Source organism: Onychomys torridus, unplaced genomic scaffold, assembly GCF_903995425.1.
Source record: "Onychomys torridus unplaced genomic scaffold, mOncTor1.1, whole genome shotgun sequence".
NCBI classification, from domain to species: domain Eukaryota; kingdom Metazoa; phylum Chordata; class Mammalia; order Rodentia; family Cricetidae; genus Onychomys; species Onychomys torridus.
Genome location: NW_023414046.1, coordinates 2,279,090 through 2,351,178, shown reverse-complemented (window position 1 = coordinate 2,351,178; position 72,089 = coordinate 2,279,090). Strand labels below are relative to the sequence as shown.

General features: G+C 40.6%; 1 protein-coding gene and 2 pseudogenes across 3 annotated transcripts in view; all 3 read right to left on the bottom strand.

The window, feature by feature from the left end:
• The window catches only part of LOC118576626 (zinc finger protein 54-like), a 13,255-nt gene extending 1,339 nt beyond the window's left edge, over positions 1–11,916 (bottom strand). Inside the window, exons 1-4 of one of the 3 annotated variants that reach the window (XM_036176819.1) lie at positions 11,672–11,916; positions 8,667–8,752; positions 3,239–3,365; positions 1–770 (exon numbers count right to left, since the gene is read on the bottom strand). The exon at positions 1–770 is cut by the window's left edge and continues 1,339 nt beyond it. In XM_036176819.1, coding sequence (XP_036032712.1) covers positions 1–770; positions 3,239–3,365; positions 8,667–8,696 — 927 coding nt within the window. In that variant the 5' untranslated portion in view covers positions 8,697–8,752; positions 11,672–11,916. The remainder of the gene's footprint in view (positions 771–3,238; positions 3,366–8,666; positions 8,753–11,671) is intronic. The other 2 variants (XM_036176820.1, XM_036176821.1) reach the window with 2 other exon arrangements.
• A 10,416-nt stretch (positions 11,917–22,332) lies between these two features.
• On the bottom strand, positions 22,333–33,474 carry LOC118576627 (annotated as a pseudogene).
• Positions 33,475–45,461: 11,987 nt separating this feature from the next.
• On the bottom strand, positions 45,462–52,021 carry LOC118576618 (annotated as a pseudogene).
• Between the last annotated feature and the right edge of the window lie 20,068 nt (positions 52,022–72,089).

Here is a 72,089-nt window from a genome sequence, read left to right as displayed (position 1 = left end):
AAGCTGATGAAAGACCTTGCCACATTCTTGGCAACTACAATGTTCCTCATCAGTATGGATTTTCTGATGTCTCCTGAAACTGGAACAGTGGGCAAAGGACTTGTCACATTCCTTACATTTGTAAGGCTTTTCTCCTGTATGCGTTTTCTGATGGCTTTTAAGTGCTGAGGCCTGAGGAAACAACTTTCCACATTCTTTGCATTTGTAAAGTTTCTCCCCAGTATGAATTCTTTGATGTGTTTTAAGATTTGCCCACTGGTTATAGGATTTATCACAACTGTTGCACTTGTAAGGTTTCTTTCCAGTATGTATTCTCTGATGTACAGAGAGGTGTGAGGCAGTTCTGAAGCATTTCCCACATTTCCCACATTGGTGTGATGTCTCTTCAGTGTAGATTGGTTGTTGCAAAAGACTGTATGTAGAGTTGAAATAATCATCATATTCTCCCTGCCTGTGCTCCTTCTTTGCACTGAAGAGTCTTTGTTCTTGAGTAATGTTGGAACACAAATTTAAAGATTTCTCACATTCTTTAGATTTGCAAGGTTCTTCTCCAGTGTGCATGTGTTCATGTCTATGTGGATTCGATGAGTCAATAGAGGCATCCCTGTGATTACTGCATCTGCTGTTATTAGCATTTTCTGTAGTTTCACTTGTTCTATAAAGTGCATATGTGGAGGGGTCATGAAGCACTTTGCCAAGCTCATTACTCTGACAAGACTCACTTTCAGTCTTCACATACTGATGGACAGGATCACATATGTAAAAGTTCTCTGGAAAATGAATACAGTTCTAAGATTAAACATCTGATAAAAGACTGTCTCTAAGATCTCTCTTAAGATAAGTCAACCAGCAACTACTTAAATATTTTTCTTTCAGTGTAATTTTATGTATTCTCATAAAAACAGCCTCACAGCCTTCAAGGGTATGTGATGTAATGGATATCTCCTCCTTATCAAAAATGTCTAATGGCACACATCTCTTTTTAAATATTTCATCTCAGAAATTGATAGAGTTTAATCCAATCCCAGATTCACAGTGTTTGTACTTACTAAGTGATAAGCAATGAAAAATACTGTTCAGAAGACCCAATCTCTTTAAAGATTAACGTCTTACTTAAAAGCATCAAAGGGTTTATTTTATTTTATTTTTCTAAAGCAAGGTATTAGATTCTTGAAAAGTAATGAATGCAAAGACAGTATTCGTCCAGGCACCAGAGGCTCTAGATCATTTGAGGCAGGGCTGTCCTGGGCACCTATTGCTTATTTCTAACCTCCACACACTGCTGTGTTTCTTAACTTTCCTCATAGGGTTATTCTCAAGTCCACTCTGTCCACCGACTCCTAGGATTATCTCCCAGAAAGATGTCTGTGTATTTTCCACTGAGAAGAAAATGAAGAATGTAATAGGAAGACAAACATGCAAGGAAGACAATTAAAGGATAATCCTGCTTCATGGACTCACTTTAGACTTAACATTTGTAAAATTATTCCAATCTGATGTCAGCATTGTCAAATAAAATTGCATTTTGTACTAGTATTGTCACCATAACTCAGGAGCAATAGACACAATGCCTTCTAACAGTTACAACAGACAGGACGCAGCCTGGGACCAAGACACTACAGTAAGTTAATGATCAGGACTCTTTGCCCAAACATTTGCAGCTTTGCTTTCTCTTTCACTGGAAGCCATTACTGTTGTCCTGCTCATTTACGAGCCCACCCTAGTTGTGTTTTATTGTGGGTAGTCTTTCCACTTTTGGGGGGGAGGGGAGAGGGCTGCTACCCAGCTCCCAAATGAATTCACACATGGAGGCTTATTTTTAATTATGAATGATGCCTGGCTTTAGCTTGGCTTAGTTTCTTGCCAGCCTTCCTTAAATTCTATCATTTGCCTCTGGGCTTTTCCCATTCTCTAACTTCTGTATGTCTTATTCTTACTCTATGGCTTTCTGGTTGTGTAGCTGGGTGGCTGGCCCCTAGAGTCCTCCTCCTCTGGCTGCTAGCTCTTTGATCCTCTTCTTCCAGATTTTGCCTTCTATATATTCTCTCTGTCTGCCAGCCCCACCTATCTTTTCTCCTGCCTTGCTATTGGCCAGCTCTTTATTAGACCATCAGGTGTTTTACACAGGCATAGTAACACAGCTTCACAGAGTTAAACAAATGCAACATCAACAAGAGTAACACACCTTAAAATATTCTACTACAGTATTTACTCTCTCCTCTCCACATTCTAGGGCAATCTCATTTGCTTTGGTGGGGGACCAACCAGGCCAACCTTGCATACAATAATCCATGTGTTCTGTGAGGTAGCTCATGACCCATGATAAAATTTTTAGAAAGAATACAGAAGTCTAAGACAGTACTGTGCTCAGTACACGAAGAGAACACTAAGTAGAGGAATCTATGTTGTTGTTGGTGGTGGTATTTTAGCCTTTTGAGAGACCTGCCACCCAGCTCCCAAATAAATCACACATGGAGGCTTATTAATTATGAATGCCTTGCCTTAGCTTGCCTTTGTTTCTACCCAGCTTTTCTTAACTCAAATTATCCCCTCTACCTTTTACTTTGGGCTTTTCCCATTCTCTTACTTCTGTAAATCTTATTCTTACTCCGTGGCTTGCTGTGTAGCTGGGTGGCTGGCCCCTGGAGTCCTCCTCCTCTGGCTGCTAGATCTCTCTTCCCAGATTTCTCCCTCTATATACTCTCTCTGCCTGCCAGCCCTACCTATCCTTTCTCTGCCTTGCTATTGGCTAGTTCTTTATTAGACAGTAACAGGCACAGTAATGCAGCTTCACTGCAACATCAACAAAAGTAACCCACCTTCAAATATTCTACTACAAATCTAGGAATGATTTCCTATTGCTATTTCCTATCAGAATCTTCAGCATACTTTTTTCAGCATATTTTCTCAGGATATTCAGAATTTTATGTTTGCAAATCTTGAGTTTTTGTCGCAATTAAAACCATGTCAGCTCCAACTATGGACATGGAGCTTTAAGATATGAGTATAAATATTATACCATACTAAGTTTTTGAATGCATTGAGGAACCAAAATGAGGGGTGCATGACACTTGTAACATAGAAAATGGAAAGAAAAAAATTGAATAGCATGAAAAAGTTCTCCCTACCACCAAACATTTCCCTAGTTTCTCATCGTTGCTTAACCGAGAGTTTATAACCTATGAAGTCAGTTCATAGAAAGGATGAGTTACACACTCTAGAAGCAAAATGTTCTCACCCACAGAGACCAGGTTGCTGTAATTCTCCAACATCACATCAATGTACAAAGCCCTCTGAGCAGAGTCCAGGCATTCCCACTCTTCCTGGGGGAAGTCCACAGTCACATCCCGGAATGTCAACAGACCCTGAAATGAAAAAGTCTAGTTTAACCACATGATCCTAGGAAGTGTGCTTTCCTGGATATAAGGAGAGTTGAGGAAATTAGGGATGTAGATGAGTAAAAATAATTACTCAAAAAGATGACTTCTAATATAGTCACATTCTACAATGAATGTTCTAACTCTGTGAAAACATAATAGTCTCACAAGCATATCCCTGTAACAAGACACACAGCTAAGGTTATCTATCTGTTATGGATCCTGTGTTATGTTGCACAGGATCATAGTGTACAAGTCTCAGAAGGAAAATTTGTAAGGAAGAAATATGTTTTAAATGCTGGACCTGTAGACCATGCTAAAATACTGAGATGAATTAATTCTGTGTGTACTTGGGCCTTACATGACTCTATTCTAACAGGCTCAGTTGGGATGTTTAAACTCTAGATCCAATTTCATTCTATTAAAGAGAAAAGGGGCATGTATGGAAGGCAGAATTTATGATTGACTTTATAGACAAAGCATTTTGGCTTTTTCCCACAATAAGAAAGAGTGTAATAACACTGTCTACTATCAATTTTAGCATGAATATATAAGATCAAGTAGATTATGAATATTTTATAATGATATTTAGCTAGTGCAGAGAGAAAAATCTGTATCAGTCACATTTGATATAATCTAAAATTTTCTTAGGAAATAGGCATCGGGCAACTTAGACAAATGGCAGTTTCAGAAGATTTGAAGAATATTTCATTCCAAAAGAGCTGTAAAAATTGAGGGAAGTCCAAAAACATGTCAAATAATGTTTAAATTGCAGCTAGCATGTACACATAAGTGTAGTTACTGTGAAGTAACATAATTCAGAAGTGACATAGATTTCCTTTGAGTAACTGAAGATGTTAAATTCTATGGGAATTATTGTCACTTTTCAGTGCTTTGCAAACATAATATAGCTCAAAGACTGGCTCAGGAGAAAATCTGAGCTATTGCATTTGAATTTTGTAGTCCTCAATGTGTTCCTTTTTAGTACTTATGCTGTATTGTCTAACAGATTTTAGGTTAGTAGTGCTTATGATTCTTCCTTTATTCTTTCTGACCCATGAGTAAGGGATGGAAATGCAAACCTGCAGGTCAGAACCCATTCCCCAAATCTCCACTTTAAAACCCTGCAGCTTCAGCACAGGGGAGCAGAGACATGACTCTCACAGGAACTGACTAGAGGAAGGCAATCATGAGGACTGTTCTTCTGCATCAAATGTGATGGGTTGTGCACATCAATCAGTCAGTGTCCTCAAGACATTATTTCTGATGCATTCCATGTAATGCTACCTAATGAGTCCCAGACAGTAATGGATACACAGTGGGATCCTGTTTGGGACAAAAAGAAAAAGAGAAATAAAAGAAAAAATACTGATCTCAGGCCATGTGTGGTGGTACATGCCTTTAATCCCAGTGCTTGGGAGGCAGAGGCAGAGGGACTTTTATGAGTTTGAGGCCAGCCTGATCTCTAGTGCTAGTTACAGGAACAGCCAGAGCTACACAAAGAAACCCTGTCTCAAAAAACAAAATGAGGGTTGGGGATTTAGCTCAGTGGCAGAGCGCTTGCCTAGCAAGCGCAAGGCCCTGGGTTCGATCCTCAGCTCAGGAAAAAAAAAAAAAATGAAAAACCAAAAACCTGATCTGTTTGGGAAGTTACCATTGAGCACCCTAACCAAGGGAGTGATGTGAGCAGCAATTCTCCTGAGAAAAATAGATAGCAGGTGTCAACAAACACATGGACATATCATTACTGTTGTGATATTAAACACCAAAAAGAAATACAAACACTACAATCTGAATCTACACTCAAGAACATCATTTTCATGGGAGGATCAAGTCACATGTACACGCTATGTTCTACATTGTCTAGTGTGCTTACATTTTTAGTAGTAGGACTCAGATCTTATTTAGTACTAAAAACCAAGATATGTCTCTTTTAATTCCACATATTGCTAAGGTGTTGTGACAACTATTCCATGTGTTTCAATATGCATTTTTTTTCTTACTGAGACAGGGTATCTCTGTGTAGCCTTGGCTATCCTGGAACTCACATTGTAGACCGGGCTGGCCTTGAACTCACAAGAGATCCACCTGCCTCTCCCTCCTGAGTGCTGGGATTAAAGGCATGTGGCACCAACAACCAGCCTCAATACTCGATTTTTTATAACCATGATTCAAGGAAATGTGACAGATTCCACAGGAGTCTTCTTCACTCACTAATATATAAAGATATAGTTCATTCTCTATAGCAATTAGGCATCAACATATTTTTTTTGTTCATGTGTTGAAGTGGAACTACTTTCAGAATTACAGGTCATAAGTTCATGTGAGATATTTGCCCTTGGGAAAAGGTAATCAATATGGGAAGGACAGAATGGAGAAAAGTACTATAGGTGTAGATATATGGAATTATATTGTATAGCTGTAGTCATAAAGATAGCCTGGTTTGGTCATATAAATAGACTAGAGGATAACAGAATATGATAGAGAATCCAGAAAGAATAGCATAAAGCTATCAAAAAGCTTTGACAATGGAGGTAAAGAGATACATTACAGAAATATGGCCTTTTCCATGTCTGGGTCCATGGTCCTGCTGTAGCTGAGATCTGTGTTGATGTCCATGGCCTGTATTATTACAGGGGCCTATGCAAACCATGCCTGTTGAAGTCCAAAGGCTGTGATGAGCCAGCAATGCCCCTCACTGGCCCTGCTCCTCACAGGCCCTGGGATAGAGTCTCAAGGACCCTGGCCTGCCATTCATAGTGGAGCCCCAATCCCAACACACAATTTAGAAAGCTGGCCTCATACATCATCTGAGAGGGTTGGTCCCAGAGGAGGCCTTAGCTACCTCCCAGGCACACATCCAGTGCGTTGAGTTGGCATACCCTTACATCTACCCTATCTATGACCTGCTAGAATGAATGAAGGGATTGGTCCTGTGGGACCATAGTCTTAGGATCACCATGATCCATAATGTGAGACAACGTTTTGGTGATGGTACAGTATTGATGGTGTACCAGAATCTAGAGGCCTTGAATCTGACCAATTACCCAAAATACAATGATCATTTGCAAGCAAAGGCATATGGACAAAAGAGTCTACTGAGTGACACAGCACAGCTCCCAATGCCACAAGATAAATGACAAAGAGATGATGGAGAGGCAGGAAAGGTGGAAGAGCAAAGTGTTCTTTTTTTGTTTGCTTGTTTTTTCTTTATTATTATTATTACTACTACTACTATTATTATTATTGTATTTTTTTACTTTTCTATTTTTATTTATTTTTTTTCTATTTTTATTTCTTTTTAAATTTTCCTTTGGAAGATGTTACAAGTGTGAAAGGCAGACACAGAAAGACTGGGATGCATAATGTGAAATTCACAATGAATCAATAAAAACTTATTTTCAAAAAAAAATATATGGGAGTTGGGGATTTAGCTCAGTGGTAGAGCACTTGCCTAGCAAGCGCAAGGCCCTGGGTTCGGTCCCCTTAGCTCTGAAAAAAAAAAAAAAAAAGACAGAAAAAAATGGCCTTTCAACAAATGGTGCTGGCAAAACTGGATCCAGCAGGAGAATGAAATTAGATTCTTATCTTTCATTTATATTAAAATCCATTCAAAATGTATTTAAAAAAACGCTATTTAAAACACACAGAAACCTAGAAAACATAGGGACTACCCAACAGGATACTGGGATGAGCAAGAACTTATGGATTAGAAAGAACACCAATAGCACAGGAACTAATCCAAGTATCAACAGATGGGACTACATGAAAATAAAAAGTTTCTGTTTATCAAGAAAAAAATCAGCAGAGCACACAGGCACTCCAAAGAATGGGAGAGAATCTGTACCTGCGACACTTTGGATAGGGGCTCATACCTAGAATTTATAAACAATTACATAAATTAAATACCAAGGAAATAAAATTGCCAATCAACAAATGGGCAAATGAACCAAATGGACAAATTTCAAAGACATATACACAAATGGCCAATAAATATTGCAAAAAGTGTTCAGGATCTCTAAAATGCCATCATGGAAATACAAACTAAAACTACTTTGAAATACTGCCTCACCCCAGCAGAACAGCTGCCATCAACTAACCTGACGACCAAAGTTAAGGAGGATGTTTTGAGAAAGGGACCCTCATTAACTATTTGTGTATGTGGGGGAGTGTAAATTAATACATTATGGGAATCAGTTTCGAGGTTATTGAAAAAAAATTGAAGAGGGAACTAATGTATGACCCAGCAATGTCACTTCTGGGAACATAACCAGGGAACTCCACACCCCAATATAGAGATATTTACACTACATGTTCAGTGCTGCATTATTCACCATAGCGAAGTATTGGAATCAACCTAATTGCCTATCAACAGGTCAGTGGATAATGGTATACATATAAAATGGAATACTATACAGCTGAAGAGAAACATATAATAAAAATTTGCAAGAAAATGGATAGACTTAAAACATGTAATATTAAGTGCAGTAATATAGTGTCAGAAAGAAGAAACCACATTTTCCTGTATATGCAGAATCTAGCCAACAATATGTGTATATGGAAACAATGTATGTGTGGGCACAGCAGAACTTGGAGAAGAGAGAACAAGAAACGTTAATTATCAGGGACTGAATGCAGGTAATGAACACCAGGTATGAAAGAGGATATAAAGCTAAGTGCCTTTCTAGCTCTAATTCTGTCACAGATTTATTTTTGTGGTGGATAAGTTCATAAAAATATATTTGATAGAAAAATTTATAAAATCCCTTTGAGGCCGCAGAGCTTCTGTTCCCAATGACTACTCTAACTGCATTAAAGTACATTGAGTTGTATACTCTTTAGGTCTGGTTAATTTCGGTGTGTGATTTTTTTTTTTTTGTTGTTGTTGTTTGAACATTTTTCATAAAAAAAATAAAATAAAATAATCCCAGCAACCACATGGTGGCTCACAACCATCTGTAATGAGATCTGGTGCCCTCTTCTGTATACATAATAAATAAATAAATCTTTAAAAAAAGGGGGGGAGGCTGCAGAGATGGCTCAGAGGTTAAGAGCATTGGCTGCTCTTCCAGAGGTCCTGAATTCAATTCCCAGCAACCACATGGTGGCTCACAACCATCTGTAATGAGATCTGGTGCCCTCTTCTGGCCTGCAGGAATACATGCTGTATACATAATAAAAATAAATAAATCTTTAAAAAAATAAAAAATTATCAGAAGCAGAAAATTAAAGGCTTAGAATGTCTGAATATATAACATTTCTAGAAAAAGGGTGGACATGACCACTGACCTGGGACATGCTTACTTGAGAATCAGCCATTTCTTTCTGTTTCTTTTCTTTGAGTTTCTCCTTCAGAAGCAAGATGGCTTGCTGCCCTTTCATATAAGGAGTCAAAAGGAAAAAGCAAAAATTAATATTGAAAGCCATTAGAGAACAATGTCAAACCACATGAAAAGACCCAAGCAACAGAATACGATCATGTGTCCAGACAACGATCTCAAATCTGGGAGAGCATGGGATGACATTTAAAGCCTGAAGAGAAAATCACCGTAAACAATATTGTTGCATCCATAAAAATTCTTAAAATTGATGGAGACATAAGTGCATTACAAGATAGTCTCAAGATGGGATTGGGGATTTAGCTCAGTGGTAGAACACTTGCCTAGCAAGCACAAGGCCCAGGGTTCAATCCTCAGCTCCAAAAACAAGGATAGTCTCAAGTTAACACAATTATTTCACTAAATCAGCATTGCAGATAATAATTAGAGGAAAATTTATACAGGAGAATCAGAGGAATTATCCATGAGGACATAGGAAACAATAAATTTCATGTGATGATTAGATAAATACAGGAGAACTGGGAAGTAATCACCCATAGGAAAGACAGCAAACCACTAATTCTCACAGAGAAGGAAGAAAGAATACTACCAAGAGCATCATCAGAAATAAAACCATAGGGAATAAAAACCCTATCAACAAAATATCTAGCCACTCTGGAAATCAATATGGAGTATCCTCAATTAAATAAATAACTCCTCAAGTTAAATAAGTCTAGCGTATGACCCAAATGTTCCACTCCTTGGCATATTCTCAAAGGACTCAACATCTACTCCACAGATTCTTGCTCAGCCATGTTCATTGCTGCTCTACTCACAACATCTGCAAAATGGAAACAACCTAAATGTCCTTCAACTGAAAATGGATAGTGAAAATGTGGTACATATAATCTATGGAATAGTATTCAGCAATGGATGGATCTAGGGAAAAAAATCATCCTGAGTGAGGTAACCCAGACTCAGAAAGACAAACATGGTATGTATTCACTCATAGGTGGACACCAGATGTAAAACAAAGGATGACTAGACTGTTACTCAGAACTCCAGGGAGGCTACCTAGTAAAGAGGACCCTAAGAAAGACACAAGGATCACCCAACAACAGAGAAATCAATGAGATCTACATGAGCAAACTGGATGTGTGAAGGGCAAGGGTGGGGGAAAGAGAGCTTAGGGCAGTGGGAGATCCCAGCTGGATCAAGAACAAAGAGGGAGGACAAGGAAAGAGAGACCATGATAAATGAAGACCCCATGAGAATAGGAAGAAGTAAAGTGCTAGAGAGGTCCCCAGAAATCCACAAAGATACCTCCACAATAGACTACTGGCAATGGTCGAGAGAAAGCCCTAACTGACCTACTCTGGTGATAGGATGGCCAAACACCCTAACTGACATGGTAGAATTCTCATCCAATGACTGATGAAAGCGGATGCAGAGATCCAAGGCCAGGCCCCAGGTAGAGCTCTGGGAGTCCAATCGGTGAGAGAGAGGAGAGATTGTATGAGTGAGAGATGTTGAGACCATGCTTGGAAAAAGCACAGGGACAAATAGCCAAACTAGTGGAAGCACATGAACTATGAACCAATAGCTGAGGAGGAGCCCACAACTGGATCAGGCCCTCTGGATAAGTGAGACAGTTGATTAGTTTGAACTGTTTGGGAGACACCCAGGCAGTAGGACCAGGACCTGTCCCTTGGTGCATGAGCTGGCTGTTTGGAGCCTGGGGCCTATGTTCGGGCATTTTGCTCAGCCTGGGTGTAGGAAGGAGGGGACCGGACCTGCCTGGACTGAATTCAGGCTGAGCTGAATCCCCAGGGGAGTCCTTGCCCTGGAGGAGATGGGACTCGGGGAGGGTTATGGGGAGGGCAAGTGGGGGGCAGCGGCGGCAGGAGGAGGGAGGACAGTGGAATACGTGGCTGATTTGTAAAATTAAAATTACAAAATTTAAAAAAAAGAACTCAGCGCAAAAAATTTCTTTTTTCATTTCCTTTTCTTCCTTCCTTCCTTCCTTCCTTCCTTCCTTCCTTCCTTCCTTCCTTCCTTCCTTCCTTCTTTCTTTCTTTTTTTTTTTTTTTTGAGACAGGGTGTCACCACAAATCATTGTCTGTCCTGGAACTCACTATGGAGACCAGGCTGGCCTCCAACTCACTGAGTCCACCTGCCCTTGCTTCCCCACTGGCGGGATTAAAGGTGTGTGCCACCAAGCTTGTCAAAGACATTTTTCAGAAGGTTGTATTTACATCAGAATGCATACATCTCACATGAAAAAATAATATGGTGAGCCGGGTGGTGGTGGTGGTGGCGGCAGCGGCGGCGGCATCCCAGCACTCAGGAGACAGAGGCAGGTGGATCTCTGAGTTCGAGGCCAGCCTGGTCTACAAAGAGAGTTCCAGGACAGGCTCCCACGCTACAGAGAAACCCTGTCTCGAAAAAAACCAAAAACCAAAAACCAAAACCAAACCAAACCAAAACAAAATGGTGGATAAAAAGTTTACTTTTAAATTTTTACAGCTATAACCTTGCAACTTGCAAAAACTATACTTTCCGATTCAATTACATTTACAAGCGTTCTTTTCAGACTAATATATAAAAGCTCTCCCGGAGTCCAAGTATCAAATTCTATGCTACTCTGTTGAAGAGGAAAGTAGTTTAACTTGGAAGTTAGCCTGGAAAAACACAAATTTAAAGAGCTTTGCCCTTCCCACCGTCGCAAAAAGAACTATGTTTGCAAATATCAACACATAAATTCAAATATTCAACTACATTATTTGCACAATATTTTGGCAACGAAGATCAATGAAAAAAAGAATCAGGATTAGTCCAGTTCATATGACCTAAAATTTATCGACAAGGGAAAGATATTCACGGCAGAATTTCGGAGCCGGCTTCCTTAGGAACAGCAGAGAAACTGCTCGCACCCGGTCCTTCCCTCCCGCGTCCCAGCCCCGCAGCTCCTCTGACCTGGGAGGTTCCAGGGCCGCCGGGCTGCGGTTCCCGCCACTGCGCTGTGACTGTGACTTTCCCAGGCCGCCCGCGCGGAGACTGCGGCTCCGGGAGGTTTCAGGTCCCCGCGACACCCCGCCGTGTCCTCCGCACCCAGGTCTGCACCACGCGGTTCCCCACCGGGCAGGACCCGGAGCAGCGACAGGGAATGGACACTTGACACTTCTGTCTGGCTCTTCACTCCACTTCCCAGTTCTCTTTCACTGGGCTTCACAGCTTCCGTTTACGTCACCCCACGAACTCCTCCCACTTCTCCATTCTTCCTCTACACTCATCTAAAGTTCAGCACCCAGCAGCTGTTTCCGGGTGAGTCCCCGCCCTTCTAGACCCGTCCCTCCCACTGGGTCTCAGGCTGCCATCCACACAGCTCCAGCTGTCAGGCTGCCCTGGACCCGCTCTGCACAGCCTCCCCACATGCTTGCTGCCAGCCTGGACCAGAACTGCACCTAGGAGGACGCTGCACCCCGGTATCTGACCCCCACAGTGAGTCTGAACCCTTCGGATAAAAGACAGGCAGCCTAACCTCGACTTGACTACCTACCAGCTTCCCGGGCTACGTATTTACAACACGCTAAGTTCAGATGCCAGCGTCCCATCGCCAACACAGACATGACACCTCAAAACCAAATACTGCAATTTTGACTTAGAATTATATCGGGAACTTGGATTTTGAAAACAAATAGGTGTCTCAAGGCAGTGGTCAGCCTATCCCAACAGTCCAGTGCTGAATTCATCCCGCGCTGTACCGCTCTCACCACTAGATGGTGGTCTTGTCATTTTACTAACTCAGAAACAAGTTTGTGACTCATGCTAAAGGTGCTTTGAGATAAAACAGGGTTTTTGTTTTTGTTTTCTGTTTTTTTTTTTAAAGCAGGGGTGAGCACAGAAGCTCATTGTGCCAATTGCAGAAAATAAATAAGGTATGTGACTCCTAGGCTAAAAACATCAGTCACATCATCCCTTCTATGGCTCTGAGAACATTGAGGAAGAGGAGGAAGAAGGCAATAAGAAGGGAAAGAGGAGGAAGGGTAAGACATGTCATCCTCTAGACTCCACACAGCTGTTGTAATCAGTAACCAACAGCAGCTGTGCTGACCTGCATGGACCTCACACTAGACCACAAGCAGTCTAGGGAAGGGAAAGGCTCACAGAGCCATCTTTACCTCTCAAATGTTGACTATGGTTGGATTGTAGGAGAATCACTGCCTTTAGCTGTAGTCCTCTGCTGGGCTCCAACACACAGCTCTGAACCCACAGTCTCACATGTGGCTCCGGTCAGTCTCTGTGGATCCCAAGCAAACTGAATGGAGAAGAACACAACAGGGGTTTATTGGACAAGGGTAGTAGAGAGGTAGGAGGTGAGAGTGGACAGTATTTGAGGTGCACAGGCACAAACACACATGAAGTATGTGTGTATGTATGAATATATATGTGTGCGAGTATGAAATAGTTAATAATAGAAAAAAATTGTTTTTTGGGTTGGGTTTCTTTTTGTAACCCTGGCTTTCCTGGAACTGCCTTTGTAGACCAGGCTGGCCTCCAAATCTCAGAGATCTGCCTGCCTCTGCCTCACGTATGCTGGGATTAAAGGTGTGTGCCCCACCTTGCCCAATTCAGAAAAAATTTTTCAATGACCACATCAGCCAGTGAAATTTCTTTTGGAGGCTGGAGAGATGGCTCAGAGGTTAAGAGCACTGACTGCTCTTCCAGAGGTCCTGAGTTCAATTCCCAGCAACCACATGGTGGCTCACAACCATCTGTAATGAGATCTGGTGTCCTCTTCTGGCCTGCAGTCATACACGCTGTATACATAATAAATAAATAAATCTTTAAAAAATTTTTTTTGGTTGTATCAATATATGATGAGGTTTATTTTTTCATTTTTTTCAAGGGTGGGTTTCTCTGTGTAACAGCACTGGCTCTCCTGGAACTCCCTTTATACACAACGATGACCTTGAATTTACGGAGATAAATATCTTGTATCTGCCTCCGTAATGCTGGGTTAAAGGGAGTATGCCACCAAGACCCACTTATTATCTGATTTAATATCAGGTAATACTAAGAGTCAGGGGGAAATCTTCTTTTTTGTGTGTCAAGAAGTTTTTATTGTTTGTTTTATTTGATGCAGGGTTTCACTGTGTTATCCTGACTGTCCTGGAACTCTGAACACCAGGCTTGCTTTGAACTCCAGAGTACTGGGATTAAAGGCCTGTGCTACTACTACCCGGATGTCAAGAAGTATTTTAAGTAACTTTGCTGTTAGTTTTTCTCTGGAGCTCTGTTAGAATCCTGTTGATCTGGTCAAGGGGTTGTTTTAGGGTAGCATTTTATACCTGCTACAGTCACATTGCTACTCATGTTTTTTTTTACACATTTATTTCATGTCGTTGAAATTTAGTATGTTATATTCACCTGGAAATCAATCTATTTCAATTAGTGTAATAGAAATCTTTAATGTCAGTAAAGAAAAGATCCAGTTGGTCACTCATTTCGATCCTGTAGACTGTGCAATTATCTTGGGTAATTGTCAAGACATGATAACTGAATGGGTGGTAGTGGCACACACCTTTAATCTGAACACTCGGGAGGCAGAGAGTCAGATCTCTATGAGTTCCAGGATAGGCAAGTCTACAGAGTGAGTTCCAGGCCAGCAAAGGTTACCCAGCAAAACCCTGCCTCAAAAAACAAAGCAAAGCCCACACACACAAAAAACACAAAAAAAGACATAGTTACAAAAAGATATGTATAGTTGAGCAAGGTCTTGCAAGTCTTTTAGCCCATCACTCAGGCGGCATGGTCAAGGGGAACTCTGAGCTCTAGGGCAGGCAAGTCTACATCGTGAGTCTTGAAAGTAGACATTGTCAAAAAACAATGTAAATTGCTCCCTGAGGAATAGCTTTTATGATACCAGAAGCACCATGCACGCTTCCAAAGGAGGGAGCTAGATCAAATCCTAGCCAGACTGTGAACCACATCAACTGTTATCCTTGCACAATCCCTGAGAATGTAGTAGTGTCAAGCCTACCTTGGTGGTAACTGACACCTGTCTCATTGGACTTAAGACCCACTTAACAAGAGAGAAACCATGGCTAATACTGGAAATATAGCTACTGAATGGTGCTGGTGAAGACATGTATCTCAGAGGACAAGAAACAACCACCACTTTACTAAATCATCACAATCCCTAATAAATAACTAAACATTTTCTCTTATACCCATAGGTAAGTTTAGTCTTCATCCCTCATCACAGAAACTTCTCTTTTCAATAGAAACCACTACAAAAATCCACATCTATTCAAACTGCAGAGTTGTGGAGACCAGGCCCACTGGATACATCTGTAAAACACCCCTGCACCTAAGGCTCAAGTATAAAGATTAAAAGAGGCAGAGGACCAGGGAATTTGTGTGAGATTGTGTCTCCTAGTGTATTAGTCAGGGTTCTCTAGTGTAACAGAACTTATAGAATGAATATATATATATATATATATATATATATATATATATATATATATAGGAGATTATTGGAATGACTTACAGGCTGCTGTCCAGCTAATCCTACAATGGCTGGCTGTAACAGAAAGTCCAAAATTCTAGTAGTTGGTTAGTCCACAAAGCTGGATGTCTTGGCTGGTCTTCAGTATATGCTGGAATCCCAAAGAAGTAGGCTCCAATGCAATGGATGTGGTAGCAAGAAAATGAACCAACAAGCAGGCAGTAAGCAAAATGATTCCTATTTCCATGTCCTTACATAGTCTTTTAGCAGAAGGTGTGGTCCAAATTAAAGGTGTATCTTCCTTCCAGCCTCTTTATCCTGATCAAAGGTGTGTGTCCTTCAGCCTCAAGATGTGGATTAATGGCAGTTGTCTTCCTATCTCAAAGTTCCAGACTAGAAGGGGATTCTCTCACTTCAAAACAAACAAAATAGTCTCAAAGGTGTGTCCTCAATTTCTGGATTGTACTTCATTCCACATGTAGTCAAATTGACAACCAAGAATAACTATCATACCTAGCAATGCTAGAAGCTTTGTCTATAAAATCTCACCAACACAACCTCCCAAATGGGAGCTGGACAAGAGCAATGGACATGCTAAAGTGGATGGGGAAAAGCCCACAATGCCTCAGCCTCACACAGAGAACTACAGGCAACTGGGGGATGGTGGGAACAGGAGAAATAGTCTCCCCCAGAGAAGAGTACACTAACTAGTTATTCAATACCAAGTGGTCAGCCTTGAAAACATGCATACAAGTTACATTATATGGACTGAGCAGTTTAGTTATGATTATACATGTATACAAGTAGACTATATGCATACAATAAAAATTAATGAAAAAGATGCAGTGAATGTGAATGCAAGCATGGAGGGTATATGTGAAAATCTGCAGAGAGGAAAGTGAGAGGAGAAATGTTTTAATTATAAAATAAATTCAAAATTATAATCTATATAATGTAAAACAAAAATAAAACAAATGAACAATTAAAAACCCAGACTATATCAAAACAAACAAGTTATATATTTATTAGAGAAATGAAGACTAGATTTCTTTAAGCCTCCATGATATCCTAGCAACAATGACAGTCATGAGGAATAGAAATGATAACTAATGTTGACATAATGTGGGGAGAGGAGATCAAATACTGCTATGGGAGTGAGAATTAGAGAATGAACTTTTGAAATCAGTCTAGTGTTCTAAAAACAATGAATAAATGAAAGAAAGAAAACTACTCTACTACCCAGTTACAGCACTGATGTTGACACTATTCCTGTGGAAACAATAACAAACATCTTCTAATGGCAGATAAGGACCATTGAACCAATGAAAGCCAAAGTTGGGAACCAACAGTGTTTATCTTGGTGAACCAATGAGGTTCGGTTTGTTTTCTCTTTTTTAGGTGTTTTTCCTGTGTTCCTAGTGTATCTGTGTTCCTAATGTGTGGATGTCTACTTGATTCCAGCTCTGACCTTTCAAACGGTTCTTGAGTGGAGGAGAGAGGAATGAGGAAATGATATAAAGAAAGAGATGATAAGAAAGACAGAGACACAGCATAGCTTTGGGAGGGCACTGGGTCAATAACCAGTTGCCTCGAGGTTTATTCCAAAGGACATTTGGTACAATGCCAAGGGACAAGGCAAAAGACCTCCCCACTTTCAAGATCAAAGCACAATGTACAATCAAGTATAGACCCTCCCAAACACCTGGTAAACATGCCCATGGCCAAATCATCCCATTATGCAGCCCTGCTGGGTAATGCAAGCTCAGATTCTCTGACCTTGAGTAATTTGGGCCCCCACACTAGTGCTAGTAGAGGCCAGAACAGGGCACTGGGTATCCTGGAATGTGATTATAGATTGAGTATCCAGGTGAGGGTGCTGGGAATTCATAGTGAGTCTTCTGAAAGAGCAGATAGTGCTCTTAACCACTGAGTCATCACTAAAGCTAAGTGGATAAGTGAGTTTTATTGGGGTGCCCTATAAGAGTGGTGGGGAGGGGTTACTTATATAAGTACAAAGGACTCAATGACAGCTGTGTCACTCAGTGATGGTGATGGCTAATGAAACTGGAAATGTGGGATCACTGCACACCTTGCAGGCAGCTCAAGGGAGGTTGGAAGTGTCTTTCAAGGCACTCACTACCTCCTCCAGCCAGCTTGTTTTGTCCTGTCTGGTCTGGTTCAGGCAACTTGACTGGTGTCTGCTCCATGACTGGTCTGAGTATTTTCTGTACAGTTCAGCCATCTTGACAATGTCAGCAGTTCTTACTGACTATATATGATTGAGACAGGAGGGCAATAGTGAATCTTGCCAGTTCCTATGGCTTTCTAAGCTATAAGTTGTCCCTTTCTGAGTTTTTGGAGATTATCTGCATGATGGAATATTTCACCTTCCCTCAGAGCAGTGGCACTCAACCCTTGTACAGCACCCTTTGGATCAGATATCCTGCATATCAGACAGATATTTACACTGTGATTTTTTAACAGTAGAAAAGTTACAGTTACAAGGTAGAACAAGAATAATATTACAGTTGGAGGACACTACAACATGAGGTACATTATTAAAGGGTCACAACATTAGGAAGGTTGAGAACCACTGCCTTGGAGCATCCCATTCTTTCGTGTCTCTCTTAATATCCTATTTTTAAAGGAGCATCCTACAAATGAAAGCGTTTAATCTCAAAGACAATAAACACACAGTAAATACTCCTGGTCATGAACTCCAAGGACTTGGCATCTTACCAGTGAGAACTTGCCCATCATGTTCAATGCTGCTTTCTTGACAGACTCTAGGATATAGAATCAACTTAGATGTCCATTATCTGACACATGGGTAAATCAGAATGTGCTTCCTACTTCAAAACTTGTTGCTCTTTGTGTTCAAGTAAGACCACACATAGAAGCCAGTAAGGCAGAAATATACCTTTAGTGGGGAGATGCAGGAAGAGAGGATGAATAGTATAATGTAGGTGATACAAAATTAGAGAGTGGGCAGAATATTCAAATATGTGGTGCATGGATGGAGAAGAGAGGGGACTGCTATAAGGTCAACCCAAATGAGATGTCCATGAGAAGCTACATGGGAACCTATCATTGTGCAACTTGAGTAAAATATACAATAAGAAAGGATAGTAGAACGTAAGTGTTATTACAGTTTAGATCATTGAAAAATGTGTGCTAGATTTTCAGCTGGGTATGGGTTAGGAAAAAAGGAAAAGGAGTAGGTGGGTTAACCAAAAGGAAGAATGTATGAAGAAGCCTCATAAAATCCCATTGTCTTACAAGTTAATAGAAATATGATTTTAAAACTTTGAGCCGGCCAGTGGTGGCACTTGGGAGGAAGAGGCAGGTGGATCTCTGTGAGTTCCAGGCCAACCTGGTCTACAGAGCTAGTCTAGGACAGGCTCCAAAGCTACAGAGAGAAATCCTGTCTCGAAAAATCAAAAAAAAAAAAAAAAGAAAAAAAAAAAAACAAAAAACTTTGAACAGAGCTATCCCACATAGGTCAATAATGCTTCTCCCAGTCACAGGGATATTAAATAGAACTCTCTGTGCCAAGTACTGGTTACCTGACTAGGATTTTATAGTCATGGAGGTCTCAGAGCCACCTTAAACAAAACAGGTCATTGCCAGTGCTCTTGCTTGAATACCCTAAGTACACAGTGTAGCTAAAGACACAAAATATTTGGTGTGTGTGTGTGTGTGTGTGTGTGTGTGTGTGTGTGTGTGAGAGAGAGAGAGAGAGAGAGAGAGAGAGAGAGAGAGAGAGAGAGAGAGCGAGAGCTGCATGGTGTTGAATGTACCTGGAAACACTCCTTCATGGCTACATTTGGTAGGCTGCTGTCAGAGAAAAGATGACATTTGTCTTACTTAAACCTGTACGCTGTATCATACAATACCATCCTTCTAGGCAAGTTGTTTGTACTGAGCAATAGTGGCACAACTGTTTATAGGCATGACCAACGTCTCTCCTGATGTATTTGAAACCTGATCCATAGAGAGAAATTCATGCCATGGTAAAAAACTAAAGCTTAGAATTAATAATTCCAAGAAGAGAACCTATTGATGTTTTGTTAATGAGCTTTTTGTTAATCTGCCTTCTAAATATTTGTGTTTAGAATTATCTATTTTTACTGCTCTCAAACTTGGTGAAAGAAGTCTCCTCTTAAAGTTAGTATTGGGTAATTCAGAGACTATTTAGAAAGTACTAAGAATGAGCAACTGTGTAAGACTGGGGCAATTACTATTTCATCACGGCTGAAGGGGGTCCCACAAGTCTTCTTACCTCCATCCAGGTTGCAGTTAATGGAAGCTATATCATTTATTTTCAAGTGTGGAGTAAACACTTTCCATTTTTCTTCAGTACTTGGAAATGAATTCCTGCGTGCCCTCAGTATTTCTTTTTTTTATTATGTTGATTTTTTCCAGATGAGGTATCTGGTGTAGTCCTGGTTGTCATAGGATCTGGACTATGGACCAGGTCAAACCCACAGAGATCCACCTGCTTCTGCCTCCAGAGTGCTGAGATTATGCACTACTGAGCCCAAAGCCCTTGGGGATTTCTAAGTTATTTGTGAGCACACCTGTGATGTCACATGCTGCAATGGGCTGTGGGAAGCCCCTTTGGTTGACAGGTTCCAGAGAGGAGGGAATGAGTAGGTGAAGGAGGAGAGGATTGAGTCAGACCTTGGTGGTTGGAAGAATCTCTCAGCCTGACTTATTAATAGAGTGCTTCTTTGTTTATATAGAATTCAGTAAATAGGGATAGATTCACATTTTTCCAAAACTTTGATCATGTCATTTTTGTTTCTGGAAACATGTTTAACTTTCCTTTGTATCATTTGCTCATCATTGATAAACTGTGAAAAAAGTTATCTTTTACAATCATTTTTACTAACAACCCCATAACCCAACTTCCAAGAATCTAGGTTTATGACAGCCCATTCTCAGTCTGGCAGCTCTGTGGATTCAAGGCCACAAGACAGAAAAGAAATCACAAGCCAGCCCAGGCATATTGCCATGTTCTGAGCAGTGTATTATTAACTCTTAATGGTGAGAGTGCCCAAGAAAAATCCTCAGGTCAAAACTGCTGCAGTTATTATTCAATTTCTGGCATAATACAATGTTCATATTTTATACATTTATAAAATTTATTTATATGTCTAATTCTGTTATTTTTATTCCTTGGTCATAGGATACCACAGTAGCCCTGCACAAGATAACTTTTCTAAGAAAGGAAGGTCCTGAAACCTTATTCTTTTTTTTTTTTTTTTTTTTTTTTTTGGAGCTGAGGATCGAGCCCAGGGCCTTGCGCTTGCTAGGCAAGTGCTCTACCACTGAGCTAAATCTCCAAACCCCTTATTCTTTTATTAGTTTTCCACAACAGTCTTTTCCCATCAACATAAATCCCCGTATAAGGTAGAAGTAACTCTAGTTAATCTAACTTTGATGCTGGGTATGCCACACAATCACCTGAGTGCATAGTAGGAAGAGGCTTGTACTTTACTCTGATTATCTTATTGTGGAGTACGTATATGGGCAGATGTTTCAAGAATATCTCAGATCTTCAACAAGAAATCTCTGGCTTCTTTGTGTGCATCACAACCTCCAAGGCATAGGAAGAGCTTCAAATAGATGAGGATATCTCCTGAAAAGCAGGCGGGGTAGTATGCTCAGGACTTTACTGGGGAAGCTTAGAAGCAGTACTCCTGGTAGAAGTCATAAATGATTCATAAGAAATTGCCCATGAATCCAGTATCCCAAATTTGGACAAATATGAATCCTCCCCCAAACATGGAAGATGCAGTTGGCAAAGTGCCATGGTGGCCATCACGAAGCTCAGCTCTGCTGGATCTTTCTCAAGCAGCTCTGCTGGCTTTCTGACTTTCACCATTCCCATCAAACACGGCTGCACCAACATGGACAGCTTTTCTTTAGACTTTCTCGCCCTCTTTCTATTTTAAGGTTTAACTCTAGTATGAAAGTTTAGAAAGTGAACAAATAGTGAAACTTTATTAGAGCACCTTTTTTTTTTCTTTCAGGTTTCTTTTCTGTCAGCAACTTGAGCACTAGGTAAAGGATTTCTCAAATTGAATGTGTTTGACAGCTGTAATTCCTAACGGACAACAAGACATGAGGATTATTTATTGTATACATTGATGTGGTTTCTCAGAAGTATGAGTTTTTGATGTACAGCACAGTTTAGGGCTTCCTCACATTTTTATGTTACTACATTTTGTCGTCATCATCATCATCATCATAGAGAAAACATCTATGTGGTCCCGGCAGTCCTGGAACTCACTGTATAGACTAGCATGGCCTCAGACTCACAGAGATCTTCTTGCCTCCACTTCCTAAGTGCTGGAATTGAAGGTGTGCACCACCTTGCATGGCATTATTATCAATTTTTGTATGTTGAACAAGATAAGTGATCTTATTACATCTATTCCCAGGGGCTGGAGAGATGGCTTAGTGTGTAGGAGCACTGTTTGCTCTTCCAGAAGACCAGGGTTCAATTATCACCATACACAATAGCTCACAACTGTTTTTAACTACAGCTTCAGGGTATCTGATGCCCTCTTTGGGCCTCCATAGGCATCAGACAAACATAGAGTGCCCAGAAAGTCTTGTAGACAAGGCATCAATATGCATAAAAAATAATTAACATAGTTACTATTACAGAATTTTATTTGAATGTAAACTCTGTGATAGTTTATAAGATTTAAAACTTCATGGAAGACTTTCACAAGTTTCTTATCTTTACATTTCTATTATATATACTAGGAATTTGTAAGTCAAGAATATTGGTGAAATTAGTAAGGCCACTCCACGTAGTTAAAAGGGAGGTTTATTTAGTGGCATAACTTACAAATGAAGGGATAGGTAGGTTGCAGGGTCTAGGAAAGGTATGGTGCAGTCCAGTGGTGTTCTCTGGAGAACTCCGCTCAGTCTACCTACAGCGTCCAGGGTCCAGGAACCAGGAGTGACCTCTCCTTTGGATCCTGGGTCTTCAGCGTCCTCTCTCAGCCCCGCCTTGTGGGCGTGACCATTACTGAAGCCTCAATGGGGGTTGGAACTTCCAGGCCAAGGCTGGAATGGCTACCCACTACACAAGAATACCATACAAATGCTATGTTATATTATTTACAATGTTTTTTTTGTGTCTAGTATGAACTCTCTGATGTCTCCTGAAATTTGAAAGGTGAATATAGGTTATTTTACAGATTTTGCATTTTGAAGTTTCTCTCCAGTGTGAATTTTCTGATATTCTCTAAGATACATAAGAGCAACTAGTAAGAAGTTTTTACATTCCTAACATCTGTAATGCCTTTTTCCACTGTGAACTCTCTGATGTGTCTAAGATTTGACATGTAAGTAAAGGATTTGTCACATGTAAGGTTTTTCTCCAGAATGAATTTTCTTAGGTCGTCTAAGATCTAAAATCTGATTAAAGGACATAGCACAGACTTTGCATTTTTAAGGTTTCTGTCCAGTATGAATTTTCTGATGTTGTTTAAGAGATGAGCATGTAGTGAAAGATTTGTCTCATTCCGTACATTTACAAAGTTTCTCTCCAGTACCTGTCTTCTGATGTTCTCTAAGAGTTGAATGTGTAGATAAAGATTTGCCACATTTCTTACATCTGTTCAGTTTCTCTCCAGTATGGACTCTCTGATGTCTTTTACAATTTCCTCTCTGGATAAAAGACATGTCACATTCTTTACATTTGTAAGGTTTCTCTCCAGTATGAATTTTCTGATGTATTCTAAGGCCTGAGTCCCGGGCAAAAGATTTGTCACATTCCTTACATCTGTAAGGTTTCTCTCCAGTATGAATTTTCTGATGTCTTCGAAGGGTTAAGTTCAAGGTAAAGGATTTGTCACATACCTCACATTTGTAAGGCTTTTCACCAGTATGGATCTTGTAATGCCTGTTAAGATTTGATAATTTAAGAAAAGACTTACAACATTCTTTGCATTTGTGTAATTTCTCTAGAGAATGAGTTTTCCTATGCCATCTAAGTGATGAATGGTGGAAAAAGGATCTGTCACACTCATTGCATTTGTAAGGCTTCTCTCCACTATGGAGTCTGTAATGGCTTTTAAGATATGAAAGCTGATGAAAGACCTTGCCACATTCTTGACAGCTGCAATGTTCCTCATCAGTGTGGATTTTCTGATGTCTCCTGAAACTGGATCCATGGACAAACAATTTGCCACATTCCTTACATTTGTAAGGCTTCTCTCCTGTATGAATTCTCTCATGTTTCTTGAGGTATGAGGCAGTACTGAAGCTTTTCTTGCATATCCCACACTGGTGAGGTTTCTCTCTGATGTAGATTGGTTGTTGCAAAAGACTGTGCATAGAGTCAAAATAATCATCATGTTCTCCTTGCCTGTGCTCTTTCTTTGCAGGGTAGAGTTTCTGATCTTGAGTAATGTTGAAACACAAATTTGAACATTTCTCACAGCCTTTAGATTTGCAAGGTTCTTCTCCAGTGTGCATGCTTTCATGTCTACCTGGGTTTGATGAGTCAATAGAGGCATCGCTGTGATTACTGAATCTGCTATTATTAGAGTTTTCTGTAGTTTCAACCGTTTTATAAACTGCACATGTGGAGGGGTCATGAAGCACTTTGCCAAGCTCAGTACACTGACAAGACTCACTTTCAGTCTTCACATACTGATGGACAGGATCACATATGTAATTATTCCCTGCAAAATGAGTAAGATCATATTAACAGGGCTTGTTTCAAGATTAAATATTTGATAAATAACTGCCTCTCTAAGTTCTGTCTTAAGGTAAGTTAACCAGCAACTACTTAGACATTTTTCTCTCACTATAATTCAATGTATTCTCCAAAACAACCTGACAACCTCCAAGGGTCTGTGAATCACAATATATATCTCACCCTTATAGAAAATGCCTAATGGCATGAGATGGATAAGGAAATTTAGGAATCAGTCATTAGCTTTGGGATGGAATTCACTGACTGATTATATTTAGAACACATGTCTCTTTGTTGAAGTATTTCTTCTCAGAAATTGATGATGAATTTAATCCAATATCAGGTTCACAGTATTTATACTTACTAAGTGACAGGAAATGAGTACTGTTCAGAAGACCCAATTCCTTTAAGGGTTAAAGTCTTACTTAAAAGCATTACAGGGTTTATTTTTCTCTCTAGAAGAACGCATTAGATTCTTCAAAAGTAATGGAGACAAACCAAGTATTTTGCCAGTCAGTAGAGGATATAGATCTTTAAGGCCTGGCTATCATGGGAAGCTACTGCTTATGTCTATCCTCCATTGTCTGAAATCCACACACTGCTGTATTTATCTTTCCTTGTATGGCCATTCTCAAGTCTAGTCTGTGCACCAACTCCAGAGAATATTTTCCAGAAGTGTGTCTGTGTATTCTCCACTGGGAAGAAAATGAAGAATGTAATATAAAGACAGACAGCAAGGAAGGTAATTACAGACTAATCCTACTTCATAGACCCACATTAGGCTTGTACTTTGTAAAATTATTCCAATCTGATGTCAGAATAGTCAACTAAATTTGCATTTTGTACTAATCACAGGCAGGATGCATCCTGGGACCGGGACGTTACACTAAGTCAAATGACCAGCAATCTGTTCAAGTGGGATTGAATATCACAAAACACTCTGAGTCTTGCCTTCTTTCCCTGGAAACCATCACTGTTGTCTTGCTCATTACCTAGCCACCCAGCTAGTGGCTAGCCTCTCCTCTCCATATTCCAGAGCAATCTCATTTGCTCTGGACAGGTGACCAGGCCTACCTTCCATACAGTAGTCCATGTGTTCTCTGAGGTAGCCCATGACACATGCTAGAGTTTTTAGAAAGAATACTGATGTCTAGCACAGTACTGTGCTCAGTACATGAAGAGAAAAGAAAGCAGAGGAATCTAGGGATGATTTTCTATTTCATGTCAGAATCTTAAGAATATTTCAGGAGAATTTTAAGTTTGCACATCTTGAGTTTTCTCTCACAATTAAAACCATGTCAGGTACAACTATGGACATGGAGCTTTAAGATATGGGTACAAATGTTGTACTATACTATATATCTGACTGCATTGCGGAACCAAAGTGAGGGATACATGACACCTCTGACATGGAAAATGGAAAGAAAAAATCAAATACCATCCAAATGTTCTTTTCTACTACCAAACTTTCCCTAGTCTCCCGTTGTTTCTAAGACAGCTTAAAAGAGAGTTTACAGGCTGGGTGGTGGTGGTGGTGGTGGTGGTGGTGGCGGCGGCGGCGGCGGCGGCAGATGTGGCGGCAGCGGATGTGGCGGCAGCGGATGTGGCACACGCCTTTAATCCCAGCACTTGGGAGGCAGAGCCAGGTGGATCTCTGTGAGTTCAAGGCCAGCCTGGGCTACAGAATGAGTTCCAGAAAATGTGCAAAGCTACACAGAGAAACCCTGTCTTGAAAAACCAAAAGAGAGAGAGAAAGAGGGAGAGAGAGAGAGAGAGAGAGAGAGAGAGAGAGAGAGAGAGAGAGTTTATAATGTATAATGCCAGTACATACAAAATATTAGAAATTCTAAAAGCAAAATATTCTCACCTACAGAGACCAGGTTGCTGTAATTCTCCAACATCACATCAATGTACAAAGCCCTCTGAGCAGTGTCCAGGCATTCCCATTCCTCCTGGGAGAAGTCCACAGTCACATCCCTGAATGTCAATAGACCCTGAAACATAAAAAAGTTTTTGACCATGTGCTACCAGCCAGAGTGCTTTCCTGGATATAAGTAGACTTGAGGGAATTAGGAATGTAAATGATGAAGACAATTACCCAAACAGATGATTTCAATATAGTCACAGCATATGATGGATTTTCAAACTTTCTGGAAACAAGATGACACAATAGACTCACATACAATATACACAAAACAACACACATTTAAGGTCTGGACATGGGTATCTAGCTATTACGGATGCTGTGTTTATATCCCACAGGATCAAAGTGTACATGTCTCAGGAGGAAAATTTATGATGAGGAAATGTGCTTTAATTGCTGTATCTGTGCCTTATGGCAAAATACTGCCACTTAATCAATTCTGTGCATTCTTTGGCCTTACATAATTGTATTCTAATGTGCTCAGTTCATATGTGAAAATTCTAGGTCCAATGTCATTCTAAAAAGGAGCAACATGCAAGACATGGAAGATAGGATTCATGTTGAGCTCATAGGCTATTGAGAGCTGCTGGTAGCGAAAGACCATGAGAATATACAGCAGGTGACAGCAGAGTTCAGAAGGTCAACCTGTCTGAACTAAGGGTTTGGTTGGAGGAAACCATCACACAAGGCGTTATGGAATTACTGCCTTTTGAGTGAATTGGCTGTTTCTTGTTGTAAACTTCTTATGCAATAACAGTTATGATTCTTCCCATTTACCTTGTATTTCCTTGTCATATGTCCATGTAATCTCATGATTGCATCTTTGTTTATTTTTTATTTTTTTGGAGCTGGGGATCAAACCCAGGGCCTTGAGCTTGCTAGGCAAGGGCTCTACCACTGAGCTAAATACCCAACCACATGATTGCATCTTAATCTTGTGAGCATACATAATTGTGGATAGCCTACAAGATGGTTTCTTATTTAACTGTACAGTATTTATGATTAGAAACATACTAAAATATGCTTCATAACTGGGTCTATTGTTCCATGCGGACTGTAGACACTTAGAGGTCTTACTCTCCATCCTTAGCCACCGACAAGGTGAATATTGGCCAGACAATGTGTCTTCATAGAACTTTCACAGAGTGGAATTGCAGGTGCCTGCTTTGTTAGATCAAAACCCTTCAGAAGAATTACAGGAAACTAGAAATGATAGTGCATGTGTCTGGCCTTGGTATATCTTAGTCCTTCAAGAGATCAATAGCACCTGTGTTGCCCTAAACTTCCTCCACCAGCACCTCCCCACTCTGATTCAAAAACAATTAGCATTTTGTATTTATTTCTACACCATTTTTTAATGCAAGATTTTAGGCTCAGTGGACTAATTATGTATAAGTCCCAAGATTCAGGTGATTAGCAAAAAAGACTGTTAACTGACTAACCATGTCTGGATATTATTAGTCACATAAAACAGTACACATATTGTTTGCCTTTTCCTTAAATCTCTCATTGGTTTAATTTCTTCCCTTGTAAACCTTGTAGCTATCTCTTAAAGAGATAGCCAGAAATTTTTACAACCTACCACTGTTGTCAGTCACCAATTAAGCTGACCAAGTCTTTGCCAAGTGTGACTCTTATCCGAATACATGTCCCTGAGAGTTTACTTTGTAGTTTTTACTAACACATTGTTTATATATATATAATATGCTTGGGGGAACAAAGAGGGGAAGGAAGATGGAAAGAACTAGATAGATACAGGAAAACAGCAGAAGGGATGGGAGTAGCTAAGTATGAGAACAGAAAAGAAGCTGTGTAGATAGAGTTGACTTAAAAGAATAAAGTGAATGGACGAAAGACCTCAGTGTGCTTACATTCATTTAATATCCCTCAGATCAATATCCTAGCTGCTTGTAGCTTCTGTTAAGGACCCTGGTAGAAATCTCCTCAGGGAGGCACCTGTGGAGAATTCTGTACTAGGCAAAGAATTTTCCTTTTTTCCACAGTAATAATGAGTGTAATAACACTGCATAGTGTTAATTTTAACATTAACATATAAGAACAGGTAGTTTATGGGATTATTTTCTAAGCATTTTTGAGCCACTAACAAGCAGATAGGAAAGTCCACATGCCACCATGATGATAATGTACTAAAGCTCTGAAACTGTAAGCAGCCATCTCAATTAAATGTTTTACTTTTATAAGAGTTGCCATGGCCAATAGTCTTTTCACAACAATAGAAACCCTAAGTGAACTAGGCTTGCTGAATGTGGGTGACAGCTATGTGGCTCAATCTGTTTGTGGGGTCCCTGGCAGCAGGGCCAGGACTTATCCCAGGTGCATGAACTGGCTTTTTGGAGCCCATTCCCTGTGGTGGGATACCTTGCTCAGCCTTGATACAATGGAGAGGGGCTCAGCTCTCCTTCAACTTGGTATGCCAGACTTTGTTGACTACCATGGGAGGCCTTACCCACTCTGAGGAGTGGACGGGGGCAGATTGGGAGGGAGGTGAGGAGGTGGGAGAAGGGGAGGGGAGAACTGGTGTTGGTATGTAAAATGAAAAAAAATAAATAAACATATTTAATAAAAAAAGAAACCCTAAGATGACTATAATCTGAATCTACACTCAAGAACATCATTTTCATGGTAGGATCAAGTCAGATGTGTAAGCCATGCTCTATTCTGTCTTAAATTTTTAGTATTAAGAACCAAGTTTTATTTAGCATTAAAAACCAAGCTTTGTCTCTTAAGTGCACATAGTGCTAAGATGTAGTAACAACAGTCTCAGGTGTTTCAGTATGTGCTCTTTATAAGCACCAGAGAAGGACATGAGAGTTTCCACAGATAGAGCCTACACAGCACTGGAGCTCTTCCTCACCAATATATAACAATACAGTCCGTCTTCTACAGCAATTAGCCATCACATCAGCATATTGTTTATTCATGTGTTAAAATGGAAATATTTTCAAAATTACAGGTCATAAGTTCATGTGAGGCATTTTCCTCAGTGGAAAACAATCTGGGAAGAACAGAATGGAGAAAAGTGCTATAAGTGTGGATTTATGGAATTACATTGTATAGCCATAGTGATAAATATAGCCTGGTATGGTCATAAAAAGAGAGAAGGGGGTAACAGAATACTTAATATTTGACAAAGGAGATAAAAAGATACAGTACGAAAATATGGCCTTTTCAACAAGTGGTAAAACTTGATCCAGCAAGAGGATGTAATTAGACTATCTTTTATTTGTACAAAAATCCATTCAAAATAGATTAAAAAATCTTATTTCAAACAAGAAACACATAGAAACCTAGAAAACATAGGAAATATCTTTCAGAATATTAGGCTGGGCAAGGACTTACTGGTTAGAAAGAACAGGAACAGCACAGTAACTGAACAAATGGAACAAGATGAATATAAAATGTTTCTGGATAGAAACAATCAGCAGAGCACACAGACACCCAGTCATGGGAAAGAATCTGTACAGCTGACACTTTGGATAGGGGCTCTTACCTAGAATTTACCAAGAATTGCAGAAATTAAATACCAAGGAAATAAACCTGCCAATGAGCAAATGGGCAAATGAGCTGAATCAACACTTTTTAAAGTCAAACATATAAATGTCCAATAAATATTACAGAGTTCAGGATCCCTAAATATGCCATTTGAAATACTGCCTCACCCCAGGCAGATTTTGCTGTCATAAACTAACCAGGAAACAAATGTTAGGCAGAATGAGGAGAGAAAGGAAGGCTTTCACTGTTGATGGAAGGGAGAGTATAAATTAATACAGCCATTGTGGGAATCAGTTTGGAGATTATTGAAAAAATTGAAGACTGCAATAATATATGACTCAACAATGTCACCCCTGGGAACATAAACATGTAAACTCCATACCCTAATACAGAGATATCTATCTATACCCCATATGATATAGAAATATAGGATGAGAGGGTAGATTGTTGAACCTACTTTTAAAGAGCAACTTGTTTAAAATGTTTTACATTGGTATAGATTTTAGTTTATTGATACAAATTTAAAGTTAATTTTGTTATACTGTATGTATATTTCTACTCTGGTTTAAGGTATTGTGTTCATGCAGCTCATTTAAATTGTAATGGATAATTAAGAAATACAGATTGTTGCCGGGCGGTGGTGGCCTAGCCTTTAATCCCAGCACTCGGGAGGCAGAAGCAGGTGGATCTTTGTGAGTTCGAGGCCAGCCTGGGCTACCAAGCAAGAGCTAGGAAAGGCACAAAGCTACACAGAGAAACCCTGTCTCGAAATCTCCCCCCCCACACACACAAAAAAAAAAAAAGAAAAAAATTTGCCAGGCGGTGGTGGCACATGCCTGTAATCCCAGCACTCGGGAGGCAGAGGCAGAGGCAGGTGGATCTCTATGAGTTTGAGGACAGCCTGGTCTACAGAGCTAGTCCAGGACAGGCTCCAAAGCTACAGAGAAACCCTGTCTCAAAAAAAAAAAAAAAAAAAAAGAAAGAAAGAAAGAAATACAGATTGTCGGGTGGTGGTGGTGCATGTCTTTAATCCCAGCACTCGGGAGGCAAAGGCAGGTGGATCTCTGTGAGTTCGAGGCCGGCATGGGCTACCAAGTGAGTTCCAGGAAAGGCACAAAGCTATACAGAGAAACCCTGCCTCAAAAAACCAAAAAAAAAAAAAAAAAAAAAAGAAAGAAATACAGATTAATAATTAGTATTCTATGATAGTCAAACTTATAGTCATGTTTTCTAGGTATACATAGATATAATTCAATTAGGTAATTAAGCAGATAATCCATGGCCTGGTGCCAGGCCGAGCTCCAGGAGACCAATCGATGAGAGAGAGGAGGAATTCTATGAGCAAGGGACATTGAGACCATGATGGGAAAAACTACAGGGACAACTAGCCAAACTAGTAGAAACACATGTACTGTGGACCCATAGCTGTGGAGCCCCCATGGTACTTGACTAGGCACTCTGGGTAGGCGAGACAGTTGTTTAGCTTGAACTGTTTAGAAGGCCCCCAGGCAGTGGGATCAGAACCCGTCCCTAGTGCATGAGCCGGCTTTGTGGAGCCTAGTGTCCATGGTGAGACACTTTTTGCAGCCTTGGTGCATGGAGGAGGGGCTTGGACCTGCCTCAGCTGAATGTACCAGGCTCTGCTGACTCCCCATGGGAGACCTTGCCTTGGAGAAGGTGGGAATGGGGGGTGGGTTAGGGGGGAAGGCTGGGGGATGGGAGGAGGGAGGATAGGGGAATCTATGGTTGGTATGTAAACTGAATAGAAAATCTGCTACTACTACTATTAATAATAATAATAATAATAATAATAATAATAATAATAGTAATAATAATAATAATGGAACTGTTTAAATAAAGAAATTTATTGTTTCTACCTAGGCCCAAGATGCAGTTTTGTGTATGCATATATGCTTTATTAACTGGTGATTCATCAATTGTTTTGTGTTAAAAATAGAACTGTTTGATGGAACTGTTAATGTAAAAGTGGAATTACTTATGGAATTGGTTTTGTGTTACAAATGGAACTGTTGAAGTGGAAAAGTTTGGGTTTTCTAACTAGGCTTGAGACAGTTGAGCTAGTCCAGGACAGGCTCCAAAGCTACAAAGAGACCCTGTCTCGAAAAACCAAAAAAAAAAAATTTTTTTTTCTTGTTGTTTGAGTGGATTAATGTTATGTTTTGTTAGTAAGAAATGCGAATGGGTATACTAAGAGATTACTTTAAAGATTAAAGAGTTTTATTAAGAAACTGCTTTTGGATGTTTTGCTAAAAGTTTTCAAGGCGTTAATGGTTAGATTGAGAATATTTCTTTTCTATATGGATTTGTAGGAATTGTGTAAGTTTGGGTTTTTCTAACTAGGATCAAGATTTTGTTTAAAAATTATAAAGAAAAGGAGAAGTTATGAATGAATTAAGGTTGAATGTATGTTTGCAGAAATTATATTAACCTATTTTGTGAAGTAAAGGAAATATTTAAGTTTGATGTGTATACATCAGAAGTTTTTTCTATGTTCTGTTAGCAAGAAAATTCAAATGATTCTATTAAGAGTTAAAGTTTTAACACTAAGAAAAATTTAACTATATATATCACCATTTATGTTAATTCAAATGGTTCTGTTAAGAGTTTTCTTTGAGATGTAAGATTGAGAGAATTGTGACTATGTATAACAATATCTATGTTAACCTGTTACTGGTAATGATGAGACTAAGGGATTCTTTACATTTCTAATTGAATTAAAAGTTTTTGGTTTAGAAAGTGCTGGATGCAGCTAAAGACTGCTGTAGTCACCTTGGACCCGATCCCAAAAAAGAAATGCCATCTTTATCATCCTCTACTCCATACTGGGAGGTATAACACCTAGGGAGATCACTGTAAGCTATTAGTGAGGAATTGTTTTTTACACATTAAGACAGGGGGACCTGTGGGAGCCCATTTTCTGGTTCCTAGTGGCTTTACCCAGCAGGTCTGCATAGAGAGGATGATTGGACCATGGACCTGAGTGCAGGTGTCTGAGATGGTCTGCACTTGGCTGTGCTGGGGAGAGGTCTTTTGCTCCAACCCTTGTCATCTTTATAAATACCCTGGGGCAGAGACAGTCAGGGCCCACGAAATAGGTTCCAGGCCCCCTTGAGGCTATCCTGTATTTTCAAGCTGTTTATCTCCACACTCTAAATCCTTCTATCTAATATTTCCTGTTACTTGCACTCAAGAAAACTTTGGGGAACTGTGGGGTTAGTGGGTAGCCACCCCACAATGGTATACATATAAAATGGAATACCATTCAGCAGAAGAGAAAATTGCAATAAAAATTGCAGGAAAATTGTTGAACTTAGAATGTGCAATATTAAGTGAGATCGATCACAGTGTCAGAAAGAAACCACATTTTCCCTTATATGCAGAAACTAGCCAATAATATGTCTATATGAGAAATAACATACATAGGGCACAGCAGAATATGGAGAAAAGAGATCAAGAATGGTTAATTATCAGGGATTGAGGTAGGATGAATGTAGGTAATGAAGAAGGATATAAATCTAAGTGCTTTAGAGCTCTAATTCTAATCCAATTATTTTTTTCCTGATGGATAAGTTGATAAAAATATTCAATAACAAAAATATAAAACCCCTTTTGTAAGACTCCAGAGCTTCTGTTTCCAATAACTATTCCAACTAAATAAAAGTATGTTTATTGGTACAGTATTTGGGTCTGCTTAATTTCAGTGTATGTTTTTTTGTTGTTTGCAATAATAGTCATAATAAAATTTAAACTATTGGGGCTGGAGAGATGGCTCAGTCGTTAAGAGCACTGGCTGTTCTTCAAGAGGTTCTAAGTCAATTTCCAGCAACCACATGGTGGCTCACAACCCTCCATAATGAGACCTGGTGCCCCTTTCTGGTATGCAGGTAGAACACTATATGCATAATAAATAAAATCTTTTAAAAAATTAAACTATTATCAGCAGCAGAAAATTAAAGGCTTGCAATATCTGAACATATAACATTTCTAGAAAAGTAGGCATGACCACTGACCTGAGAAATGCTTACTGGAGAATCAGCCATTTCTTTCTGTTTCTTTTCTCTGAGTTTCTCTTTCAGGAACAAGGAATAGATGACTTGCTGACCTTTCATATAAAGGATCAAAAAGAAAAGGAAAACATTAATTCTGAAAGCTGTAGCCCAAATCCTAATTGCTGTTCTTATTAATAAAAACCCAGAGTCAGATATGGTGGGGGAGGGGAAGCTGAAAGATCATAGAAGCAGAGCAGCCAGCCATTAGTTCTTACCTCTGTGAGATTCTCCAACTGAAAGGGCACTGAACCCCTTCCCCCTTCCTCCTTATATTCCTTTCTCTGCCCAGCCACACCACATCCTATCTCAACCTCCCTAGTGCTGGAATTAAAGGTGTGTGTGCCTCCCCAGTACTGGGAGCAAAGGCATGAGATACCCAGTGCTGGGATTAAAGAGTGTGCCACCACCTCCTGGCTGTTTCTCTTTTAGACTGCATCAATCTTGTGTAGCCCAGTGTAGCCTTGAATTCACAGAAATCTGCCTGCCTCTGTCTCCCAAGAGCTGGGATTAAAGGTGTGTGTCACCACTCCCTGGCTTCTGTGGCTAACTCGTGGCTAGCTTTGTCTTCTGATCTTCAGCAAAGCTTTATTTGTAAAAGCATACACCAACTGCCACCACAGAAAGTTGTTAGAGAATGTCAAGCCACATGAAAACACCCAAGCAGCAGATATATGACCACGTGTCCAGACAATGATCCCAAATCTAGGAGAGTGTGGAATGACATTTAAAGCTTGAAGAGAAAATCACTGTAAACTGCATTGTTGCACCCAGAAAAAAACTATCTTAACGTTGATATAGACATAAGTGTATTTCAAGATCGTCTTGAGTTAACATAATTGATATCACTAAAGTAGGTTTGCAGACTATCAATGGAGGCAAATTTCATAAAGGAGTATCAGGAGAATTATCCATGAGAATATGGGAAGTAACAAATTTCATGTGGTGAATAGATAAATGTAGGAGAACTGCAAAGTAATCACCCAAGGGCAAGACAGCAAATCACTAGTTCTCACACAGAAGGAGGAAAAATACTGCCCATAATCCAACCAGCAACAACATAAAAATCATAAGCATGGTGAGTAAAAATGCCATGACCAAAAATCTACCTACTTTGGAAATTGCTATGGAGAATCCTCAAGTTAAACAAATCTAGCATGTTGATCCAGCTGTTCCACTCCTTGGCATATTCTCAAACAGCTCAACATCCTACTTCACTGGTACCTGCTCACCCATGTTCACTGCTGCTCTACTCACAAAAGTTACATAAGGGAAACAACCTAAACACCCTTGAACTGACAATTGGATAGTGAAAATTTGGTACACATACAATATGGAATCGAATTTATATGTAGAGAAAATTGAAATTATGAACTTTGCAGGTACATGGGTGGACCTAGAAAACATCATATTGAGTGAGGTACCCCAGACCCAGAAAGACAGACATTGCATGTTCTCTATCATAGGAAGTTCCTAGTTCTAAATCTTTATCGAGGACTATGGGTATCCAGCACCTCCATTGGTCTGGGAAGAATCTACAACCAGCTGATAATTAATCTTTGAAGAAAAGAAATGAATCTATGTATACAAAATTCCTTAGTCCATACACTTTATTATTCTGTGTCGGTTCTCTCTCTGCTCTCATTTTTTAGCTCCTTTCTTGTCCAATTTCTCTTTACATTTATCTGCAGTCCCCTCTAGGTTCTATCTTAATTCCTTCATCTAGTCCTGCCCCTTCTAGGTTCTCATCCACCTAGATCTTTCTCATATCAGCTCCTCTCCCATCTCCTCTCTCATCTTGTTCTTCCCCATCTGGCTCTTCCTCATCTTCCTTCTCATTCCTCTAGTACTCTCTACTAGCCCTTCAATCTAGTTCTTCCCCATCTCAGTTTGTTCCTCTCAATTTCTTACCCATCTAGTTCTTCCATTCTCTTTTCTCTTCTCCGTACCCCTGTGCCCTGGAAGTCCTGGTATATATACACTTACAAGCAGTAATCCCTTGGCAGTGCAAAGCCAGGCTTCCAGGGTCAAACGGAGGGGTGATAAGAATCACAGAGAGGCAATAACCATTAATAATCATTTGCAACCCCAAAGGGAAGTGACCAATGGGGAAATGAATTAACTAAAGGCTAAATTCGGGTAATATCTAAGAAGGATCTTATGTTCTCTACTATAGTCTTAAATGTGATTGGTAGAAAATGTTAAGACTCTATAAGTTGCTAGGTCAATGGGAGAAAATAAAACTGCCTTCTTTTTTCCTGTGGCTCCTATCTGTCTAAGCTGTCTGCCATTTTTTCTGCAGGGTGGGGGAGAGTGTGCTCAGTCACTAGGCAACCTGTGTACAGCTAGATGCCTCTGGTGATAGTTAAAGGGAGATCTGGAACTAGAGGTAAGGTTTGGAAAAGGAGGAAGTTAAGGTTAATTGGCACATCCACCAGGCCTTCTCAAACAGGTAGTCTGGACACTTAAGTCTGTCCTTAGAGAGTACAGAGGTATCTCTGATAAGGTACTTTCCTCCATCTGGGGATGGACCTGGCTGGATGTTGCCAATGATGACAAAAATTACAGGGAGGCTTGAACTGGGGTTCTGGCTGAACATAGCGCAGTGCACAAGGTTATCTAAATATTCCTCTAGTAGAGGGGAAATGGTGCCCAATAAATGATGGAAAAGCTACAATAGCACACAAGAAACTCATAGCAGGAAATGGCTGATAATCAGGAGCCAAATATCACCAAGGCTTCTTGAACCTCAGCTTGACCTCTGGAAGGCCCTTGCCTTCTTCCAGGTATTAGCTTTGTCACAATCAGCTGAAATCCTATTTTGTATATTTCTGCAGCTTGCAGCAAATCTTCAGATGTTGAGTACAAAATCTGGAGTGACATCAATAACCAGAAAAGTAAAAAGATCACTGTGGGGTGTGAGGGAGTCACAGACAGGAGAATAACAGGGAACAGTGATCTGAAAAAATGGGGAAATGGAAAACGGAAGTGTCAATTATGGAGAAGGGAGAGACATAAACACAGAAGAGTAAAATAACAGTAAGGTGAAACATGATCTGAATTAGTTTTAACAATAAAACCCCGAGTCAGATATTAGAGTGAAAGCTGAAAGATTGGAGAAACTGCGCAGAAATGAATTCTTACCTCTATGAATCCTCTGACCTAAGGGGTGGGAACCTGTCTCTGTGGAACCTCAGACTGAATGGGAGGAGATCCTGTCTCCTCTGCCTTATATTCATGTCTCCACCTCTTGATTATGCTGAGATTAAAGCTGTGTGCCACCACTGTCTGACTCTGCTTCTCTTTTGGACAGATTCAATCTCCTGTAGTCCAGGGTGGCCTGGGACTCCCTATCTTCCTGCTTTCTCCTCCCAAGTGCTGGGCTTAAAGGTGTGTGCCACCACTGCCTGAGTCTGCTTCTCTTTTAGAGGGATTCAATCTCCTGTAGTCCAGGGTGGCCTGGGACTCCCGATCTTCCTGCTTTCTCCTCCCAAGTGCTGGGCTTAAAGGTGTGTGCCACCACTGACTGGCCTCAGGGGCTGTCTCCACCCTAATCTCAGCACTAAAGAAGTGGAAACAGGAATATAAGGCAGGTAGTAGAGACAGGATCTGGGCCCACTCAGCCTGAGGATTTTTAGAGGCAGGATCTCCCCATGCCATTTGTTCTGAGATTTTTTTTTTTAATTTTTTAATTTTTAATTTTTTGGTTTTTCGAGATAGGGTTTCTCTGTGTAGCTTTGTGCCTTTCCTGGAACTCACTTGGTAGCCCAGGCTGGCCTCGAAACTCACAGAGATCCGCTTGGCTCTGCCTCCCGAGTGCTGTAATTAAAGGCATGCGCCACCACCGCCCAGCTGTTCTGAGATTTTACAGAGGTAAGAAGTCTCTGTGGTGGCTGGCTGCTCTGTGTCTCTGATCTCCAGGCAAGCTTTATTTGTCAGAATATAAACAAAATACCATACAACAGTAAGGATGCCTGAAAAATCGTAAGGAATCTTACTATTATCTACCCCAAATGCCTATACTACATATAAGTGTGTGCATGCATATTCAGTTAGAGTATAAATGAAAATATCCCATCTCAGCTGAAGATGCTCCTCACAAGGGCCATAGATTTTCTAACAAACCACCCCTACCAGCCTGCTTTGAAGTTGTTGGTCACAGCTGTCCTTGAGATTCCCAAAACATTACAGGCTACTCCTGTTGATCATGGCTGTTTCCCAGAGGTAGAAAGAGGATCCCCAATTTGAAGAAGCCATGCACTTAAGTCACAGCCAGAGGACTTGAGATGGATCAGAATTTAAAATAGTCTTACCCAGCTATGACACCTATGAACCCCAACAATGATTGGCACTACACGATAACCAAAATGGTGCTAGACTGGCACACAGACCTTGGTGGTAACCTGCACCTTGTAATTGGACTAAGATCCTCTGAACAAGAGGGAAATCATGCCTGGTACTGTTTCTGGGGGCTAATGAAGAGTGGATATTGGAGGAGAACCTAAAACCACTATGCATCACTCACATGAATAGCCATATAAAACTGATTTGCCTCCCAGTATCAATTCTTCTGTAGAAAGTCTTCTCATAGCTATAACAAGATAATCTTGAGATCTTTTTCAGTGGAAGTATGCAGAATTATTTCTAATGAAACTGAATTCATGTCCCACTGGATCCTTAGCTACTGTTTCCCCTCTCTCCATCTTTCGGGGTTCTTTGTTTGGCCCCAGAGGTGAGAAGATCTGGGTGGTCAGTGAACCTTGCACATGAGAAAGAGATTGATTAGAAAGCACCTGGATTTCTAAAACAGTATTGTGCTCATTAGATGAAGAGAGGAATCTACAAATTATTCCTTACTGCGGGACATTTAATGGCACTGTGAAACACTTATACAGTGCTAATGAAGTCATCATTGGAACAGGGGGTGGAGCAAGCAACTATTTGACATGAATTAGCTATACAGAGTAGGGAGAAGCCAGAGAGACACACAGGATCTAGTAGGGAAGGACTTGGAGTTTCACGGTCATTTTGTTTAGTACAGCTGGAGAGACCCTTCTCTTGCTGGGTCTCCAACTGAAAACAAAGGTCAGCTGGTTGCTTCTCAGCCTCTCTAATCTAGCAGGTTTTCACCACAACATGAAGTCCTGTGTCTTTATTGGAAAACAGAACAACAGAGACCTAGTTTAAAACTAAATTTGGTGGCCGCAGCAGAGCCCATGGCTGCAGAACTGGAAATCCCACCAGACCAAAGCCCTGAGCAATGGGTGTTGACTATGGGGCTGTGGGGTTAATAGATGCTTGTTAAAATAGCAGAAGATTCAGGTGCAACCACTAAGTTGACAAAAGCAATTCCCCAATTATCATGCAGAGTCAGAATACTGAAAATATTTATAAAGCATTGAGTGAAACTTGAATGCCACTTCCAATCACAGCTCAGTCAAATCTCAGGGGCAGAAATGGAACTGAATGGCTGGGATCATAAAAGCATACAGAAATGAATTAGTGGATTTATCATGGACCAAATTTGATGGAAGTCTTAAATCTCCCCAAGGGAAACACACTTGCAGAGTAATTTTCCAATAAACCCTAAGAAGGAGCAAGGGAGACCGCAAGCAAACTATTCTCACCCACAGAAACCAGACTGCTGCAACTCTGCAACATCCAGTCTCTGTACAAAGCCCTCCTCCTGGGAGAAGTCCACAGTCACACCACTGGCTGTCGACATACCACAAATGAAACGTAACAGTTTGAACTGTTGTGTTCGTGCACATCTTTAATCTTAGTAGTTGGTAGAAACAGGTGGGTGGAACTCTGTGAATTCCATTACAGCCTGGTCTACACGGTGAGTTCTGGGCCAGACAGAGCAACACTGTGAGTTCAGGTCTTAAAAAAAAGAAAATGCCAGAACCAAAAAATAACATTTTGATCATGTGTGTATGGACATAGTGCTTATTTTGGAACAAGGATGCAAAAGACTATTGTAGACATTTTCTGATGTAGATGAGTTATTACAATTATTCAAAAGATGCTTTCTAATGTTCTCTTATATAATAATACCCTTTCATTTCTTTCTCCTTCCTCCCCATGCTCTAGAAACAGGGTTTTCTGTGTAGTCCCAGCCGTCCTTAAATTTGCTCTATAGACCAAGCTGGCAAGGACCTGCCTCTGCTCCCAAATTCTGGGATTAAAGGTGTGTGCCACCACCACCTTTAATTTAAGGTTTTATAATACCTTTTCTAACTTTGAAATATGGTGATCTGATACCATAAAACAGCATTCTGTGATTTTCAAAGCTCTAAGTTGCAGCATTAAGAACTCAGCACAAAAATACACATTTTTTCTTTCCCTATTTTGAGACAAGGTCTCATCATGAAGCCCTGGGTGTTCTATAACTCACTATGTAGACCCGGCTGGCTTCCATCTCACTGAGGTCCACCTGCCTTTCCTCCTTAGTGGTGGGATTAAAGGCCTGTGTCACCAAGCTTGTCAGAGACTCTTTTCAGAATGTTGTATTTATATAACAGAGTGCACACATCTCAGATGGAAAATTAATGGTGGATAAAAAAGGATACTTTTTTTATTTTTTGTTTTTCAAGACAGGATTTTTCTGTGTAGGTTTGGAGGCTGCCTTAGATCTCGCTCTGTAGACCAGGCTGGCCTCGAACTCACAGAGATCCACCTGGCTCTGCCTCCCGAGTCCTGGGATTAAAGGCGTGCGCCACCACCGCCCGGTGGTAAAAAAGGATACTTTTAAATGTGAATGTTTACAATCTTATCTGTGGAACTCACAAAAATGATAATTTTGGATTTAATTACAGGTTTTTCTTTCAAGACTGATATATAAAAGCTCTCTGGGAATGCCAAATCCCCACTATATGCCACTCTCTTGAAGAGGGAAGGGGATTAACATGGAAGTCAGTGTGGGTGAATGTAAACTTGAAGAACTATGTCCTTTCTACCATAGCAAAGAGAACTGTTTGCAAATATCAACACACAAATTCAAATATTTGACTAGGTTATTCTGTTATTATTATTAAGAAAATTTCTATTGCCTTTACATACCAACCACAGATCCCACTCCCCTCTCTCCTCCCACCCCCCAGTCTTCCCCCAAAATCCACCCCCTCTTCCCACCTCCTCCAAGGATAGGCCATTCATGGGGAGTCAGCAGAGCCTGACACAGTTAGTTGAGGCATATCTAAGCCCTTCCCCCTGCAACAAAGTTGTGTGAGGTGTTCCACCATAGACAGTGGGCTCAAAAATCCCACTCATGTACCAGTGATGGATCCTGATCCCACTGCCAGGTGGCCCCTTAAGCGGATCAAGCTACACAACTGTCTTGCCAGATGTAGTAGGAATCTTAAAAGTTCTTATTAATGAAACCAAACCCGAGGCCAGTTATTGGGGTGATTGCTGGAAGATCAGAGAAGCAGAACAAGCCACAGTTCTCACCTCACCAGTTCCTCAGCTGGTCTTGTTTCCTCAGATTGCAAGCTTCTGAATCCTCATCCCAATGGCTCTCAGCTGAACTGTGCTTGAAAGCCTGAATGCTTAACCAGCCGAATGCTTTACTCACTACATGCTTTTTTTCTCCCCTAATTCCTGGTCCTCAGGCCTTATATACTTTTCTCTTTCTGCCCCCACTCCCTGGGATTAAAGGTTGTGTTTCTGGGATTAAAGGCGTGGATCACCATGCTTAGCTGTTTCTAAAGTGGCCTTGAACTCAGAGATCTGCTAGCTCTGCCTCCCAAGTGCTGGGATTAAAGGTGTGTACCACCACTCCCAACTTCTGCTATAGCTTACTCTTCCCATTTTCTAGCCACCAATTTTGGCTTTGTTCTAGTGGCTGTCTGTTCTCTGACCCCAGATATGTTTATTTTGGGGAAAACACAATATTTCAGGGAACATAATACCCACCACATTTCCCCTGTTTTTGTCTAAAATTTAAAAAAGCTTATAACTAATACAAGAAAGATCATATCCAATAAGTATATACAATATACACAGTCAAGATTACATTAATGATGTCTAGTCCATTAACATTTGACAGATTCAGGTGAAAAACTCCATTATCTATAATAATGTCCAGTCCAGTAACATTTGATAAACTCAGACAAAAATTTTTCATTACTTATCCTATCTTTTCTTTTCATAATAGATTCAGTAGTCTACCTTTTGCCATTTTTATATCTTCTCCTTTTTCTTTTTAGAGTAGATTCAGTGATCTACCCATTTATCCTATTATTTCTTTATCTTTTTTCTCAGGGTAGATTCAGTGATCTACCTCATATCTATTTTCTCTTTTTCCTTTTCTTTTTTTAACAAAACCTCTGAATCTTGCCTATGAAGAGGGACTAGTCCGGTCACATGGAGGCTCCACAGCTATTGGTCCATGGTTCATGAGTGCCCACTAGTTTGGTTTGGTTGTCTCTGTATGTTTCCCCATCGTGATCTTGATGCCCGTTGCTCATAGAATCCCTCTTCTCTCTCTTTGACTGGACTCCTGGAGCTTCACCTGGTGCTTGGCTCTGGATCTCTGTATCTGCTTCCATAGGTTACTGGATGAAAGCTCTATGATGACAGTTGGGGTATGCACCAATCTGATTACATGGGTAGACAAGTTCATGCACACTGTCTTCTCCTGCTAGTTAGTACTCTAAGGTGGGGTTATCATTGTGGATTCCTGGGAACTTCCCTAGCACCTGGTTTCTCCCTTTCCCCAGGATGTCTCCCTGTATCATAGTATCTCTTTCATTGCTCTCCCACTCCATCCCTGTTCCAGATCGACCATCCCATCCCCCTATGTTCTCATTCCACACCCCCTACCCTCCCTTCCACCCCGACCCCAAGTTTATTCATGGAGATCTCATGTAGTTCCCCTTCCCAGGGTGATCCATGCATCCCTCTTAGGGTTCTTTTTGTTAGTTAGCATCTCTGGAGCTGTGGTTTGTAGTCTGCTTAGTCTTTGCTTTGTATCTATATCCACTTATGAGTGAGTAAAACCCCACACAACCCCCCATCACAGCCCCAGTTTTAGCCCAGCAGGCAGGCCAGACTGCCATCATCACCCATCGGACCCTGTAACCTACAAGCCCCATCCCACCCCCAAACCTTCCCACCCTCCTAGACTGCAGCTGTTCTTTGAGACAAAGTATGCTAGTGTCAATTGGACTAAGAGGTGAGTCTTTTCTCCTAGCTGATCACCCCATCCTCTAGGCTTTGGGCCCGGGGCACAACCCCATGTCCCCATCCCACCACCCATTCATTGCAGCCCCAGTTTCAGGCCAGTAGTCAGGACTCCTGCAGGCAGGGTGGACTAGGTTATTCTTGAAGAACATTTTGGCGATGAAGATCAATCCAAAAAAGGGGGCAAGATTATTCCAAATAATATAACCTGAAATTTGTTGACAAGTGTAAAACACCCACAGCAGAAATTCAGAGCCAGTTTTCTTATAATCAGCAGAGAAACTCATCCAACTCCTAGTCCCTTACATCCTGTGTCCCAGCCCAGCATTTCCTGCCACTGTGCTGTTGTTGACTGGTGACTTTTCCGGGACTCCTCACCTGGAACCTATGGCTGTGAGTAGTCTTTTAATCCCAAGGAATATCTGGCCTTATCTTTTGCAGCCAGGTCTGCACCATGAGATTCCTCACTTTGAAGACAGGGAAGCTCAATCTGGCCCTTAATACTTATGGCTTTTGCTCCACAGTGCAACTTCCCTGTCCTCACTCACTTGATATCCCTGAATTCAATTGATTGACTTATCTAGCTTCTTCCACTCTAACGTGTTCTCCTACACTCAACTAAAGTCCAACCTCATCCCAACCTCTGTTTACAGGCGAGTGGGACCGCCCAAATGCACCGGTCCCTCCCACTGGATCTCAGGCTGCCTTCCACACAGCTCCAGCTGTCAGGCTGCCCTGGACCCGCTCTGCACAGCCTCCCCACATGCTTGCTGCCAGCCTAGACAAGAACTGGATCTAGGAGGACGCTGCACCCTGGTATCTGACCCTCACCGTGAGTTCTGAGCCCTTCATATAAAAGACAGGCAGCCTAGCTTCTACACACTTAAACAAATGGTAAAAGGCTAACTTCAAGATGCCAGCCTCCCAATGCAAACAAAACATAAGCCAAAACCAAATATTGGAGTTGTGACTAAGAGACATTTCAGGGACTTGGATTTTTAAAAGAAAAAGGTGCCTCAAGAAGTCCATGGTCAACCCATTGCTAACAGCTCTGGGCTGAGTTCATGCCAAACTGTACTGCTCCCACCACTAGATGGTGGCCTTATCATTTTACTATCAAAAAAGTGTTTCCTTTGTAACTTATGCTAAAGTTGCTTAAACGCCCCCCCCCCCAACACACTACACCTAGGTGAATACAGAGACTCTTGGTGTCCCAGATGCAGAAATTAAGTAAGGTATGTGGTCCAAGTCCTAAAAACATAAGTTACATCATCTAATCTAAGGCTCTAGGAACACTGAAGAAGAGGAGGAGAAAATGAAGTAAGAAGGGAAAGAGGAAGACATGTTCAACATTAGAGCATTCCAGTCCTTTATCTCTCTTTTAATAATGTGTGTTTTAAGGCTCATCCTACAAGATGAAGCGGTTTAATCTCAGAGCAAATTGGTACACAGTAAACACTCCTAGTCATGAACTTCAAGGACTTGCCATCTTGCCAATGAGAACTTGTTCATCACTGCTTTATTGACAGAATCTAGGATGCAGAATCAACTTAGATGTCCATCAAATGACACATGGGTAAATTCAAATGTGGGTCCTAGCTTCAAACTTCTTGCTTTTTATGTTCAAGTAAGACTACATGTAGAAGCCAGTAAGCCAGAAATAGTCCTTTAGTGTGAAGATGTAGGAAGAAAGGAAGAACAGTAGAATATAGGTGATATGAAATTAGAAAGTGGGAAGAATATTTCAAATATGTGGTGCATTTATGGAGAAAAGGGGACTGCTGTAAGGTCCACTCAAATGGGATGTCCATGCAGAAGTTCCATGGAATTATTATTTTGCAACACATGTAAAAATACAATAAGAGGATAGTAGAACACATGTGTTATAATGTATGGGTCATAGAATAATGTGTGCTAGATATTCAACTGTGGAAGGCATAAGACAAAAGGAGGAGTGAGTTAACCAAAAGGATGACTTTATGAAGAAGCCTCATAGGCCATGTGGTGGTGGTGCACTCCTTTAATCCCAGCACGCTGGAGGCAGAGACAGGTGGATCTTTGTAAGTTTGAGGCCAGACTGGGCTACAGAATGAGTTCCAGGAGAGGTGCAAAGCTACACTGAGAAACCAATTGCCTTGAATAACCAATAAAATAAAATACAATAAATGAAGAAGCCCCACAGTGGTATCAAATGCAACTCTCTCTATAAAGTACTGCTTATCTTCCTTGGTCTTACTGGCCACGGAGGCCCCAGGAGAACACCAAACAAAACAGATCATTGCCAGTGCTCTTGCTTAAATACCCTAAGTACATGGTGTTGCTAAAGACACTGAATATTTGGTATGTATGTGTAAATATTTATTTATTTATTATTTATTTATACAGGGTCTATGTAGTTATGGCAGTTCTTGAACTCACTGTACTGACCAGGATGGCCTCAGACTCTGGACTAAAAACATGCACTAACTTACATGGTATTATTATCAATTTTTGTATGTTGAACAAGATAAGTGATTTTATTACAGCTCTTCCACAGGGATGGAGAGATTGCTTAGAAGGTAAGAGCACTCTCTGCTCTTCCAGGGGACCAGGGTTTAATTCTCAACACACAGAACAGCACACAAATGTTTTAAAGTACAGCTTCAGGGTATCTGATGCCCTCTTCTGGCCTCTATAGCCATCAGATAAACGTGGAGTGCACAGAAAGTCTTATAGACAAAGCACCCGACACATAAAAAAATTCACACAGTTACTATTACAGAATTTTATTTGAATATAAACTCTGTGATAGTTTATGAGATTTAAAACATCACTGAAGACTTTCAACAAGTCTCTTATCTTTAGATTTCTAATGTATACTTTGGATTTGTAAGCAGAGAATACCATATAAATGCTGACACATGATTTCCAATAATATTTATCTGTCCATTATGAACTCTCGGATGTCTTTTAAGATTTGAAAGTTTCTTCCCAGTATGAATTTTCTCATATGCTCTAAGATATGAGCAGCTAGTGAAAGACTTGTCACATTCCTCACATCTTTATAGTCTCTCTGAAGTGTGTACTCTCTGTTGTGTTCTAAAATTTGACATGTAAGTAAAGGATTTCTCACATTCCAGGAATTAGTGGGCTTTCTCTCCAGTATTCTGATGTGAGCATGTACTAACAGACTTGTCACACTGCAACATTTGTAAAGTTTCTATCCAGTATGTATTATCTGGTGTTCTCTAAGAGTTGATCGTGTAGATAAAGATTTGCCACATTCCTTACACCTGTAAGGTCTGTCTCCAATATGAATTCTATGATGTGTTCTAAGATGTGAGTTCCAGGTAAAGAACTTGTCACATTTTTTTTTTTTTTACATTTGTAAAGTTTCTTTCCGGTGTGGCCTCTCTGATGTATTTTAAGATGTAAGCAAGTGGTAAAGGACTTGTCGTATTCCTTACGTCTGTAAAGTCTCTCTCAAGTATGAACTCTCTGATGTTTTCTAAGATGTGAGTCCCGGGTAAAGGATTTGTCACATTGCCTACATTTGTAAGGTTTCTCCCCAGTATGAAGTCTTTGATGTATTTTAAGATTTGAGCACTGTTTAAAGGATTTGTCACAAAAGTTGCACTTGTAGGGTTTCTCTCCAGTATGAGTTCTCTGATGCTTTTTAAGAGTTGACTGCACAGTAAAGGACTTGTCACATTCCATACATTTGTATGGTTTCTCTCCAGTGTGAATTCTCTGATGTGTTCTAAGTTGTGAGCAACTGATAAAGGATTTGTCACATTCCTTACATCTGTAAGGTTTCTCTCCAGTATGAACTCTCTGATGTCTTCTGAGGTCTGAGTCCCAGGTAAAGGTTTTATCACATTCCCTACATTTGTAAGGTTTCTCCCCAGTATGAAGTCTTTGATGTGTTTTAAGACTTGAGCATCGGGAAAAGGATTTGTCACAAGAGTTGCACTTGTAGGGCTTCTCTCCAGTATGAGTTCTCTGATGGTTTGTGAGAGTTGACCTCACAGTAAAGGATATTTCACATTCCTTACATTTGTAAGGCTTCTCCCCTGTATGAATTCTTTGATGTACAGTGAGGTTTGAGGCAGTACTGAAGCATTTCCTGCATTTCTCACATTGGTGTGGTGTCTCTCCAATATAGTCTGGTTGTTTAAGAAGACTGTGTGCAGAGCTGAAATAGTCATCATATTCTCCCTGCCTGTGATTTTTCTTTGCAGTGTAGAGTCTCTGATCTTGTGTAATGTTGGAACACAAATTTAAAGATTTCTCACAGTCTTTAGATTTGCAAGGTTCTTCTCCAGTGTGCATACTTTCATGTCTATCTGGGATTGATGAGTCAATACAGGCATCCCTGTGACTACTGCATGTGTAGTTATTAGAGTTTTCTGTAGTTTCACTTGTTCTATAATGTGCATGTGTGGAGGGGTCAGGAAGCATTTGGCCAAGCTCATTACACTGACATGACTCACTTTCAGTCTTTACATGTTGATGGACAGGATCACATTTGAAATAGTTCTCTGAAAATGAGTAAGGTCACATTAACAGGGCTTGATCTAAGACTAAACATTTGATAAGTGACTGTCTATGTTCTCTCTTAAGATAAGTCAACCAGCAACTACTTAGACATTTTTTTTCTTTCACTGTAATTGAATGCATTCTCACATAAACACTATGACAGGCTTCTAGGGTCTATGATTAATAATACATATTTTCTCCTTATTAAGAATATCTAATGACACAAGATGGATCATGAATTTGAGGAATCAATTATTAACTTTTAGATGAAGCTCACTGATGGATTATGTTTAGAATACATGTCTCTATGTTTAAATATTTCTTCTCAGAAATTGATGAAGAGTGTAATCCACACCCAGGTTCACAGTATTTATACTTACTAAGTGATAGGCAATCAAGTGATCTATACAAAATATCCAATTCCTTTAAAGTTTAAAGTCTTACTTAAAAGCATCACAGGATTTACTTTTCTCTCTAGAAAAACTCATTAGAGTCTTCAACGTAATGGAGGCAAACTAAGTATTTCACCAGACAGCAGAGGCTGTAGATTGTTTGAGGCAGTTGCCATTGGCAACTATTGCTTATTTCTATTCTCCACATTCCAGGATCAACATACTGCTGTGTTTAACTTTCCTTATACAGTTATTCTCAAGTCTAGTCTGTATACTAACTCCTGAGAATATTTTCCTGAAGCGCGTCTATTTATTCTCCACTAGGAAGAAAACTAAGCATGTAATATAACTTCAGACAGCAAGGAAGGCAATTAAAGACTACTCCTACTTCATGAACCTAATATTAGGCTTATAGTTTCTAAAATCAGTCTAAACTGATGTCAGCATAGTCAACTAAAACTGCATTGCCACCATAATTCTGTAATAGGCAACTAGCTACCAACATGCAGGATGCATCCTGGGACCGGGAAGTTACACTAAGTCAAATGACCAGCAATCTGTTCAAGTGGGATTGAATATCACAAAACACTCTCAGTCTTGCCTTCTCTTTCCCTGGAAACCATCACTGTTGTCCTGCTCATTACCTAGCCACCCAGCTAGTGGCTAGCCTCTCCTCTCCATATTCCAGAGCAATCTCATTTGCTCTGGACAGGTGACCAGGCCTACCTTCCATACAGTAGTCCATGTGTTCTCTGAGGTAGCCCATGACACATGCTAGAGTTTTTAGAAAGAATACTGATGTCTAACACAGTACTGTGCTCAGTATATGAAGAGAACAGAAAGTAGGAATGTAAGATGATTTTCTATTTCTATTTCATGTCAGAATCTTCAGAATATTTCAGGAGAATTTTAAGTTTGCACATCTTGAGTTTTCTCTCACAATTAAAACCATGGCAGGTACAACTATGGACATGGAGCTTTAAGATATGGGTATAAATGTTGTACAATACTATGTATCTGACTGCATTGCGGAACCAAAGTGAGGGATACATGACACCTCTGACATGGAAAATGGAAAGAAAAAAATCAAATAACCATGAAAACGTTCTTTTCTACTACCAATCTTTCCCTAGTCTCCTGCTGTTTCTAAGACAGCTTAACAGAGAGTTTACAATGTACAATGCCATTACATATAAAGGAATAGCTAGAATTCTAGGAGCAAAATGTTCTCACCCACAAAGACCAGGTTGCTGTAATTCTCCAACATCACATCAATGTACAAAGCCCTCTGAGCAGAGTCCAGGCATTCCCACTCCTCCTGGGGGAAGTCCACAGTCACATCCCTGAATGTCAACAGACCCTGAAACAAAATTTGTTTGACCACATGTGAGGTGGGTAAGGCCAAAAGCACTGGACCACACCTTAAGCGAACAAAGAGCTATGACATGGGCAGAGATCATGCTAGCTGGAGGAAAACCGACCCATAAGCTGCAAACCAAAAACATGATGACATGCAGCCCAGAGCCAACCAAGAAATGTCACAACAGGTAGGAGCAGAGCCTGCCAAAAACTCACATATATAAACCTCAGCCCTTTGTTTAATAAATGACAGATTGCTTGCAAACCTCAGAGTCTGTGCTATTGACTCTGTGTCTGCTCACCCCCTCCCCCTAGATCAGAGACCCCAGGACCCCAGGTGCAAAGCCTGTGTGTACAGGCTACCAGACAGAGTGCTTCCCTGGATATAAGTAAAGTTGAGGAAGTTAGGGATGTAGATGATGAACACAATCATTCAAATGGATGATTTTAATATAGTCACAATCTATAATGGTTTGTCTAACTGTGTGCAAACAGGATGACACAATAGGCTCACAAGCAATATACACAAAACATATTTATCCATCTGTTATGGATGCTGTGTTTGTGTCCCACAGGATCACAGTGTACATGTGTCAGAAAATTTATAATGAGGAAATGTGCTTTAATTGCTGTACCTGTAGATCATGGTAAAATACTGCCATTCACTCAATTTTGTGCATTCTTACATGATTGCATTCTAATGTTCTCAGTTCATATGTTTAAACTCTAGGTCCAATGCCATTCCATTAAAGAGCAAAGTGGCAGATATGGAAGATAGCATTCACAGTTGAGTTCATAGACAAAGAATTTAACTTTTATCTACAGTAACAATGAGTGCAATAACACTGCATACTGTCAATTTAACATTAATGTATAAAAACAGGCAGTCTTTCGACTATTTTACAAGCATTTTTGAGCTACTACCAAGCAGATAGGAAAACACTGAATATAATCTAAAATATTCCTAATAAAATAGAAATATGCCAACTTACACAAATGACAATTTAAGAAATTTGAAGATTATTTCATTTCTGAAGTGTTGTAAAAATTGAGGGAAGTCTTGTTACAGCATGTTTGTTTACATGTTATAAAGATGTATCTATATTTTGCCTCACCTGCCTAAGACACCTGATTGGTTTAATAAAGAATTGAATGTCCATGAGATTGGCAGGAGAGGAAGGAAAAGAGAGAAAGTCAGGGAGAATCTGATTCAGAGAAGACACCTGCAAGACACAGAGCAAATTGAAAGTAAAGAAAGAAGAAAAGGTAAAAAGCCACATGGGAGAACATACATTAATAGAAAACAGGTTAATTTGAGTTAAGAGCTTTAACCTAAGCTAAAGTCCAAGCTTTCATAGTTGGGGGGCTAATTGACCCACAAAAGGAAGTCTGATTACAAAGTACAAAAACACATTAAACAACATTTAAGCTGTAGCTAAGCATGTACACATCAATGTAGTAACTGGATGCATTCAGAAGTGACATAGATTTCCTGTCAGTACAAGAATATATTAAGGGCTGGAGAGATGGCTCAGAGTTTAAGAGCACTGGCTGTTCTGCCAGAGGTCCTGAGTTCAAATCCCAGCACCCACATGGTGGCTCACAACCATCTGTGATGAGATCTGATCTGGCTCCCTCTTCTGGCCTGAAGGGATACACTCAAGCAGAACACTGTATACATAATAATTAAATAAATCTGTAAAAAAATATTAAATTCTGTCAGAAATATCATCACTTTTTAAATGTAAAAGCGTTTAGAAAAACAGCCCAGGAGAAAATTGAGCACTTTTTGTGTCTGAATTTTGTTGTTTTCCATCTTAGCACTTATGCTGTATTGTCTAACAGATTTTAGATTACTCGTGTTTACGTTTCTTCCTTTATTTCTCTGGAACTGCATACTGTCTGAGCTTTGAGTTCGCGATAGAAATGCAAACCTTCGGTTGGAGCCCATTCCCCAGATCTCCACTTTAAAACACTGCAGCTTCAGGGTTGGGGAGTAGATCCATGACTCTCACAGGAACTGACTAGAGGAAAGCAATCATGAGAAATGTTCTTTCTGCATCAAATGGGATGGCTTATGCACATCAATCAGTCAATGCCCCAAAACATTTTGTTGATGATTTCCATAGAATGCTGCATGAGTCCCAGACAGAAAGAGCTGCACAGTGGGATCCTTTTGGGGGCAAAAAGAAAAAGAAATAAACAAATACTAATCTCAGGCTAGATGTGTTTATACATGCCTTTTATCTTAGCACTTGGGAGACAGAGGCATGTGAATCTCTGTGAGTTTGAGGCCAGCATGATCTACAGTGTTACTTCTAGGAGAGCCATGGTTACAAAAAGAAACATTGTGTAGAAAAACAAAACAAAAGAAAACAAAAAAACACTGAGCTCTCTAGTTTGGGAAGTTACAACTGAGTATCCTTATCAAGTGAGCAATGTGAGTAGCTATTCTCCTGAGACAAGCAGATAACAAGCATCAACAAACACATGGACACATCATCACTACCATGATATTAAACACCAAAGAGAAATACATGAAAACTACTGTGATAGTTTGAATATAATTGGCCCGCATTGGGAGTGACACTAATTGGAGGTATGGCTTTATTGGAGTAGGTATGGCCTTGTTGGAGGAAGTGTGTCACTGTGGTGGTGAGATTGGAGATCTCTTTAGTTTAAGCTTTCTCAGTGTGACACTCAGTTGACTTCCTGTTGTTTGTAGATGTAGGACTCTCAGCTACTCCTCCAGCTTGCCTGCCTGCATTCTACCATGATGATAACTGACTGAGTTTCAACTCTGAAATTGCAAGCTGCCAACTCAATTAAATGTTTTAACTTTTTAAGAGTTGCCATGGTCATAGTGTTTTTTCACAGCAATAGAAACCCTAACTAAGACAGCTATAATCTGAATCTACACTCAAGAACATCATTTTCATGGTAGGATCAAGTCACATGTGTAAGCCATGCTCTGTCTAGTGTCCTTAAATTTTTAGTATTAGGAACCAAGTTTTATCTAGCATTAAAAACCAAGCTTTGTCTCTTAAGTGCACATAGTGCTAAGATGTAGTAAGATGACCACTGACCTGGGAAATGCTTACTGGAGAATCGGCCATTTCTTCCTGTTTCTTTTCTTTGAATTTCTCTTTCAGGAACAAGGAATAGATGACTTGCTGACCTTTCATATAAGGGATCAAAAAGGAAAGGAAAAAATTAATACTGAAAGCTGTAGCACAAATTCTAGTTGGTCTTACTAATAAAAACTCAAAGTCTGATATCAGGGGGAAGTTGAAAGATCAGAGAAGCAACACAGCCAGCTGCTAGTTCTTAAATCTGTGAGATTCTCCAACTGAAAGAGTGCTGAGCTCCTGTCTCCTTCCACCTTATATTCCTTTCTCTGCCCAGCCATACCACTTCCTATCCCAAACTCCTTAGTGCTGGGTTTAAAGGTGTGTGTGCCTCCCCAGCACTGGGAGCAATGGCCTGAGATCCCAATTGCTGGGATTAAAGGTGTGTCACCACTGCCTGGCTTTGTTTCTCGTTTAGACTGGATCAATCTTGTGTAGCCCAGGGTGGCCTTGAACTCACAAAGATCTGTCATCTCTGCCTCCGAGTGCTGGGATTAAAGGTGCATGCCACCACTGCCTGGCCTCTATAGGTAACTAGGGCCTGGCTTTGCTCTCTGATCTCCAGGCAAGCTTTATTGGTAAAAGCATACACAAACCACCACCACAGAAAGCTGTTAGAGAACAATGTCAAACCACAGGAAAACACCCAAGCAACAGATTATGACCAGGTGTCCAGACAATGATCCAAAATCAAGGAGAACCTGTAATGACATTTAAAGCTTGAAGAGAAGCATGGGCAGCAGGTGGGGAATGCACTGGCAGGCTGTGCTGCCCAGGGGCAACTGCAGGGATCCCAGCTGCCACTAAATGAGCTAGGCGGGCTGTGAGCACCACAGGGCCCAGGCGAGGCGCGTTCTGGACCAAGCCCCTGCTTGCCCGGGGAGTCATGGGGTGGAGGCTTTGTAGCATGGCAAAGGTGGCAGCCAGGTCTTCTCAGACGCTGCATGGGGACTAGGTATGCCGGGGCACTAGGGTGGGCGGTGGATACCCTGGGGCCCAGACCTGGTCGGCAGGTTCTGGCTGAGCCCTCGGCAGAAAGCCATGGGGCAGAGCTGGAGGGATCCAGCAGGGGCCTGGAGGAACTCAGAGTGTGCCTGAACTTGATGGGAACTAGTGGAGAACTAATTGCCCCACCAGGATGGCAGCTGAGAAGTGGCCTACAGGTCTGTGGGCCCAGCCGGGGACAGGTAGTCCCTTCCAGTCTGCCATTGTGCACTTGAAAATCTGAGATTAACAGGGACCTTCTTTCCCCATGGTGCATGACTCCCTGGTCCTCTTCCTCTCCAATGCTGATGGCTGGGGCTCCCAAGACCTGGCCTGGGGCTAAACCTGATAGAGGTTTAGCTCCAAGAGTAGACTGGAATGTCACTGCCTATGGTTGTCAAGCTACCGAGGCTATGTTAAGGCTAACCAACAGTTTCTCTTCTGTGGCACAGTGCTGATGCAAATTTAGAGTTATTCTTGTTATTATAGTATATGTATGTATGTATGTATGTATTTCTAGTCATGTTAAAATATTGTAGCTTTACAATATATTCTAGACTACTGAGGAAAATTACAAGACTTTGGTAAGAATTTCTATGTTTAAAAAAAAGGAAAGGAGCTGGGTGGTGGTGGTGCACGCCTCTAATCCCAGCACTCAGGAGGCAGAGCCAGGCAGATCTCTGTGAGTTCAAGGCCAGCCTGGGCTACCAAGTGAGTTCCAGGAAAGGCGCAAAGCTACACAGAGAAACCCTGTCTCAGAAAAAACAAAAACAAAAACAAAAACAAACGTTAAAAAAACAAGACAAAAAACAAAGGAAAGGAAAAGCAGAATTAGTCTAAAGTAAATGTCCGAGGGGTCAAAGGAACGGACTGAGGGTACATGGAAGGTTGCAGAAAGTCAGAGGGGATGTGATGTGAACTGTTTGTTATGGTTTCTTATACCTGCAAATTCTGAATTTGAAAGTTAATTCTGGTTGGTTTTCATTTTAAAATTAGCTGATGTTCTTTACTACAAACTGTTTATGTTAAAGATGAAGATATATATATATGTGTATGTTTATGTGGACATGTATGTGACTTGGATTTAACTATATGTGTAAATGTAAGCAAGCTTTCATAGTATGTATGTGTATGTAACTTGTATCCAACTGCGTGTATGTGTGCAAGTAATTATTGTTTAGGAAAACATGCTTTAAACAGCAACCACCGGGGGCTGGAGAGATGGCTCAGCAGTTAAGAGCACTGGCTGTTCTTCCAGAGGTCCTTAGTTCAATTCCCAGCAACCACATAATGAGATCTGGTGCCCTCTTCTGGCCTGCAAGCATGCATGTAGACAGAATACTGTATACATAATAATTAAATAAATCTAAAAAAATTAAAACAACAACAACAACAAAAACCAGCAACCACCTGACTTTCCTCCATCTTGGCTGGTGACCTCATGGGCAGCCATGTGGCTGGCAGCCATTTTTTACTGAGGTTATAAAGATCTATTAAGGTTAACGAAAGCTAACTTAGAGATTTACACCTAAGTATTTATGTCTTTATCAAATGTTCAACAGCAAGCTTCTAGATAACTATATACGTTTAATAAATAAGGTATTTGATAAATATTAAAGCCACACTTCAATGCTTTTGTACACAAGAATTTACCTTGCTCTGGCAGCTAAACTTTGTAATTCAAGATTTACCCATGTAATAAGGTGATAATAGTTTTAAAGACATGAAGGGATCATAGGAAACAGCTGAGCTCTGCAAATGTGTGGCAGGCTACAGTCCCAAAAGAGTCTAGTTGCAGTGGTGGACCTTAGCAGTTTTAGAAATGTCAATGCCAGGTGATGATCACCAGAAGCACCAGTCTCAATGAAATAGGGAAGGCTGGAATCTAGAAGGCAGGCTATGTATATGCTGCCAAGGGTAGGACTAAAGAAATCATCCAAGCCTCTAAGTAAAAGAACCAAAAGAATCATGAAGGAATCCCAGATATTGAACTTCGGGATTGTTTGCACTTTGGAGCTAGGTTTTACTTTATACAGATTGTGGTGATGCCATGTTTTCTCCCTCTTAAAGTAACAGAAAGTACTTTATTGCTGATATTGCAGAAAGACATTTGAGAAGAACAGTTTTTAAAATATTTAAGTTTATAAGGCTATGGGACATTTTCAGTTTATAAAATGCTTTATATTGTTAGTATTTGGACTTATAATAAAAGGCTAAAAATTAGGGTCACAGCCATAAGCTCCAAATGCTAACCAGAAACTGGGATGTTCATTTCTTGTGATGCAGCAAGACAATGACCTAGACAGTCTGACAAAGGGCTTGAAACAGCTTCTGACTCCATGAATCTTGACCCTTTGAGAATTGAAAAAATCTTTTTAAAGAGGTAGCATAGGACCACCTGTATGTCGGATGTTCGCATTGAGATTCAAAAATGGCAAAACTGTAGTTATGAAATAGCATTGAGTAAGTTAAAAACCAGTAAGCCTTAAGAATGTATGCTTTGGGGCTGGAGAGATGGCTCAGTGGTTAAGAGCTCAGGGTGCTCATCCAGAAGACCCGGGTTCAAATCTCAGCACCCACATGGCAGCTCACAACTGTCTGTAACTCAAGCTCCAGGAGGTCTGGCATCCTCACACAGATAGACATGCAGGCAAAACACCAATGCACATTAAAAATAAATAAATTATTTTTAAAGAAGAATGTATGCCTAGCCTCCTTGCCTTTGCTAAGTTTGTTAAGCTCAAGCTATTTGGATAAACTGATTCATATGAATGTTTTATATTGATATTTTGTTTTGGTTTCTTTACTGAACCTGTATTTGATATTAGAAGAGCTTCTATTTACAATCATTGTTTTTAAGACTACTTAATGTAGACTGTTAGAGAACATAAGTAAATAGTCAGTCATAAATAATCAAGTTTTTTAATTGTAGTCAGGGTAAGTACTGATGTAATATTACAGGGATAAGCTTTACTCAGTCCCTTGCATATGTTTTCAGGGTTGAGCTTGTAACCAATAACCAGAAACAAAGTTTGTCTATTCAGATATACCTAGATAGTCCTCATACCTCAGATATCTGCAGAATATGGCATTTAAAATGTTGATCTAAAAGTTTATTATATCAGACAGATTTCCAGATCCTAGCAGTGACCCAAGGTTTCCAAAAAGATTACATACTGGGCACGACAATGTCTGCCTGGATTATGGCAAGATACCCCAGTGCAATGCCTGCCTCCAGGACCCAGCCCAGACTGTGGACAAGCAGCAGGACACTGGAAATGATTGTACCCTTTTGCCTGGACAAAGTAAAGTCAGTCTTCTGTGTCCCTATTCCACAGAAAGAAACTCTGCCTTATGGGCCTGATTGGGGAAGAAGATGATGCTGTTCTGACTGGTGCCTTCAAGGCTATGGAGACCTGAGTATGGACTGGTCCTTGCCTTTTATAGAATTAGAAGCTCTTTGATCTGCACTCAGATATAATTTACCCTTCTCAGTTCTCTGATAGTACTGATGGCTAGGATAGCTCTAACATTGTCAGCTTGGCAGCATCAGACAACCAGATCTATAGTCAGCTTGTTAGCTATTTTTTTTTTTTTTTTGGTGGAGCTGAGGATCGAACCCAGGGCCTTGCGCTGGCTAGGCAAGTGCTCTACCACTGAGCTAAATCCCCAATGCTTGTTAGCTAATTTTTAAGATAATGTTCTACGATATAAAAATTTAAATAATTTATAAAGGATTAAATATGGGTCTAAGAAAGATCTGAGGATATAAAAGCATATAAGTGCTGGGCCGGTGGTGACACATGCCTTTAATCCCAGCACTTGGGAGGCAGAGGCAGGCTGATCTCTGTGAGTCCAAGGCCAGCCTGGGCTACAGAGTGAGTTCCAGGACAGTCTCCAAAGCTACACAGAGAAACCCTGTCTCGAAAAACCAAAAAAAGAAAAAAATATATATAAGCTTTGAGGATCTCAAAAAATAAGATAAAAAAAGTTTCAGATTTCTCTCATGTTCTATGATATTAACAGTTTAGAGCTTAACATTTAATAGAGTTTGGATAAGCTGGTAGAGCAATGACTACTTACTGTTCAGACACAAGCTCAACACTTTAGATTTATTTTAGATGTTATCTAAATATATCTAATATAAACCTACAAGTACTTCTCATCAGACCAAAAAGATCTCTGTCCAATTTATACCTAGCTCTCTGAACAGAAGGAAAATGCACGTTTAAAATCAAAATCTGTAGTTCTTGTTGGACTTCATCCTTCTGAGTCCACTTCTGCTATTTTACAGATACCCCATCACCTGCTTTGTCTATGATGTTTTCCAGTACAGACTGGTAATACTAGTGTATCTAAAACTTTTATGTCATTTTGTAAGATTTGGATTTACTTCACAGAGGTTGGAAGGACCCGAGATAAGTGCAGTTATTCCCAAGTTTGGTATTTTTTCTGTCTCCTAGTCTTGGGACTCCTGCTCTTGGGCCCTGACAATGACGCCCCAATGCCAGCTCAAAGCAGTTCCAGAAGAGAATATATTGTCCCATGTTCCCTGTCCAGATAAGGCTGAAATGCTGGGTCAAAAGGAAACTCCCAGGCATAGAGGCAAGATGGCCAACTATAATGCTCATAGACATACTAGGAAAGTAGGTTCAGAATTGTCAATTGATAAATCAACTAACTAAAATGGTTCAGCAATAAGATAAGACACTTGACCTTCTTTGTGCAGAACCAAAGAGTTATTATATAGGATCATAATCTGGTTGTACTCAAAGATCAGAGCTCCAGGGCCTTAAGAATGACAATAGAGGGTTGGGGATTTAGCTCAGTGGTAGAGCGATTGCCTAGCAAGCACAAGGCCCTGGGTTCAGTCCTCAGCTATAAAAAAAAAAAAAAAAAAAAAAAAAGACAAGAATGACAATAGATACAGATGTCACTGCCCTAGAAAAATCTGTTAGCTAATGGTTCTTAGGTCCCGATATCCTTGAACCTCTGGACAGGTAGGACTCATGATTGAGTCCTGTCATTAGTACTTGTGAATCGAGGAATGTGAAGGCCTAGACTTGATTTTACAGGTCCCGTCTTATGGAAAGGGCTACCATCTCAGACCATTTACTGTACTCAGTTCCAGGAAGAATCTCAAGAATGTGCCATGGCAACTTGAACAGATACAGGGAAGTAAAGTTTAACAAGATCCAGATGCTCCTGCAGACACTCTGACTGCAATTTATGGCCCTTGAAGACATCTAAATTATCCTGCTGAACAATCCAGATAATTTTGCTCAGTGGTTTGTGGTTCCCCTCCAAAAGTCTAAACCAATGGTTTCAAATGTGGTTTTGTGCCCAAAGTCTAGTCCAACAGTTTCAAAATCACCTTGCCCAATATTCCTTCTACCCAATCCCAAGCATGTAATTCCTGGCTTGTGGTTTTTCCCTATAAAAACCCTGGGCTCATGGCCGCCACCACATTTCCCTCCTTCTTCCCTGCAGTGGCCCAGGTTGAACCTGAATAAAAGGACCCTTATATGCTTGCATTGGAAACCAGTTCTCTGGAGGTTTCACGAAACGGGTACAAAAAAATAACAGTAAGTGAAACATGATCTGAATTAGTCTTAATAAGACCCAGAGTCAGATATTTGATTGAAAGCTGAAAGATCAGAAAAGCCAAGCAGAAACCAATCTTACCTCTTTGAATCCTCTGACTGAATGGGAATGGGACCTGTCTTTACAAAACCTCGGATTGAACAGGCAGAGATCCTGTCTCCACCTGCCTTATATTCATGTCTCCACCTCTTGATTATGCTGGGATTAAAGCTGTATGCTACCACTGCCTGACTCTGCTTCTCTTTTAGATGGATTCAACCTCCTATAGTCCAGGGTGGCCTTGGACTCCCGATCTTCCTGCTTTCTCCTCCCAAGTGCTGGGCTTAAAGGTGTGTGCCACCACTGCCTGGCCTCAGGGGCTAGCTCCACCCTAATCTCAGCACTAAAGAAGTGGAGACAGGAATACAAGGCAGGTAGGCACAGGATCTGGGCCCATGCAGCCTGAGGATTTTTAGAGGCAGGATCTCTCCATGCCATTTGTTCTGAGATTTTATAGAGGTAAGAAGTCTCTGTGGTGGCTGGCTGCTCTGTGTCTCTGATCTCCAGGCAAGCTTTATTTGTCAGAATACAAACAAAATATCATACAACAGTAAGGATGCCTGAAAAAGTCGTAAGGAATCTTACTATTATCTACCCCAAATGCCTATACTACATATAAGTGTGTGCATGCATATTCAGTTAGAGTATAAATGAAAATATCCCATCTCAGCTGAAGATGCTCCTCACAAGGGCCATAGATTTTCTAACAAACCACCCCTACCAGCCTGCTTTGAAGTTGTTGGTCACAGCTGTCCTTGAGATTCCCAAAACATTACAGGCTACTCCTGTTGATGATGGCTGTTTCCCAGAGGTAGAAGGAGAACCACTTAAGGTGGATCAGAATTTAAAGCCTTTTCCCTGGGGACTAGCTTTTATGGTACCAGAAGGCAACTTGAAAACTTTCAAAGGAAGCCAACCAATAATTCTACCCAGCTCTGATACCTGTGAACCACAACAATGATCTGCATAGAATGTTAACTCTAATGATTCAAGAATGGCACACATAACTAGGTGCTAACCAACAGCTTCTCATTAGACTTAAGACTCTCGCCAAAAGAGGGAAAACATGCTTGATACTGGAAGCCTACCTAGTTTCTGGGGGTTAGTGAAAGATGGATCTTGGAGGAGAAACTAAAACCTCTATGCACCACTCACATACATAGTCATATAAAATTGATTTGCCTCCTGCTATCATTTCTTCTGTAGGAAGTCTTCTCATAGCTGTAACAGAAAATGTCGAGATATTTCTCAATGCAAATTTCCAGAATTATATCTAGTGAAACAGAATGTGGCAAAACTGAATTCATGTCCAACTGGATCCTTAGCTACTGTTTCCTCTCTCTCCATCTTCCAGGCCTCTTTGTTCTGCTGCACAGATGAGCAGGTCTGGGTGATCAGTGAGATCACCCTGCATATGACAAAGAGATCTGGATTTCTTTTCTTTCTTTCTTTTTCTTTTTTTGGTTTTTTGAGACAGGGTTTCTCTGTGTAGCTTTGTGCCTTTCCTGGATCTCGCTCTGTAGACCAGGCTGGCCTTGGATTTACAAAGACCCACCTGCCCCTGTCACCTTTAATCCCAGCATCTGGATTTCTAACACAGTACTGTGTTCAGTAGATGAAGAGAGGAATCTACAAATGGTTCCCTGTTGCAGGATATATGATGGCACTGTGAAACCCTATGTTAATAAAATTATCATTGGATCAGGGGGTGAAGTAAGCAACTGAATGACATGAATTAGCTATGGAAAGTAGGGAGAAGTCAGCAAGACACACAGGAAGTAGTTGGGAGGGACGTAGAGTGTCATGATCATTTTTGTTTAATAGGGTTGGAGCAACCCTTTCCAGTCAAAAAGGAAGGTCAGCTGGTTGCTTTTCAGCCTCACTGAGTTAACAGGATTCCACCCCAACATCTGACTCCTGAGTCTTTATTGGTAAACAGAACAATAGAAACTTAGTTAAAACCTAAATTTGGTGGCTGCAGCAGAGCTCATGGCTGCAGGACTGGAAAGGAAATCCCACCGGGCAAAGCCCGAGTGAGCAACAGGGTATTGACTGTGGAGCCAAAGGGCCATAGAAGGTAGTTAAAATACCAGGAAATTCAGGTGCAGGCACTAAGGTGACAGAAAAGCAGCCATTCCCCAATTGTCACGCAGAGTCAGAATACTGAAAATATTTAGAAAGCATTTTCAGTGAGTGTAACTCGAATGTCACAGCTCAGCCAAATCTTAGAGGCAGAAATGGAACTGAATGATGGGGATTACAAAAGCATACAAAAATGAATTAGTGAACTATCATGCACCAAATTTGAGGAAAATCTTAAATCTCCCCCAGGGAAACACACTTGCAGAGTAATTTTCCAAGAAACCCTGAGGAGGAGCAAGAAACACTGAAGGCAAACTGTTCTCACCCACAGAAACCAGACTGCTCTAATGCTGTGACATCCAGTACCCAGCATCTGTACAAAGCCCTGTGACAGGGCATTGCTCCTCCTCCTGGGAGAAGTCCACAGTCACACCACTGGCTGTCAACAGACCACAAAAGGAAACAACAGTTGGAACAACTGTGTCAGTGCACACCTTTAATCCTAGTGTTTGGGAGATAAAGGTGGGTGGAACCCCAAGTTGCAGTTCACTCTGGTCTACATGGGTCAGACACAACAACACTGTGAGTTCAAGTCTCAACCACAGCAAAAAATGAGAACCAAAAGAACAGTTTGGTCACATGCCCATGGACAGAGTGCTTTTCATGGACCAAGGAGACAAAAGACTATGGTAGACATCTTTCTGATGTAGATGAGTTATTGTAATTATTCAAAAGATGCTTTAAATAATCTATACAATGATACCTTTTTATTTCTTTTTCCTTCTTCCCCACCTCCGTGGGAACAAAGTTTCCATGTGTAGTCCCAGCAGTCCTTAAACACGGCTCTGTGGGGATGGGGATTTAGCTCAGTGGTAAAGCACTTACCTAGCAAGCGCAAGGCCCTGAGTTTGATCCTCAGCTTTAACAAAAACAAACAAACAAACAAACAAAAAACCCAAAAAAACCAGGGTTGGGGATTTAGCTCAGTGGTAGAGCGCTTGCCTAGCAAGCACAAGGCCCTGGGTTCGAGCCTCAGCTAAAAAAAAAAAAAACAAACCAAAAACCAAACCAAAACAAAAAACAACAACAACAACAAAAAAACAAAAAATAAAAAACCAAAACAAACAAAAAACATGCTCTGTAGACCAGGCTGGCAAGGAACTTCAAGATCCACCTGCCTCTGCTTCCCAAATGCTGGGATTAAAGGCCTGGGCCACCACCACCTGGTTTATAATTGCTTTTCTAACTGTGAAAATACTGTGATCTGATACCATAAGACAGCATACGTTGCTTTTCCAGGCTCTAAGGTGCAACATTAAGAACTCAGTGCAAAAATACACATTTCCTTTACTTTCTTTTTCTGAGAAAAGTGTTCACCATGAAGCTCTGGCTGTCCTAGAACTCACTATGGAGACTAAGCTGGCCTCCAACTCACTGAAGTTCACCTCACTTTGCCTCCCCAGTGTTGGTATTAAAGGTGTTTGCCAGCAAGTCTGTCAAAGACACTTTTCAGTATGCTGTACTTACATTACAGAGTGCATACTTGGATTAAAAATTAATGATGGATAAAAAATTTCACTTTTAAATGTCAATGTTTACATCCACACCTCTGGAACTCATAACAACTATCTAATTTTGTAATCAGTTACATTTACAGATTGGGAATGCCAAGTCCTTAGTTTTATGTGCTACCCCCTCTTGAATAGAGAAGGAGATTAACATGGATGTCAATGTGGATGAATGTAAACTTGAGGAGCTTTGTTCTTTCTACCATATCAAGGAGAACTGTGTTTGCAAATATCAACACATAAATTCAAATATTCTACTAGATTATTCATAAAGGAATATTTTGGCAGTGAGAATCAATAAAAAGAGCAGGAATAGTCCAGTTCATATAATCTGTAATTTGTCAACAAGTATAAGACATCCACAACAGAAATTCAGAGCCAGCTTCTTTATGAACAGTAGAGAAACTAATCACACCACTGGTCCCTTCCCTTCTGTGTCCCAAGCCAGCATTCCCTACCAGTGTGCTGTTGACTGGTGACTTTCCCAGGACTCCTGGCCCAGAACTTGTGGCTGTGAGTAGTTTTGTTGTGTCAGCAAGTATCTGGCCTGATCCTCTGTACCTGTGGAGGGGCCCCAAAACAGCTTGACCACACAACTGCCATGACAGGCTTAGGGGCCTAGACACAGCTTCTGTGACAGGCTTACTGGCAGGTAATACCCAGATCCAGGAAAAGCCTTAGGCTGACACCACCCAGGGATCCACTCAGGGATGAGGAAATACCTATATCTCAAACATTCCAACCATTAGATAAGGTGGCCAGATATCCTTGAGCCTACTACACACCTATTTCCCCTTCTTACCAAGATACCCCTAGACAATTCCCAGCCAATCAGCATCTTGCACCCTGGAAATCCCCTCACCCCATCCACTGCTATGATAAAATCCCCACCCCACTTGAGCTCAGGGCTCTCTGCTCACCACTGCATCAGACAGAGGAATCAAGTCCTGGAGCTTGAAATAAAGGCTCTTTGCCTTTGGTCTCTGTGGTCTCTGTGGTGGCCTTTTGGGGGTCCCCACAATCTGGGCATAACACCCAGGTCTGTACCACTGATCCCCCAAGTTTTAGGCCTTAAATTGCTCTCTGGGAACTGGTCCTTGATAATTAAGGCTTTGGCTCCACAGTGAAACTTCCCAGTCCTCACTCACCTGGTATCCCAGAATCTCATCACTTCTTCCACTCTACAGTCTTCCCCTAAACCCAGCTAAAGTCCAACCTCCTCCCAACCTCTGTTTACTGGTAAGTGGCCTTGTCCCAATGCACCCATCCCTCCCACTGTCTCAGACCACCGTCCACACAGCTCCAGCTGTCAGGCTGCCCTGGACCCGCTCTGCACAGCCTCCCCACATGCTTGCTGCCAGCCTAGACCAGAACTGGATCTGGGAGGACGCTGCACCCCGGTATCTGACCCCCACAGATAAATGACAGGCAGCCTAACCTCGACTTGACTATCAGTCATTCTCCCACCACTACAACTTACATCCAAAGATAACGCGATAAATTCAGAAGCCAGCATCCAATCCCTAACACAAACATGAAAAGCCCAAACCAACTACTTCAACTGTGACTTAGGGAGAGACATTTCAGGAAGTTGGATTTATAAAAGTAATGGGTGTCTCCAGAAGTCAGTGGTCAGCCTGTTGCTAACAGACCGGGGCTGAGTCCATCCTGCACTCTACCACTCTCGCCACTAGACGGTGTTCTCGTCATTTTACTAAGTCAGGAACAAGTTTGTCTTCTGTGACTCATGTTAAGGTGATTACACGCCCCCACACACACCATTACCGCTCCTCACCCCCTGGTAAGTAAGTAAGGTATGTGGTTCTTGGCTGAAAATCACCAGTTACATCTTTCCATCTGTGGTTCTGGGAACACTGAGGAAGAGGAGGAGTAAGAAGGGAATAAGAAGGGAAAGAGGAGGAAGGACTAAGACGTGCCATTCTCTAGACTCCACACAGCTGTTGTAATCAGTAACCAACAGCAGCTGTGCTGACCTGCCTGGACCTCACACTAGACCACAATCAATCTAGGAAAGGGAAAGGCTCACAGGGCCACCTTTACCTCTCAAATGTTGACTATGGATGGATTGTAGGAGAATCACTGTCTTTAGCTGTAGTCCTCTGCTGAGCTCCAACACACAGCTCTGAACCCACAGTCTCACATGTGGTTCTGGTCAGTCTCAGTGGATCCCAAGCAAAATGAATGGAGATGAACACAGTAGAGAAGTTGGTTGGAATTGTGGACCAGGATAGTAGAGAGGTGGGTGAGAGTGGACAGTGTTTGATGTGAGATGCTCACAGAGAGAGAGAGAGAGAGAGAGAGAGAGAGAGAGAGAGAGAGAGAGAGAGAGAGAGAGAATGTGTGTGTGTGTGTGTGTGTGTGTGTGTGTGTGTGTGTGTATACCTGTGTGTGAGTGAGAAATAGTTAATAATACAAAAACAATTTTGGTTTTTCAAATCAGGGTTTCTAGACGTAACACTAGCAGTCCTAAAACTTGCTTTTTAAATCAGGCTGGCCTAAAATCCCAGAGATCTACCTACTTCTGACTTTGGAGTGCTGGGAATAATGGTACACATCACCTTGCCCTGCTCAGAACTTTTTTTAAAGATTTATTTATTTATTATGTATACAGCATGTGTGACTGCAGGCCAGAAGAGGGCACCAGATGGTTGTGAGCCACCATGTAGTTGCTGGAAATTGAACTCAGGACCCCTGGAAGAGCAGTCAGTGCTCTTAACCTCTGAGCTATCTTTCCAGCCCCAGAATTAAAAAAAATTACATGCTTTTATGGATCCCCCAGACCCCTGCTGCAGGTGTACATATGGGCTTATGTAGCTACACCATGCATGGGCATAGGTTATGTGGTCACGCTACTTGCAAATTACATGATCACCCAGCACATGGGTTACATAGGACATAAGGCCCTGGGATGACTAAGCATCTTGCCTGGCTACTGGACAGCACATGCACATTCATGTAACTGGGGAAGTGGCTAGGAATTCTAACATTCCAGACTCTTTATTTTCTATAAAAAAAAAAAAATGGCTGGTGAACGGGAATATGGGTGCCTTGTGTCCCAAAACTGCTTCCAGCTGACTTGATGGGCATCGGTTAACTTTTGAGGGTAGGGAAGGAGATTATTGGGGTAGCCAGACATCCTAAAAGTAGTGGATTCTCCTCCTCCACTACTTTGGGAGTTGTCCATTGCCTTCCACTGCTTCAGGCTCTGTGACTGTTTAGGTCTAACAAGGTGCTGGCAAGATAGAAGATGAAGTTTAGAAAAAAATTTTACCATTGGGGTTTCTGGGGGATCCCAGGGTTAGGGAGGGAGTCCCAAGGCCAGGACAGTTTGAATTATACACCTTGCCTGTGCTGACCGTAATGGTTTAAGCCATTATGAACATTGCTTTGTTTATGTTGCCCATTATGATAACTATGATCTCCTTACCTTTGGCAGTTCAATGGTGCTAACTTGGCCCCTACTGCCTAAGGCCCCAATTAAACCCATTGCATTTATTTCTCCCAACTGAGCAGCATCATCTCCAACACTTAAGTTTGGCAAAAGGACAAGGATGACACAAAACATTGAAAATCTGCTAGTGCTCCTCTCACCATTTTTAGTCTTATTGGACTTGTGAAGGGCATGTCTTCTGGGTCTTCCCATTGTGGAAGATTAAGTTTTACAGAGGATACCCACTCGAGCATTGCAATTTCCCTGAGCCTTAAAATCCCTTCTTCAACACTGAGCCAAGACCTAGCAAGCGTCAACAACTCCTTTTCAGTAGGCTAGCTTTTGGTAATAACTTCAGCCAACCATTCAGTCAAACTTTCCACATCTTTTTAAAACTAGCAATCTTCCATGTTAAACCCAGAGTCTCCATCCAGAATGCCCATATCAATGAATTCAGCCTGATCAAGTTTTATGCTTCTTCCACCATTATCCCACACCCTTAAAATCCAATCCCACACATATTCCCCAGACTTCTGCTTGAACAAATTAGCAAAATCATTAAGCCCCTAAGTACTATAGTATACTTCCTTATGGACTACACTTTCAACCACACATTTAAGACCCTTCTTTGCTGTATGTTTGGTTATAGGTCTAGAGACAACTCTTGGCAGACCCCAAGAAACATCAGTATCGTCTTGCCTGGCATTTCTTTCAGAGAAAGTCACTTCTGGATTAGCCGACAATGAAGAATTAGTTTCCTCCGTCAAATGTGGAAAGGGCAATATTTCAAGAGTGAGGCTCATGGTACCACTTCCTCAGGTAAGAAATACCCTTGGAAATCTGAGTATTCATGTTCTCAGCTGTAATAGGGTCCTCCCACACATCCCCACACTCACTTACAGAATCCCATTCTTGCTGGGCGGTGATGGCACACGCCTGTAATCCCAGTACTTGGGAGGCAGAGGCAGGCGGATCTCTGTGAGTTCAAGGGCAGGCTGGTCTCCACAGTGAATTCCAGGAAAGGCTCAAAGCTACACAGAGAAACCCTGCCTTAAAAAAAAAAAGAATCCCATTCTTTACTAATTAATACCATTTCTTTAACTGCTAACATCCTCTGAGGGCTTCAGTTTGATTTTCTGAAATGAGTTCTGTGGCTGCTGGAGAAAAGATTCTCTTCCTGGACATGGTTGGAAAACCTTAGACTGTTTATTGGCCTCTGGATCTGGTCAATTTTGTCACTAACTTCATTTTTCTCCGTCACTGTTTCCTGAAGTTGGTTAAGTTTATCATAGAGTTCATACCTATCCTTTATTTATTCATCTGAAAATATTAAGAGCAATCAGCCAGTAGCATCATTTTCCTTATTTTTCCCCAAACTGTTAAATGTTTCTTATATAAGGTCATTAAATCCACTGCCACTCAATATTGATGAAGCAGGATAATCAAAGGCATTTATCTCTTTAAGTTTGAGATACAGTTTGCACCATGGGCTTTCAGTACCCTCTGATCTCCATGGAGAGAAAGTTACTGGAGTGGTTTCAGGAGCTGAAGATGTTGGTGAATTTGAAGGTGCTGGTGAATTAAAAAATATATTCCAAATACTTAAAAGATTAATCCTGACACTCCAATTTCTCTAGAACCACTCTGCTACCAAAGTCTGTATTAGTTAGGGTTCTCTAGAGTCACAGAACTTACAGAACGAATCTCTCTCTCTCTCTCTCTCTCCCATACATATGAATTCGTTGGAATGACTTATAGATTGCAGTCCAACAATGGCTAATTTTGACTAGAAAGTCCAAGGATCTAGTAGCTGCTCAGTTCCATGAGGCTGGGTGTCTAAGCTGGTCTTCTATGTATGCTGGAATCCCAAAGAAGTAGGCTCCAGTGACAGGGAAGAAATTTACTTGGTGGCAATGCTTGAGCAAGCAAGCATGCCTTCTTCCCTTGTACTTACTTAGGCCTCCAGCATAAATTGTGGCCCAGATTAAAGGTACATTTTCCAGTCTCAAGGTCTGGATCACAGGCATGCTGCCTCAAGATCCAAATAAAACCCATGTTGTCTTTTGCCTTAAGATCCAAGTCACAAGTGTGCCCTCCGTTTTTGGATTATAATTCATTCCAGAAATAGTTGTAGCCAGAAGCTTTTTTGTGTCTCTCCCGCCAGTTCCCAATCCTGTGGTCACTCATAAATAATCATTCAGAGGCTTAATATTAATTACAAACTGTTTGCTCTATGGCTCAAGCTTCTTACTAGCTAGTTCTTACATCTTAAATTAACCAATTTCTATCTTTTTCATATAAAATTTTATTGATTCTTTGGGAATTTCACATCACACACCCCAATCACGTTTATTTCCTAGTCTTTCCACATCTGCCTCCCCATTTCTGTTAATATACATATCACCACGTGTCTCGTGGCTTTACCTGTGGTACTCTACATCTTGCTTCCCTGGTGGCAGCTCACAGCATCTCCTCTGTTCCGACCTTTCTTCTTCCTGTCTTTCTCTCGGACTTCCCACCTGGCTCTTATCCTGCCTTACCATAGGCCAAAACAGCTTCTTCGTTAATCAATAGTAGCAACACATATTCACAGTGTACAGAAAGACCATTGTAGTGGGTGGCCATTTCAGCCTTGGCCTGGAAGTTCCAAACCCCATTGAGGCTTCAGTAACAGTCACGCCTACAAGGTGGGGCTGAGAGAAGATGCTGAAGACCCAGGATACAAAGGAGAGGCTTCTCTTGGTGCCCAGACCCTGGACGCTGGAGGTAGACTGAGCAGAGTTCTTCAGAGAACACTGCCAGACTGCACCATACCTTTGCCAGACCCTACAACCTACCTATCCCTTCATTTGTAAGTTACACCACAAAATAAACTTCCCTTTTAACTACGTGGAGTGGCCTTAATAATTTCACCAACAGACCATCCCATAGCACTTCCCCTTTTCTGTCTAATCAAAAAGAAAGGTTTTCATTTTAACACAGTAAAATTACATATAACAAAACAGTTATCAAGCAAGAATTACAGTTACAATATCTAGTCTATATGTATTTGGCAAAATTAAACAAAAAATTCTATCATCTATCCTATTTTTGTGAGTCTAAAGTTTGATATCTAATTCATCTTTTATCATAACTAAGGAAAACTATAATTATAACTATCTAGTCTTCAACTCCATCAAAGACTTGAGAAGGAAAATAATATTACCTAAGTAAACAGGAAGTGCAAGCAAGCAACTGCTGAAAAATTTCAAGAATTGATAGAGACAGCTGGCAGCCTGGACAGTCAATTAATGTTCTTCTGCCGCTTTGGGGCATCCATCTTCAGCCTACAGGTCTAGAGTCTCTGGCACACTTTTTAGGGAAGTAAAGAATTTGAACAATTGTCTTGCCTATTGGCAAAGTTCATCAGTCACTTTCTCTGTGTCCTGCAGAATGCCTGGCAGTATCTTCTGTGAAGCAGGAATCTGAAGGACCATCTAGCCTTGTTTGGGCAAACTTCAGTGGTCACTTTCCTATGGGTCATGCATGTCCAGTTTATATAATATACTGTCAAGTAGTCCAAGCAAGAACAATTTCTTCCCCAAATGGCTAACTTTTGCCACAGAGAATGAAAATTCCATATAGAGTTTCTTTGATGCCCATCATCTTCTCTGAAGTAGATTGATGCTGCCAGGAGCAGACATATCTCAATATCCAGAAAAGCCTAAGTTCTTAAAACATTTTTTTTGTTTGTTTGTTTGTTTTTTCGAGACAGGGTTTCCCTGTGTAGCTTTGCGCCTTTCCTGGAACTCGCTTTGGAGACCAGGCTGGCCTCGAACTCACAAAGATCCTCCTGCCTCTGCTTCCCGAGTGCTGGGATTAAAGGTGTGCACCACCACCGCCTGGCCTTAAAACATTTTAAATGCCATATTCTGTAGGTCTTTGAAGTGTTTGAAGATTACCTACCTAATTGAAATATATCTATGTATACCTAGAAAACTTAACTAACATGACTATAAATTTGATTATCATAGATGACTATTAATCTGTATTTCTTAATTATATATTACAATTTTAAATGAGTTGCATAAGCATACCTTAAACAAGAATAGAAATATATATATATATATATATATATATATATACAGTATAAAAAATTAACTTTAAATTTATATCAGTAAACCAAAATCTATACTACTATAAAATATGTAAAATTAATAGTTGTTTTCATGGATTAAAGTAGATTCAATAATCTACCCTTTTATCCTATCATTTCTATATCCTCTTTTTTTTTTAGAATGAAGTCCTTTGTTCATCTTTTTGTCTGATTATTATCCATAACATGCAACCAACCCCCCAAACAAATGGCAAATATCCATAATTTATTTTTGGGAATGTGAGTGTAGTTTTCTAGACTACTTCCTGCTGATTGGGGGAATCTTATGGGGACCCAAAGAAAATTTAGGATTATGGTCAAGTCCTGATTGGAGTAGTCTGTCTGGATGCGGAATTCAGAGGAAACTGCAACAGAGGTGTTCTGGATCATCTGGGCCGTCTGTTCCCATTGGAGATTTTTCAGGGGTCTTGTTTGATTAAACCATATTAACCCAGAAGCAATCCACAGGTTCTCATCTTCTGTGGAACCAAAAGCAGAACATCTTTTCCAAAGCAACATATTCTTAGACCCAAATTTTGAAGTCAAAATACCTTTAAAATATATATGGCTTATCTTAGCAGCCTTTATAATCAAATGTCTTTCTGTAGTTAGCTCATCAACTGTCAAAAAATTCAAAGAAAACACAATAATACACAATCCAGACTCTTTGTGTATTTTTCACCCGTACATGACTTAACTTTCATATTACTTTTAAAGACTTTATTTTTAAAACTATTCATTTCTTTATATAACTGCCTATACTCCTTTCTCTCTCTCTTTCAAGCCTATATACATTTTTATACACACTGTGTATAAAGCACACTCCTGTATCTCTGATCATTGAGGTTCTTACTCTGGCATCTGACTCATGATTTTTTTATTGATAAAGTACAAATAGATAAGTGCTTCATTGTGGCTGTGAATTAATGTAGTCATTGTGGTAAACTGCTTGGAGAATGGTTAAAAAAAATGTAGTACTAAGAATGACCCAGCCAGGCGGTGGTGGCACATGCCTTTAATCCCAGCACTCGGGAGGCAGAGCCAGGCGGATCTTTGTGAGTTCCAGGAAAGGCGGAAAGCTACACAGAGAAACCCTGTCTTGAAAAACCAAAAAAAAAAAAAAAAAAGAATGACCCAGCTCTTTCACTCCTGGGCATATAGCCATGGAACTCCACATCCACTATAGAGATATTTATACCCTATGGTTAATGCTGCTGTAGTCACCATAACAAAAGTTGGAATCAACCTCATTATCTATCAATAGATTAATGGATAATGAAAATGGTTTATATATAAAATAGAATGCTATTGAACTTAAGAGAAAATATAAAGATTTGCAGAAGAATGTTTGGACTTAGAATGTGTAATATTCATTGTGAGACAGAAAGAAACCACATTTTCCCTCATATGTAGAATCCAGCTATGAGTATGTGTATAAGGATATGATGTGTATGCGGGCACAGTAGGACATGGAGAAAAGAGAACGAGAAAGGTTACATACCAGGAGTTGAGGTAGGACGGAATGTAGGTAATGAACACCTGTTATGAAGTGCAAATATAGATAATTGCTTTTCTAGTTCTAATTCAGTCATAGGTTTTTTCTTTTTCAGGGTGGATAAGAATATCAAAATATTTAAGGCACAAGCCACTTAGAAAGTATATAGATAATTCAAAGTTGACTTTCTTTTTTTTTTTAACCTTCTTTTTTGAGGAGAGGCCACAAAAGGTGCACAGACATGGAAGGACTCCAAAGGGACTGTGATTGGGTTGCATGAAGTGAAACTCCCAGGTAATCAACAAAAATATGATGTGGAAGAATATATATAGTCAATTGTGAAAACATAAAATCAACTATGATGTTCTAGAACTTTGGTTCTCAATTACTACTCTAAATGCATAAAAATACATTGAGTTATACAGTCTTTGGGTCTAATTTCAGTGCATGACTTTTTTCTTTGCTGTTGTTTGTTTGCAATATTTTTAAAAAGTTTAAAAAATTACCAGAAGCAGGAAACTAAAGGCTTTCAATGCCTCAAAATATAACAATTCTAGAAAAATAAGGAACATGACCACTGACCTGGGATATTCTTACTGGAGAATCAGCAAATTTTTTCTCTTCTTTGAGGTTTTTCTTTCAGGAACAATGAATAGATGCCTTGATGCCCTTTCAAATCAAGGTGTCAAAAAGAAAAAGCAAAAATTAATACT